The 72,089-nt window shown below is 41.3% G+C and overlaps 1 protein-coding gene and 1 pseudogene across 1 annotated transcript; both read right to left on the bottom strand.

Moving 5' to 3' along the window:
• Positions 1-48,295: 48,295 nt before the first annotated feature.
• On the bottom strand, positions 48,296-48,987 carry LOC147984193 (uncharacterized; annotated as a pseudogene).
• Positions 48,988-56,680: 7,693 nt separating this feature from the next.
• LOC147984192 (uncharacterized) lies at positions 56,681-58,973 on the bottom strand. Its single transcript, XM_087539701.1, has 3 exons — positions 58,947-58,973; positions 58,009-58,389; positions 56,681-57,892 (listed from the first exon to the last, which is right to left on the bottom strand). Exons 1-3 carry the CDS (start codon positions 58,971-58,973, stop codon positions 56,681-56,683), a joined length of 1,620 nt encoding a protein of 539 aa, XP_087395827.1.
• Between the last annotated feature and the right edge of the window lie 13,116 nt (positions 58,974-72,089).

Raw genomic sequence — 72,089 nt, 5'->3', positions numbered from 1 at the left:
TGCATTTAGTTCACGAGAAGCTCAGGGAACATCGGTTATACGCCAAGTTCGACAAATGTGAGTTTTGGTTGAAGGAAGTTGGATTCCTTGGATACGTTATATCAGGAGAAGGTATAGCACTAGACCCCACCAAGGTTAAGTCAGTCACCGATTAGTTATCACCCACCTAGGTTGGAGAGATCCATAGTTTTCTGTGACTCACGGGATATTACCGGAGATTCATTGAGAATTTCTCAAAGATCGCAAAGCCCATGATGGAGTTGTTGAAGAAGGACACTAAGTTCAAATGGACAGAAGAATGTGAGGCCAGTTTTCAGGAGTTGAAGGAACGTCTGACTACAGCCCAGTGTTGATTCTGCCGGATATACGCAAGGATTTCCAAGTGTATTGCGACGCCTCCCGCTTAGGACTTGGAGGAGTACTTACGCAAGATGGAAGAGTTGTTTCATATGCCTCACGTCAACTTCGATCGCATGAGTTGAATTATGCCACGCATGATTTGGAGTTAGCAGCTGTAGTGCATGCACTCAAAACCTAGAGACATTTTCTTATTGGAAACCGTTGTGATGTGTAGACGGATCATAAGAGTTTGAAGTACATTTTCACATAGAAGGAGCTGAATCTCAGGTAGAGGAGATGGTTGGAGCTTATAAAGGATTATGACATGAAGCTACACTACCATCCAAGAAAGGCCAATGTTGTAGCAGACGCTTTGAGCCGGAAGAGTTACGTCAATACTCTCTTAACAGGAGGATTGCCAAAGGAGTTAGCCGAAGATCTCAGGGAGCTTCGTTTGGAGATTGTTCCTAGAAGTTTTGTTGCAGCAATGGAAGTTCAGTCTACCTTGTTGGGAAAGATTCGTGAAGCTCAGAAGGATGAGAAGGAAATTGCTGAAATAAAGGAGAGAATGAGCAAAGGAAAAGCCAAAGGTTTTCGTGACGATGAGCATGACATCTTGTGGTTTGAGGACCGTATTTATGTGCCCGATAATGCAAAGATCAGGAAGTTAATACTTCAGGAGGCTCATGACTCACCATACTCGATACACCCCGGAAACACAAAGATGTATTTGGATTTGATGGAGCATTTCTGGTGGACTGGTATGAAGAAGGATATTGCTGAGTATGTAGCCGTATGTGATGTATGTCAGAGAGTGAAGGCAGAACATTAGAAGCCAGCAGGATTACTGCAGCCTATGCCGATACCCGAATGGAAGTGGGATAAGCTTGGCATGGATTTCATCACCGGATTACCCAGGACCCGATCGGGATATGACTCTATCTGGGTAGTAGTTGATCGCTTGACCAAAGTGGCTCACTTTATCCCAGTGAAAACCACCTACACAAGTGCAAAGTTGGCCAAGATATATACGACCAGGATCGTATGTCTGCATGGAGTTCCGAGGACCATCGTATCAGATAGAAGAACATAGTTCACTTCAAAGTTTTGGCATCAGTTGCGCCAGACTTTGGGGACCAGGCTAGAGTTTCGTATAGCCTTTCATCCGCAGACAGATGGACAGACCGAAAGAGTCAATCAAATTCTGGAGGACATGTTGACAGCTTTTGCGCTAGATTATGGATCTAGTTGGGATGACAATTTGCCATACGCAGAGTTCTCATACAACAATAGTTACCAAGCCAGTTTGAAGATGGCACCTTTCGAAGCTCTGTATGGACGAAGGTGCAGGACACTATTAATGTGGGATGAAGTTGGAGACCGTCAGTTGTTTGGACCAGAGTTCATCAAAGAGTCAGAAGAGAAGGTTCAGCTGATTCGAGATAGACTGAAGGTAGCACAGTGATACGTCTCCGTCATATCTACTTTTCCAAACACTTTTGCCCTTGTTTTGGACTCTAACTTGCATGATTTGAATGGAACTAACCCGGACTGACGCTGTTTTCAGTAGAATTGCCATGGTGTTATTTTTGTGCAGAAATAAAAGTTCTCGAAATGACCTGAAAATCAACGGAGAATTATTTTGGAATATATAAAAAATACTGGAAGAAGAATCCACGTCAGGGGGGCCTCCACCTATCCACGAGGGTGGGGGGCACGCCCGCCTGCCTCGTGGGTCCCCTGACGCTCCACCGACCTCAACCTTGACTCCATATATTCACTTTCGAGGAGAAAAAATAAGAGAGAAGGATTCATCGCGTTTTACGATACGGAGCCGCCGTCGAGCCCTAAACTCTCTCGGGAGGGCTGATCTAGAGTCTGTTCGGGGCTCCGGAGAGGGGAATCCGTCGCCATCGTCATCATCAACCTTCCTCCATCACCAATTTCATGATGCTCACCGCCGTGCTGTGAGTAATTCCATCGTAGGCTTGCTGGACGGTGATGGGTTGGATGAGATTTATCATGTAATCGAGTTAGTTTTGTTAGGGTTTGATCCCTAGTATCCACTATGTTTTGAGATTGATGTTGCCATGACTTTGCTATGCTTAATGCTTGTCACTAGGGCCCGAGTGCCATGATTTCAGATCTGAACCTATTATGTTTTCCTCAATATATGAGAGTTCTTGATCCTATCTTGCAAGTCTATAGTCACCTACTATGTGTTATGATCCGGCAACCCCAAGGTGACAATAGTCGGGACCACTCCCGGAGATGACCATAGTTTGAGGAGTTCATGTATTCACTATGTGTTAATGCTTTGGTCCGGTACTCTATTAAAAGGAGGCCTTAATATCCCTTAGTTTCCAATAGGACCCCGCTGCCACAGGAGGGTAGGACAAAAGATGTCATGCAAGTTCTTTTCCATAAGCACGTATGACTATATTCGGAATACATGCCTACATTACATTGATGAACTGGAGCTAGTTCTGTGTCACCCTAGGTTATGACTGTTACATGATCGATCGCATCCGGCATAATTCTCTATCATCGATCCATTGCCTACGAGCTTTCCATATATTGTTCTTGGCTTATTTACTTTGCCGTTGCTATTGTTACCATCACTATAAAATACCAAAAATATTACTTTTGCTACCGTTATCACCACTATCATATTACTTTGCTACTAAATACTTTGCTGCAGATATTAAGTTGTCCAGGTGTGGTTGAATTGACAACTCAAGTGCAAATACTTGAGAATATTCTTTGGCTCCCCTTGCGTCGAATCAATAAATTTGGGTTGAATACTCTACCCTCGAAAACTGTTGCGATCCCCTATACTTGTGGGTTATCTAGACTATTTCTTGGCGCCATTGCCAGGAGCATAGCTCTATTCTTTGAGTCACTTGGGATTTATATCTACTTATCATTATGAAGAACTTGAAAGATCCAAGAACCAAGATTTACCCCTCAACTACAAGGGGAGGTAAGGAACTGACATCTAGCTCTGCACTTGATTCGCCTTCTGTTTTGAGTAAACTTGCGACACCTAAACCTGTTTCTGCTATTAATTCTGATATGTCGCATGTTATTGATGATGCCACTTCTGCTATGCATGATACTTATGATGAAACTACTTCTATGCTTGATACTACTGTGCCACTTGGTGAATTTCTTGATGAACAACTTGCTAGGGCTAGAGAGAAAGAAAGTATTGAAACTGATAATATTGATGAAAGTGATGATGAAGATTCTCCCCATAGATATGAATTGCCCGTTGTGCCTGAGGGTTATGTTATGGATGAAGAAACTGCTAGAGACTTTCTTGCTTCCAATGATAGGAGTGATCTTAAGAAACTATTAGCTAAGCTCAAACAAAAATCTGTGAATGCTAGAATGAAATATGACCCTGCTTATGCTACTTCACCTATCCTTGTTACTGGTAAGGATTATGAATTCTCTGTCGATCCTGAGTTAATTACTTTGGTTGAATCTGATCCTTTCTATGGCTATGAATCTGAAACTGTTGTGGCACATCTGACTAAATTAAATGATATAGCTACCTTGTTTATTAATGATGAGAAAACCCGCTACTATTATATCCTTAAAGTATTTCCGTTCTCATTAAAGGGTGATGCTAAGATATGATTTAATTCTCTTGATCCTGGTTGTGTGCATAGTCCCCAGGATATTATTTATTACTTCTCTACTAAATATTTCCCCGCTCATAAGAAACAAGCTGCTTTAAGGGAAATATATAATTTTGTGCAAATTGAAGAAGAGAGTCCCACAAGCTTGGGGGAGGCTTCTCCAATTACTTAATGCTTTGCCTGATCACCCTCTCAAGAAAAATGAAATACTTGATATCTTTTATAATGGACTAACCGATGCTTCCAGAGACCACCTGGATAGTTGTGCTGGTTGTGTTTCCAGGGAAAGAACTGTTGATGAAGCTGAAATTCTATTGAATAATATGTTGACTAATGAAAATAATTGGACACTTCCTGATCCAATCCCTGATCCAATTCCTGAGCCAACTCCAAAGAAAAGGGGTATTCTATTTCTCAGTCCTGAAGATATGCAACAGGCAAAGAAATCTATGAAAGAAAAAGGTATTAAAGCTGAAGATGTTAAGAATTTACCTCCTATTTAAGAAATTCATGGTCTTAATTTGCCGCCTGTTGAAGAAATACATGGTCTTGATAACCCTACACAGGTAGTAAAGGTAAATTCTCTCTATAGATTTGATGAAGGTGATATTCCTCGTTATAAGTCTGCTAGCCAATGCTTAGATGAGTTTGACAATTTTATTGTTAAACAAGAAAACTTGAATGCTTATGTTGGTAGACAATTGAAACATAATGCTTATATGATAGAACACTTGAGTGATTATATGGCTAATGTTAAAGAAGAACTTAAACTTATTAGTAAACATGCTTCTATGGTTACCACTCAAGTAGAACAAGTACTTAAGGCTTAGAATGATTTGCTCAATGAATTAAATAATAGGAATGATAATGTTGTTAGAGTTATGACTAGAGGTGGTAAAATGACTCAGGAACCTTTGTATCATGAGGGCCATCCTAAGAGAATTGAGCAAGATTCTTAGAGAAATAATATTGATGCACCTAGTCCTTCTAAGAGGAAGAAAAATGATAGGACTTTGCATGCTTCTAGTGAACCTGTTATTGACACACCTGAGAATCCCAATGATATTTCTATTTCTGATGCTGAAACACAATCTGGTAATTAACATGAACCTAGTGATAATGTTAATAATGATGTTCATGTTGATGCTCAACCTAGTAATGACAATGAAGTAGAGATTGAACCTGCTATTGATCTTGATAACCCACAATCAAAGAATCAACGTTATGATAAGAGAGATTTTGTTGCTAGGAAGCACAGTAAAGAAAGAGAACCATGGGTTCAGAAACCCATGCTCTTTCCTCCTAAACCATCCAAGAAAAAGGATGATGAGGATTTTGAGTGCTTTGCTGAAATGATTAGACCTATCTTTTTGCGTATGCGTTTGACTGATATGCTCAAAATGAATCCTTATGCTAAGTATATGAAGGATATTGTAACAAATAAGAGAAAGATATCGGAAGCTGAAATTTCCACCATGCTTGCTAATTATACTTTTAAGGGTGGAATACCAAAGAAACTTGGAGATCCAGGAGTACCAACTATACCATGCTCCATTAAAAGAAACTATGTTAAAACTGTTCTATGTGATCTTGGAGCCGGTGTTAGTGTTATGCCTCTCTCTTTATATCGTAGACTTGATTTGAATAAGTTGACACCTACTGAAATATCTTTGCAAATGGTTGATAAATCAACTGCTATACCTGTCGGTATTTGTGAGGATGTGCCTGTTGTGGTTGCAAATGTTACTATCTTAATGGACTTTGTAATTCTTGATATTCCCGAGGACGATAGTATGTCTATTATTCTTGGAAGACCCTTTTTGAATACTGTAGGGGTTGTTATTGATTGCACCAAAGGCAATGTCACGTTTCATGTTAAAGGTAACGAGCATACGGTACACTTTCTGAGGAAACAACCTCAAGTTCATAGTATAAACTCTATTGGAAAAAATCCATTGATTATTTTTGGAGGTTTTGAGTTTCCTCTACCTACTGTCAAGAAGAAATATGATATTCTCATTGTTGGGGATATGCATATCCCCGTTGAGGTAACCTAGTGTTATTCGAATTTTCTCCGGTTCCATGTTATTCAGAATGAGTTTGTTAACAAGACTTGATCAACCTTGTTAGTGGATTCGTTTTGATGAGCATGAGATGGATGAAGTTAGAAAACACAACTCTCTGTACCCTCTTTTTACTTTCTGTTATTTTTATTAAATAAAGCAAAAATAATATTTTATGAATTATCAATGGAATAAAAAATGCCCCAAAAATAAAAGTTCTCCAAATGCCCCGAAAATTAAATATATTTTTTCTAGAATATTTGAGAATATCTGGCACTGAGAACACAACAGGGGAGCAAGCACCTAGCCACGAGGGTCCTGGGCGCGCCCACCCCCCTGGGCACGCCCCCTGCCTCGTGGGCTCATGGTGGCCCCCCTCCACTTATTCCAGCTACCGCACATTCCTTCTTCCTCCCACAAAAATCACCAACCAGCTCAAACCCAAGTTCTAGCTCATCTTGCTACCATTTTCGATCTCCTTGCTCAAAGCTCCATTCACAAAACTGCTTTGGGGAATTGTTCTTTGGTATGTAACTCCTCCAATGGTCCAATTAGTTTTTGTTCTAGTGCTTTATTCATTGCAAATTTTTCTGCTTAGGTGACCCTGTTCTTGAGCTTGCATGTCAAATTTATATGGTCAAAAGTAGTTTTAATGCATGATATATCCTCTAGGCACTTGTGGGAGTAGTTGCTATCAATTTTGTTGAGTTTGGTTCACTTTTATTTTGAAGTTACTAAAAATTTCAGAAATTTTCAGAAAAAGATTAAGCGATTTTTGAGGGGCTCATCGAGCCGAAGCTCGAAGAATAAGCAAAGTGAGGAGGACAAGAGGCCCAAATATAATTTCCCTCGTACCGCGGAGGTTCGGCCGTGTGAATGGCCTTGTGACGAGTTCTTAACAGCAGCTGGGATTCATGATGATTTCTATTCTTTAGCTGAGAATGCGGGCCTCACCGACTTCCTTCGCGACCAGCGCGAACAGTATCTCTTACTCACTATTTTTTTCGTGCAAAATTTTCATTTCCATGCTAGGAAACCAATACCTTCAGTGGAATTTTATTTATATGATGAGCATAAAGAAATGTCCCTTATTGATTTCTGTCGGGTCTATAAGATACCCTTTACAGGCAGCTTAGAGGAACCACATCGTAAAGATGTGGAGGGATTTATTGATATGATTGTTGTAGGGGAAACTAGGAAAATTTCCGATGCAAGAATCACTAGCATACATTTTCCTATTCTATGCTATTTTGCAATATTTGCTAGTAGATGTTTAATCAGCCGCGGAAACTATGGAAACCTTAGTGCCCCTCACATTATTATTTTGGGCCATGCCTTGTTTCATGATAATTATTTCAGTTTAGGAGCTATTGTTGCTAAACGGTTAAATCTGAACCGTACTAAGGGCCCCATCCTGGGAGGTATCTTTGCCTCGCGCCTTGCTGCACACTTTAACATACCTATTAGGAATTATGAGAAGGAAGAAAAGTTGTTGCGTCTTGTTTTTCTAGACTATAAGAGTATGGTAGCACATGATTTTATCATTAAGAATAGGGAAAGGGCGCTTAAGTACAAACTGATATTTGATAAAATTCGACCTGAGATTATTACCTTGCCTGCTCCCTCTTTGTTTGATTTATCTATAAGCAAGTACCTTGTTGTGCCAGAGGTCATTCAGGCTTACCAAAGCCCCACATCAGCTATAGAGCCAGAGCCCGAACCACAATTTGATCCTTCACGGCAGTCTGTTTACCAGTGGAATCCGGAAGAGATCGCCAGCCAGTGGCAATCTGAGTATCCATCTCAGTACAACCCCAATTACAACTTTGGATATCCGCCAGGCCAACCGTGGCTATAGAGCAACTTAGGCCAAAAGCCTAAGCTTGGGGGAGTACGTATTTCTCACCGACATTACATTCATGTTCACACTCATTGCTAGTTTTCGGTGCTCATACTTTTTCAATGTATCATCCATGCTAGTTTATTTTCCTTTTTATGATTTCTTCTTGTGTGTTTAATAAACCTTAAGAAAAACAAAAAAATTAGTTGTAGTTTTCAGCTAGTTTACTCTCCAGGCTTGTAGTAGTAATTAAAAATAAAACTCGAAAAGATTTCATGTTCTTCTTTTGTTTGTTGGGAGCTTTCCCGTGTAAATAGTTTTACTTCATTCCTTTTCTTTCCTTTGGGGGTCGAGAGGAGAAGACCATGATTAAAATGTTAAAGTGGCTCTTATATGCATTATTGTTGACCTGACAAAAGAGCCCATATTACCTTGTCTTCTCTCTTGAATTGAATGCCTACAGATTCCAGCTTAGTCCAATGCACGCACACTATTATTATTATCCACACTATTTGGTCGTGCAAGTGAAAGGCAATAATGATGAATTTATTGAGATGAGAAAAGATGGTATGAACTCGACCTCTCTTGTTTTTGTAAATATAATTAGTTCATCGTTCCAGATTCAGACTATTATGAATAAACATGTTTGCAATGACAATTAGAGATTATAGTTGCTTATGACATGCTTAATTATCTAGGAGCTTATAATGGTTTACCTTGCATGCCAACATGCTATTAAACTGGTTGTGATGTGGTATGTTAGGGTGGTATCCTCTTTTGAACGATTCGAGTGGCTTGACTTGGCACATGTTCACGCATGTAGTTGAAACAAAATCAACATAGCCTCTACGATATTTATGTTCATGGTGCATTATATCCTACTCATGCTTGCATTCGGTGTTGATTAATTTTAATGCATGTTCATGACTATTGTCGCTCTCTAGCTAGTCGCTTCCCAGTCTTTTTCTAGCCTTCACGTGTACTAAGCAGGAATACTTCTTGTGCATCCAATTCCATATACCCCAAAGTTATTCCATATGAGTCCACCATACCTACCTATATACAGTATCTACCTGCCGTTCCAAGTAAATTTTTATGTGCCAAACTCTAAACCTTCAAATAAACATCTTGTTTTGTATGCTCAAATAGCTCATGTATCAACTAGGGCTGTCTGTATCTTCCATGCTAGGCAGGTTATTCTCAAGAGGAGTGGACTCCGCTCCTCACTCACGAGAACATGGCTGGTCACCGGGATGCCCAGTCCCATGCTTTATGCAAATCAAATCAAAATAACTGCAAACAAAACTCCCCCGGGACTCTTATTAGTTGGAGGCACTCGTTGTTTCGAGTAAGCCATGGATTGATGCTTGTTGGTGGAGGGGGAGTATAAACTTAACCATTCTGTTTGGGAACCGCCTATAACGTGTGTAGCATGGAAGATATCGAGATCTCTCAGTTGTTATGTTGACAATGAAAGTATACCGCTCAAAATATTATTCATATCTATTTCAAAACCGGGCTCTGGAACCTCTACAAATCCCTAATTCCCTCTGCGAAGGGCCTATCTATTTACTTTTATGTTGAGTCATTATCCTCTTTTTAAAAAGCACCAGTTGGAGAGCACCGCTGTCATTTGCATCCATTACTGTTAGTTTACATTGAGTATGACTTGACTGGATCTCTTTTACCATGAATTACAATGTCTAGTCAGTCCTTGATCTTTAAAGGTGCTCTGCATTTATGTTTTGCGGTCTCAGAAAGGGCTAGCGAGATACCATCTTGTTATATCATATCATGATTGTTTTGAGAAAGTGTTGCCATCCGAGATTTATTATTATTGCTCGCTAGTTGATTATGCCATTGATATGAGTAGACATGAGACCTAAATGTTGTTGTGAATATGGTTAGTTCATAATCTTTGCTGAAAACTTGAATGTTGGCTTTACATATTTACAACAACAAGAGCAAACAGAGTTTGTAAAAGTTTTTCTTTATCACTTTCAGTTTATCAACTAAATTGCTTGAGGACAAGAAAAGGTTTAAGCTTGGGGGAGTTGATACGTCTCCATCATATCTACTTTTCCAAACAATTTTTCCCTTGTTTTGGACTCTAACTTGCATGATTTGAATGGAACTAACCCGGACTGACGCTGTTTTCAGCAGAATTGCCATGGTGTTATTTTCGTGCAGAAATAAAAGTTCTCGAAATGACCTAAAAATCAACGAAGAATTATTTTGGAATATATAAAAAATATTGGAAGAAGAATCCACGTCAAGGGGGCCTCCACCTGTCCACGAGGGTGGGGGTGCGCCTGCCCCCCTGGGCACGCCCCCTGCCTCGTGGGTCCTGATACGTCCATTTTCCATCATGCTTTTATATCGATATTTATTGCATTATGGGATGTTATTTCACATTATGTCACAATACTTATGGCTATTCTCTCTTATTTTACAAGGTACATAAGGAGGGAGAATGCCGGCAGCTGGAATTCTGGGCTGGAAAAGGAGCAAATATTAGAGACCTATTCTGCACAACTCCAAAAGTCCTGAAACTCCATGGAACACCTTATAATAAATAATGAAAAATCCTCGCCAAAGATGAAGACCAGGGGGCCCACACCCTTCTCACGAGGGTGGGGAGCCCCCCCCCTCTAGGGTGTGCCCCTGCCTCGTGGGCCCCCTGGTGGCTCTCCGATGACCATCTTCTCCTATATGAAGTCTTTCATCGAGAAAAAAATAAGAAGCAACCTTTCTGGATGAAACTCCGCCGCCACGAGGCGGAACCTTGGCGGATCCAATCTAGAGCTCCGGCAGAGCTGTTCCGCCGGGGAAACTTCCCTCCCGGAGGGGGAAATCATCACCATCGTCATCACCAACGCTCCTCTCATCGGGAGAGGGCAATCTCCATCAACATCTTCATCAGCACCATCTCATCTCGAAACCCTAGTTCATCTCTTGTATCCGATTCTTGTCTTCAAGTCCGGGATTGGTGCTAGTAGGTTGCTAGTAGTGTTAATTACTCCTTGTAGTTGATGCTAGTTGGTTTAATTGGTGGAAGATCATATGTTCAGATCCTTTATGCATATTAATACCCCTCTGATTATGGACATGTTTATGCTTTGTGAGTAGTTACGTTTGTTCCTGAGGACAAGGGAGAAGTCTTGCTATTAGTAGTCATGTGAATTTGGTATTCGTTCGATATTTTGATGAGATGTATGTTGTCTAGCCTCTAGTGGTGTTATGTGAACGTCGACTACATAACACTTCACCATTATTTGGTCCTAGAGGAAGGCATTGGGAAGTAATAAGTAGATGATGGGTTGCTAGAGTGACAGAAGCTTAAACCCTAGTTTATGCATTGCTTCGTAAGGGGCTGATTTGGATCCATATCTTTCATGCTATGGTTAGGTTTACCTTAATACTTTTGTTGTAGTTGTGGATGCTTGCAATAGAGGTTAATCATAAGTGGGATGCTTGTTCAAGTAAGAACAACACCCAAGCACCGGTCCACCCACATGTCAAATTATCAAAGTACTGAACGCGAATCATATGAGCGCGATGTAAACTAGCTTGACGATATTCCCATGTGTCCTCGGGAGCGCTTTTCCTTATATAAGAGTTTGTCCAGGCTTGTCCTTTGCTACAAAAAGTATTGGGCCACCTTGCTGCACTTTATTTACTTTTTTTACTTGTTGCTCGTTACAAATTATCTCATTACAAAACTATCTGTTACCACTTATTTCAGTACTTGTAGAGAATACCTTGCTGAAAACCGTTTATCATTTCCTTCTGCTCCTCATTGGTTTCGACACTCTTACTTATCGAAAGGACTACAATAGATCCCCTATACTTGTGGGTCATCAAGACTCTTTTCTGGCACCGTTGCCGGGGAGTGAAGCGCCTTTGGTAGGTGGAATTTGGTAAGGAAAATTTATATAATGTGCTGAAATTTACTGTCACTTGTTACTATGGAAAGTAATCCTCTGAGGGGCTTGTTCGGGATATCTTTACCCCGACCAGTAGAGCAAAGAGTTGCTCCTCAACCTACTGAACCTATTGAAAATGAATATGAAAATGAAATTCCTTATGAGTATCCTTCGAGTATAATAGAAAAACTGCTAGCTAATCCTTTTACAGGAGATGGAACAAAGCATCCTAATGACCACCTAATATATGTGGATGAGGTTTGTGGATTATTTAAGCTTGCAGGTATTCCCGATGATGTTGCTAAGAAGAAGGTCTTCCCTTTACCTTTGAAGGGAGACGCATTGACATGGTATAGGCTATGTGATGATATGGGATCATGGAACTATAGAAGATTGAAATTGGAATTTCATCAAAAGTATTACCCTATGCATCTTGTTCATCGTGATTGCAATTATATATATAATTTTTGGCCTCGCGAAGGAGAAAGCATCGCTCAAGCTTGGGGGAGGCTTAAATCAATGTTATATTCATGCCCCAATCATGAGCTTCCAAGAGAAACAATTCTTCAAAAAATTTATGCTCGGCTTTCTGATAACAATCGCACCATGCTTGATACTTCTTGTGCTGGCTCTTTTATGATGAAGACTATTGAATTCAAATGGGATTTATTGGATAGAATTAAACGCAACTCTGAAGATTGGGACCTCGACAATGGTAAGGAGTCAGGTATGACACCTAAGTTTGACTGTGTTAAATCTTTTATGGATACCGATATTTTCCGTAAGTTTAGCACTAAATATGGACTTGATTCTGAGATAGTAGCTTCTTTCTGTGAATCTTTTGCTACTTATGTTGATCTCCCTAAGGAGAAGTGGTTTAAATATCATCCTCCCATAGAAGTAAAAGTAGCTGCACCTATTAAAGTTGAAGAAAAGACGGTCACTTATAATGATCCCATTGTTCCTACTTGTTATGTTGAGAAACCACCTTTCCCTGTTAGAATAAAGGATCATGCTAAAGCTTCAACTGTGGTTCGTAAAAGCAATATTAAAACATATACACCTCCTGAGCAAGTTAAAGTAGAACCTAATATTGCTATTGTTAAGGATCTCTTGTCTGATAATATTGATGGGCATGTTATTCAGTTCTGCGGTGAAACTGCTAGAATTGCTAGTAACATCCCAAATTTTCAATTTGGAATGTTATACATAGATCATCCATGCATATCATGTTTTATTACTTTTCCGTTCCGTAATCCTCGAAATCCTAAGCAGCTCAGGGACCCTCGGAGAGAGTTGGGGATTTCCCGATCTTCATATTTGATTCTTTTATCAAATAATGAAAAGAGGATTTGATTTTAGTTATTTCTCTCCGAAAAATATTTCACATTAAAAATTAAAGAGAGGAGATAATATGACTTCTCCAAAATAAATGAAATATTGGAGGAAAAATATTAAAGTCATTAAATTGATTTTTATTTGATTTTATTCGGATTTTGTTTGCATTAGAAAAAAATTGCATGTTTTCAAAATGGCATTTTAGGGCCAAGAAAATGTTCATCTTGTTCTAAATAATTTATTTAGACGGTGAAAATTTGTTTTGGCATTTTTAGATTTTTATTTATTTTCTAGGAATTTTCTTGTCGGCGGAATTATTTAAAAAAAAGAGTTCCTGCTCCCGACTGGGCCTAAGGCCCAGCCGAGCAGGCCGCCACCGCCGCCGCCGACGCCTCCTGCGCGCGCGCGCGCCACCGCCGCCGCCGACTCGGACTAGGAGTCCGAGCCGGACTCCTCTCCGCCGCCGCGCCTTGCCCCTCCTACAAGACGCCACCCCCCGCCCCCTTTATAAGCCACCACCCCGCCGCCCAAACCGCCACCCCACCGCCACCTGCCCCACCGCCCCAAGCCACCGCCACCGCGGCCGCTTGCCGCCGCCGCCTGCCTCGCCGCTACCGTAGCCGAGCCCCGCCGCCGCCACTTGCTGCCGCCGCCGAGCCGCCGCCGCCCCGCGAGCCGCCGCCCTCCCGCCCGCACCCCGCCCCACCAGAGCCCCTCGCTGGAGGTAACCGCCGGATCCGCCGCCGGTTTTTTTAGAAAACCTAGATCCATTTTTTGGTTTCGTCGGGTTTTTTTCGGTTCTTCTAGTTAGCGGATGTTCATCCGAACGTTCATTTTAACGAACGGTTTTCACCCGTTACATACAACTAACGAACGCTCGTTCATTAGTCTGTTCGTCAGTTTTCCTTTATCGGATTTATTCCGTAATTTTCTTTGATCGCGATTTCTGATCCGATCTTAGTTTCTGTTTTTCTTTTCGCTCGTTAGTCGGAATCAGGTGATTCAAGCGCCTGGAGTTTCGTCTCAAAACCCTCTTTCCGTTTAACCAACTCAAACAAGTTTTTGCCACTGTAAAATTTGACCTAGTTTCAGATTAGTAAACGAAGCTTCTTTCTTTCGTCGTTTGAGTTTCGTTGCTCCGTTTGATTTGATTCTTTTTGTGAACCGGAGTTCTTAATTTGAACTTTCTAGTCAACCTCTATTATTTGAGTTTTGCTTGTGCATCGTTGCTTGTTACTTATGTATGTTATTGTTTGCCTGCGATAGAATTCCCGGAGTGCGAAGCGTGTTACTACGAGTCTCTAGGATTCACGGATCGTCAGCAAGGCAAGTAACACTTTGATCATATCCCATTATTACCTAGTTTTTATGCATTAGTTCCAATCCTCAAACATTGCATGATTAGGATGTCATTAACTTGTGGGTTGGGAAGTAGTTGCTGAGGTAGAACCTATTGCCCTGTTACATTCAAACCCTTGGGAGTTACTTCTACGTATTGCTTATTGCTATGCTATCCTCGTAGAGGTGGTTTGGGTTTGAGCGAAATTCATGTCAGATGTGAGATTGTTAATTAATGGTTCAACTTAAGGTGGCAACTTAATCAAACAACTGGGTGGATTGAGGCACCTAGCGAACCCAGTGTTGTCTGTTTTTTTTTGGAAATCCCGGGGTACCCGTGTGATCTTCCTATGGACCGCCACCCAGGCTCAAAGGGAACTGATATGATTCATGCTAGAAACTTCTGTGTGCAGCCACAAGCTATTATGGGCTCTAGCATAGTTGAGTAAGTTACGTGAAGCTCTTGAAGAGGTAGATCAGCAGGTAGTGGGTTTTGTAGGTTTGGTATGGTCTACCCGGAGTAGAGAGTTAACATTTCTGAAAGACTGTGTCTCGGTCATCCATTTCTCAAACACCATGTAGTGCGAGAAATCCAACGGAGGCGATCGAGTCTTGTGGGGAAAAGTGCACAAACCTCTGCAGAGTGTACAATCTAATCATGGTTAGCCGTGTCCCCGGTTATGGACAATTCTTGAGTATCTAGTACTTGGGTTATCAAATGTATCTCACCATGCTTAATTAATACTGTTGGGTTGTTAATCACTTAAATTGGGATTGAGTTGGGGATACCTTCTCAATGATGTTTCAACCACCATGATAGTAAAATTAAAATCTATTCTGTTGTTGTAGGGAAAAATTGGCTTTTCGCAAAACTACAACCATACAGCTTTCCACCCGCCATATATGCATGTAGTGATAGCATTATTCTGTGTCTGCTCTACTGTGTTATATTGCCAGCATATTCCATGTGCTGACCCGTTTTCGGGCCGCAACGTATTATGTTGCAGACTTTTCAAACGAGGAGTAAGGTTCGTTAGGTCGTTGCCGTGCAGCTCAGCTATGCCATTGGAGTTGATGGACTCACTTTATCTTCCAAGCCTTCTGCTATTATCGCATTAGATGGCCTTAAGCCATATATTGTAATAAGTTCTCTTTGGAGACATTCGATGTAATAGTGTGTGATTGCTACTTTGTTATAAATCCTTCGAGTACTGTATGTGTCAGCATTATCGATCCAGAGATGACACTGAAGCATAGAGACTTGACCATCTGAGGTCGGGTCACTACAAGATGGTATGAGAGCACACGCTGAGTGTAGGACACGACCACTAAGATAAACCCTAGGTCACACTTCTCTTCTCATTTCTGACTCCTCTCCATTTTCTACTCTTTAGGATGACGGAGATGAAGAACAAGTTTGCACAACCGGATGAAGACACACCTTTTGGACGCCACTTGAAGGAAGTCACTAGGTACTTGAACATTGGAATACCAAGCTTCACCGGGACGTACAACGCCACTTTACCTGAAGAGGAGCGCTGGATGATTCAAGTACAAGTTCCAGGAAGGACGTTCTCGCCAACTTCTAAACCCATAGAATTTTCCTTCGACGCACCAACATGGAGTTTAGGAAAGAGTATGGCAGCTCACATCACCATGGGACGCATTGGAGAAGTTTACAACAGGGAGCTTAAGGACACTATTTACCAAATATGTGGGCGCCAAGACGAGCAATGGGAAGTAATCAGCACTAAGAAGGATAGATCCATTGCAGCTTTCATCCAGGAGTTAAACCAGCACATTCGACGTAAGGAGAACCAGATGTGTGCGGACATGATGGACTTGAAGAAGGCGAAGACTAGGATCATCGAGCTGGAGGAAGAACTCAAGTTTACCCGTGATGGATATGAGGAGGAAATCAAGACCCTACTGGAGAAGAATGACGACTTAGTCAAGAAGATCGGAGTATTCATGGGAGGACCAGCACCAATAGAAGAAGAAGAACCCAGGGAAATATGCCCCGAGGACTACATCATCATCGAAGACACCGACTCCGACCCTAGTGATGATGACTTTGAAGACGAAGCTGGAGCAGACATCATGGAGTCTTCCACCGATCAAAATTTCTAGATGACTACCATATATTAGTAGTATTTCCCCCATGTATATAGTATTAGTGAGCACTTTTGCGATAGTTCTAGACCGTTTGTATGCCCTTGCTTGATTGATTGAGTGAAATGATTGTGTTTGTCTCATGTGCATATGGGTAGTGTTTTCTCATTAGACCTCTTCTATTCTAAATCTCTCCCATCTAAACCCCACAGATGCCCCTGAGATGTGACACCGGTTTTGCCTTTCCGCCGGAGCTCACCCAGTTGATCCAGCAGCAGAATGCCTTGATGCAATTGCTAGTTCAGAACCAGGGCAACAACAAAAACAACAACAACCCACCGCCAGTGGACAACCTAGCCTGTTTTCTAAGGTTACAGCCGCTGGTGTTTTCCAGTAGCACCGAGCCTATAGTTGCTGATGATTGGCTACGCCGTATTGGAAGGGAGTTGACCACCATAGGTTGCACAGATGCTGAGAGGGTGCGCTTTTCCGCACATCAATTGGATGGACCAGCAGCCTCATGGTGTGAGAATTACACATCCACTTTTCCTATAGCCAATGTCACTTGGGACCAGTTTCAGCAAGCTTTCCGCACAGCCCATGTCTCCACTGGAGCTATGAAAATGAAGAAGCGGGAGTTCCGCAACTTACGCCAGGGGAACCGTACTGTGGCTCAGTACGTGGATGAGTTTAGCAAGTTATCTCGCTACGCCCTTGATGATGTGGCCACAGATGCCGCGAAGCAGGAGAAGTTTATGGAATGGCTGAATGATGAGATGAGCATGCAGTTGATGGTAGCAACCTTCAACAACTACCAGGAGTTGGTAGATAAGGCTCTTATGATTGAAGGGAAACAGCAGCAGATTGAGAGACGCAAGAGAAAGTATGGACAAGGGAAGTATAACTCAGGAGCTCAGCAGAAGCCTCGCCTAACCCCGGACACGGGAGGACTTATTCACAACCATGGAGGTCACAACCACACTGGAGGAGGATCACATAACCACAGTGGTGCTAAGAATGGGAATGGGAACGGAGCTAACAACAATCAGAACCGCTCCAACCCGTCCACTCCCTCCAAAAGAGACTTAAGTCAGGTTACCTGTTTTAAGTGCGGGAAGACAGGGCACTATGCCAATGATTGCCCCGAAGGAAGGAATGGAAACGGAAATGGAAGCACTGGGAAGAAGCCCAATCCATTCAACAAGGGACAAGTGAACCACGTTAACGTGGAGGAGGTTCAAGAGCAGCCGGACGTGGTAATAGGTAAGTTTTTGGTTAAGTCATTTACCGCTCTTGTTCTTTTCGATACTAGTGCATCACATTCATACATATCAAGGGGATTCGTGGATAAGTTTAAACTACCAACCCAAACCCTCAGGACCCCTCTTGTAGTGAGTTCACCCGGAGCAGAGTATATGGCTAGCCGATGGTGTGACCAGATACCCTTAACCATTGGTACACATGTTTTTCCATCCGACCTAATTATCTTGGAGTCACAAGGATTGGATGTGATATTGGGTATGGACTGGATGTCAAAGTTTGGAGGAAGCATTGACTGTGCTAGTAAGTCGATTTATCTCACCACCCCGGAAGGAAAAAGGATTAAGTATGTATCTAGGCATGTGCCTAGGAGGAGTCAAGTGAATGCCCTTACGGGAGTTGTTCAGGAGGAAATGCATGTAGTGAAGGATTACCCGGATGTTTTCCCAGAGGAGTTACCAGGCATGCCACCAGACAGAGATATTGAGTTTTTGATAGAGCTGTTACCAGGAACAGGACCAATATCCAAGAGACCCTATCGGATGCCCGCAAATGATCTGGAAGAAATTAAGAAACAGATCAAGGAGTTATTGGAGAAAGGATACATCCAAAGAAGTTCATCACCTTGGGGAGCCCAGTACTTTTGGTTGAGAAGAAGGATAAATCCCTAAGGATGGTTGTTGATTATCGAGCCTTGAATGAAGTGATGATAAAGAACAAGTACCCACTGTCGATGATCAATGATCTGTTTGATCAGTTGCAAGGAGCTAAAGTGTTCTCAAAGATCAATTTACAATCAGGGTATCATCAGTTGAAGATACGAGAGAAGGACATACCAAAGACAGCGTTCACAACGCGATATGGATTATACGAATACACGGTCATGTCGTTTGGACTGACTAACGCCCCTGCCTATTTCATGAGCATGATGAACAAGGTGTTCATGGAGTATTTGGACAAGTTTGTTGTGGTGTTTATTGATGATATCATGGTATACTCGAAGAACGAGGAGGAGCACAAAGAGCAATTGCGTTTAGTTCTCGAGAAGCTCAGGGAACACCAGTTGTATGCTAAGTTTAGCAAATGCGAGTTTTTGCTGAAGGAAGTCGGATTCCTTGGACATGTTATATCAGGAGAAGGTATAGCAGTAGACCCCAGCAAGGTTCAGTTAGTCACTGAATGGTTGGCACCCACCTCGGTTAGCGAGATCCGCAGTTTTCTTGGACTCGCAGGATACTACCGGAGATTCATTGAGAATTTTTCCAAGATTGCAAAACCAATGACTGAACTGTTGAAGAAGGATACCAAGTTTAAATTGACAGAAGATTGTGAAGCAAGTTTCCAGGAGTTGAAGAAACATTTGACTACAGCCCCAATGCTAGTACTGCCAGATATACATAAGGATTTCCAAGTGTATTGCGATGCCTCTCGCTTAGGACTTGGACGTGTGCTTATGCAGGACAGAAGAGTTGTTTCATATGCCTCACGACAACTAAAACCTCATGAGTTGAATTATGCTATGCATGATTTAGAGCTAGCAGCCGTAGTGCATGCGTTGAAGACTTGGAGAGATTACCTTATTGGAAACCGTTGTGACGTGTACACGGATCACAAGAGTTTGAAGTACATCTTCACCCAGAAGGAGCTGAACCTTAGGCAGAGGAGATGGTTGGAGCTTATAAAGGATTATGACATGAAGCTACACTATCATCCAGGAAAGGCCAATGTCGTAGCAGGCGCATTGAGTCGGAAGAGTTATGCTAATATCCTTGAAATTAAAGGACTGCCGAAGGAATTAGCAAAGGACATCATGGAACTTCGGTTAGAGATTGTACCTAGAAGGTTCATTGCCACAATGGAGGTTCAGTCGACATTGCTGGACAAGATTCGGGAAGCTCAGAAAGATGATAAAGAGATTGCTAAGATAAAGGAGAAGATGGGCAAAGGAAAGGCCAAAGGTTTTCGTGAGGATGAGCACGATACCCTATGGTTTGAGGACCGAGTTTATGTGCCCAACAACCAAGAGATCAGGAAGTTAATACTTCAAGAGGCCCATGACTCACCATACTCGATACACCCCGTAAACACCAAAATGTATTTGGATTTGAAGGAACATTTCTGGTGGACTGGTATGAAGAAGGATATTGCCGAGTATGTAGCCGTATGTGATGTATGTCAGAGAGTTAAGGCAGAACATCAGAAGCCAGTAGGACTGTTACAGCCTATGCCGATACCCGAATGGAAGTGGGATAAACTTGGCATGGACTTTATCACCGGATTACCCAGGACTAAAGCAGGATATGATTCCATATGGGTAGTAGTTGATCGTTTGACCAAAGTAGCTCACTTTATCCCAGTGAAAACCACCTTTACAAGTGCAAAGTTGGCCAAGATCTATATGTCCAGGATCGTATGTCTGCATGGAGTTCTGAGGACCATCGTATTGGATCGAGGAACACAGTTTACTTCAAAGTTTTGGCATCAGTTACACCAGACTTTGGGAACGAGATTGGAGTTCAGTACAGCGTTTCACCCGCAGACAGATGGCCAGACTGAGAGAGTCAATCAAATTTTGGAGGACATGCTGAGAGCCTATGCTCTAGATTATGGATCTAGTTGGGATGACAATTTGCCGTATGCAGAGTTCTCATACAACAATAGCTACCAAGCCAGCTTGAAGATGGCACTGTTTGAAGCCCTGTATGGACACAGGTGCAGAACACCGTTGATGTGGGATGAGGTAGGAGACCGACAGTTGTTTGGACCAGACTTGATTAAAGAATCTGAGGAGAAGGTAAAACTGATCCGAGACCGACTGAAGATTGCTCAGTCCAGGCAGAAGAGTTACGCAGACTCAAAACACGAGGTAACCTATGAAATTGGAGACAGAGCATATCTGCGAGTATCGCCCTTGCGAGGAGTGAAACGTTTTAGAGTTAAAGGAAAGTTAGCCCCGAGATTTGTAGGACCGTATCGCATTTTGGAATGGATGGGAGAAGTCGCCTACAAGTTGGAGTTACCTGAGGGATTGTCAGGAGTCCACGATGTGTTCCACGTTTCACAGCTGAAGAAGTGTCATGCTGAGATGGCGGAAATACCATTAAGAGATACAGTACCCTTGGAGGCGATTCAGTTGGACAGTGATTTGATTTACGAGGAGAAGCCAGTTAAAATTCTTGAGTTTGCCAGCAGAGTCACCCGCAGTAAGGTTATCAAGTTTTGCAAAGTTCAGTGGAGCCACCATACCGAGGTTGAAGCTACCTGGGAATGAGAGGATGATCTCCGCAAGGACCACCCATACCTATTTTCTAGCCAACCCGAATCTCGAGGGCGAGATTCATCTTAAGGGGGTAGGTTTGTAACATCCCAAATTTTCATTTTGGAATGTTATACATAGATCATCCATGCATATCATGTTTTATTGCTTTTCCGTTCCGTAATCATCGAAATCCTAAGCAGCTCAAGGACCCTCGGAGAGAGTTGGGGATTTCCCGGTCTTCATATTTGATTCTTTTATCAAATAATGAAAAGAGGATTTGATTTTAATTATTTCTCCACGAAAAATATTTCACATTAAAAATTAAAGAGAGAAGATAATATGACTTCTCCAAAATAAATCAAATATTGGAGGAAAAATATTAAAGTCATTAAATTGATTTTTATTTGATTTTATTCGGATTTTGTTTGCATTACAAAAAAATTGCATGTTTTCAAAATGGCATTTTAAGGCCAAGAAAATGTTCATCTTGTTCTAAAAATTTTATTTAGACGGTGAAAATTTTTTTTGGCATTTTTAGATTTTTATTTATTTTCTAGGATTTTTCTTGTCGGCGGAATTATGTTTTTTTAAAAAAGAGTTCCCGCTCTCGACTGGGCCTAAGGCTCAGCCGAGCAGGCCGGCCCAGCCGCCGCCGCCTCTTGCGCGCGCGCGCGCCACCGCCGCCGCCGACTCGGACTAGGAGTCCGAGCGGGACTCCTCTCCGCCGCCGCGCCTTGCCCCTTCCTCCAAGACGCCACCCCCGCCCCCTTTATAAGCCGCCACCCCGCCGCCCAAACCGCCACCCCACCGCCGCTTGCCCCCCCGCCGCTGCCGCTTGCCGCCGCCGCTTGCCGCCGCCGCAGCTGAGCCCCGCCGCCGCCACCCCGTCGCCCGCACCCCGCCCCGCCGGAGCCCCTCGCCGGAGGTAACCGCCGGATCCACCGCCGGTTTTATTTTAAAACCGTCCGTTTTTTTAGAAACCCTAGATTCGTTTTTTTGGTTTCGCCCTTTTTTCGGTTCTTCTAGTTAGCGGACATTCGTCCGAACATTCGTTTTAACGAACGGTTTTCGCCCGTTAGATACAACTAACGAACGCTCGTTCGTTAGTTTGTTCGTCAGTTTTCCTTTATCGGATTTATTCCGTGATTTTCTCTGACCGCGATTTCTGATCCGATCTTAGTTTCTGTTTTTCTTTTCGCTCGTTAGTCTGAATCAGGCGATTGAAGCGCCTGGAGTTTCGTCTCGAAACCGTCTTTCCGTTTAACCAACTCAAACAAGTTTTTGCCACTGTAAAATTTGACCTAGTTTCAGATTAGTAAACGAAGCTTCTTTCTTTCACCGTTTGAGTTTCGTTGCTCCATTTGATTTGATTATTTTTGTGAACCGGAGTTCTTAATTTGAACTTTCTGGTCAACCTCTCTTATTTGAGTTTTGCTTGTGCATCGTTGCTTGTTACTTATGTATGTTATTGTTTGCTTGCGATAGAATTCCCGGAGTGCGAAGCGTGTTACTACGAGTCTCTAGGATTCGCGGATCGTCAGCAAGGCAAGTAACACTTTGATCATATCCCATTATTACCCAGTTTTTATGCATTAGTTCCAATCCTCAAACATTGCATGATTAGGATGTAATTAACTTGTGGGTTGGGAAGTAGTTGCTGAGGTAGAACCTATTGCCATGTTACATTCAAACCCTTGGGAGTTACTTCTACGTATTGCTTATTGTTATGCTATGCTTGTAGACGTGGTTTGGGTTTGAGTGAAATTCATGTCAGATGTGAGATTGTTAATTAATGGTTCAACTTAAGGTGGCAACTTAATCAAACAACTGGGTGGATTGAGGCACTTGGGGAACCCAGTGTTGTCTGGGTTTTTTTGGAAATCCCGGGGTACCCATGTGATCTTCCTATGGCCCGCCACCCAGGCTCAAAGGGAACTGAGATGATTCATGCTAGAAACTTCTGTGTGCAACCACAAGCTATTATGGGCTCTAGCATAGTTGAGTAAGTTACGTGAAGCTCTTGAAGAGGTAGATCAGCAGGTAGTGGGTTTTGTAGGTTTGGTATGGTCTACCCGGAGTAGGGAGTTAACGTTTCTGAAAAACTATGTCTCGGTCATCCGTTTCTCAAACACCATGTAGTGCGAGAAATCCAACGGAGGCAATCGAGTCTTGTGGGGAAAAGTTCACAAACCTCTGCAGAGTGTACAATCTAATCATGGTTAGCCGTTTCCCCGGTTATGGACAATTCTTGAGTATCTAGTACTTGGGTTATCACATGTATCTCACCATGCTTAATTAATAATGTTGGGTTGTTAATCACTTTAATTGGGATTGAGTTGGGGATACCTTCTCAATGATGTTTCAACCACCATGATAGTAAAATTAAAATCTATTCCGTTGTTGTAGGGAAAAATTGGCTTTTCGCAAAACTACAACCATACAGCTTTCCACCCACCATATATGCATGTAGTGATAGCATTATTCTGTTTCTTCTCTACTGTGTTATATTGCCAGCATATTCCATGTGCTGACCCATTTTTGGGCTGCAACATATTATGTTGTAGACTTTTCAGACGAGGAGTAAGGTTCGTTAGGTCGTTGCCGTGCAGCTCAGCTATGCCGTTGGAGTTGATGGAATCACTTTATCTTCCAGGCCTTCCGCTGTTATCGCATTAGATGGCCTTAAGCCATATTATTGTAATAAGTTCTCTTTGGAGACATTCGATGTAATAGTGTGTGATTGCTACTCTGTTATAAATCCTTCGAGTACTGTGTGTGTCAGCATTACTGATCCAGGGATGACACTGAAGCACAGAGACTTGACCATCTGAGGTCAGGTCGCTACATTGCTAAACCTTGTGCTTAAGATAAACATAGACCTGTGGTAGGCGTGCCTGTGTTTCTGTTAAAATAGGAGATCATTGTTATCATGGCTTATGTGATATGGGTTCTAGTGCTAGTGTTATACCACATACTTTATTCGAAGAAATTAAGCTTGAAATTGCACCTGCTGAGTTAGAAGGAATTGATGTTACAATTAAACTTGCTAATAGAGATACTATATCCGCAGTGGGAATTGTTAGAGATGTTGAAGTTTTGTGTGGGAGAACTAAATATCCTGCTGATTTTCTTGTTCTTAGTTCCCCACAAGATAGCTTTTGTCCCATTATATTTGGTAGACCCTTCTTGAATACAGTTAATGCTAGGATAGACTGCGAAAAGAATGTTGTTACTATTGGCTTAGACGACATGACTCATGAATTTAATTTCTCTAAATTTAGTAAACAACACCGTGAAGAAGAATTACCTAGTAAAGATGAAATTATTGGTCTTGCTTCTATTGTCGTACCTCCTAGTGATCCTTTAGAACAATATTTGCTAGACCATGAGAATGACATGTTTATGAATGAAAGAAGGGAAATAGATGAAGTATTCTTTAAACAAGAACCTATGCTAAAACACAATTTGCTTGTTGAAATCCTAGGGGATCCTCCTCCAGCTAAGGGTGATCCCGTGTTTGAGCGTAAACCATTGCCTGATAATCTTAAATATGCTTATCTTGATGAAAAGAAGATATATCCTGTTATTATTAGTGCTAACCTTTCAGAGCATGAAGAAGAAAGATTATTGAAAACTCTGAAGAAGCACCGTGCTGCTATTGGATATACTCTTGATGATCTTAAGGGCATTAGTCCCACTCTATGTCAACATAAAATAAATTTGGAAGCAGATGCCAAACCAGTTCGTGATCCTCAATGACGTATGAATACTAAAATGAAAGAAGTGGTAAGAAAAGAAATACTAAAGCTTCTGGAGGCAGGTATAATTTATCCCGTTGTTGATAGTCGGTGGGTAAGTCATGTTCATTGTGTCCCTAAGAAGGGAGGTATTACTGTTGTTCCTAATGATAAAGATGAATTGATTCCACAAAGAATTATTACCAGTTATAGGATGGTAATTGATTTCCGCAAATTAAATAAGGCTACTAAGAAAGATCATTACCCCTTACCTTTTATCGATCAAATGCTAGAAAGATTATGGAAACATACTCATTACTGCTTTCTAGATGGTTATTCTGGTTTCTCTCAAATACCTGTGTCGGCTAAAGATCAATCAAAGACTACTTTTACATGCCCTTTTGGTACTTTTGCTTATAGACGTATGCCTTTTAGTTTATGTAATGCACCTGCTACCTTTCAAAGATGCATGATGGCTATATTCTCTGACTTTTGTGAAAAGATTTGTGAGGTTTTCATGGATGAATTTTCCGTCTATAGATCTTCTTTTGATGACTGCTTGAGCAATCTTGATCGATTTTTGCAGAGATGTGAAGAAACTAATCTTGTCTTGAATTGGGAAAAGTGACACTTTATGGTTAATGAAGGTATTGTCTTGGGGCATAAAGTTTCTGAAAGAGGTATTGAAGTTGATAAAGCCAAGGTTGATGCTATTGAAAAGATGCCATGTCCCAAGGACATCAAAGGTATAAGAAGTTTCCTTGGTCACGTCGGATTTTATAGGAGGTTCATCAAGGACTTCTCAAAAATTTCTCGGCCTCTCACTAATTTATTACAAAAAGATATACCATTTGTCTTTGATGATGATTGTGTAGAAGCATTTGAAATACTTAAGAAATCATTAGTCTCTGCACCTATTGTTCAGCCACCTGATTGGAATTTACCCTTTGAAATTATGTGTGATGCTAGTGATTATGCTATAGGTGCTGTTCTAGGGCAAAGAGTTGATAAGAAATTAAATGTTATCCATTATGCTAGTAAGACTCTAGAAAATGCTCAAAGAAATTATGCTACTACTGAAAAAAGAACTTTTAGCAGTTGTATTTGCTTGGGATAAGTTCAGCCCTTATATTGTTGATTCTAAAGTAACTATCCACACTGATCATGTTGCTATTAAATATCTTATGGAAAAGAAAGATGTTAAACCTAGACTTATTAGATGGGTTCTCTTGCTACAAGAATTTGATTTTCATATTGTTGATAGAAAAGGAGCTGAAAACCCCGTTGCAGATAGCTTGTCTAGGTTAGAGAATGTTCTTGATGACCCACTACCTATTGTTGATAGTTTTCCTGATGAACAATTAAATGTCATAAGTACTTCTCGTAGTACCCCTTGGTATGCTGATTATGCTAATTACATAGTTGCTAAATTTATACCACCTAGCTTCACATACCAACAAAAGAAAACGTTCTTCTATGATTTGAGACATTATTTTTGGGATGACCCACATCTTTATAAAGAAGGAGTAGATGGTGTTATTAGACGTTGTGCACCTGAGCATGAACAGGAACAGATCCTACGCAAGTGCCACTCCAAAACTTATGGAGGACACCACGCGGGAGATAGAACTGCACATAAGGTATTGCAATCCGGTTTTTATTGGCCTACTATCTTCAAGGATGCCCGTAAGTTTGTCCTATCTTGTGATGAATGTCAAAGAATTGGTAATATTAGTAGACGTCAAGAAATGCCTATGAATTATTCACTTGTTATTGAACCGTTTGATGTTTGGGGCTTTGATTATATGGGACCTTTTCCTGCCTCTAATGGATATACACATATTTTACTTGTTGTTGATTACGTTACTAAGTGGGTAGAAGCTATTCCAACTAGTAGTGCTAATCATAACACTTCTATTAAAATGCTTAAATAAGTTATTTTCCGAGGTTTGGAGTCCCTAGATATTTAATGACTGATGGTGGTTCACATTTTATTCATGGTGCTTTCCGTAAAATGCTTGCTAAATATGACGTCAATCATAGAATTGCATCTCCGTATCACCCACAGTCTAGTGGTCAAGTAGAATTGAGTAATAGAGAACTCAAATTAATTTTGCAAAAGACTGTCAATAGGCCTAGAAAGAATTGGTCCAAGAAACTTGATGATGCATTATGGGCCTATAGAACTGCATATAAAAATCCTATGGGTATGTCTCCATATAAAATGGTATATGGAAAAGCATGTCACTTACCTCTCGACATGAACATAAGGCATATTGGGCTATTAAAGAGCTCAACTATGATTTCAAACTTGCCGGTGAAAAGAGGTTATTTGATATTAGCTCACTTGATGAATGGTGAACCCAAGCTTATGAAAATGCTAAGTTGTTTAAAGAAAAGGTTAAAAGATGGCATGACAAAAGGATACAAAAGCATGAGTTTAACGTAGGTTATTATGTATTGCTATACAACTCCCGTTTAAGATTTTTTGCAGGGAAACTTCTCTCTAAATGGGAAGGCCCCTATGTTATCGAGGAGGTCTATTGTTCCGGTGCCATAAAAATCAACAACTTCGAAGGCACAAATCCGAAGGTGGTAAACGGTCAAAGAATCAAACAATATATCTTAGGTAATCACATAAATGTTGAAACCAATATTATTGAAACCGTAACCCCGGAGGATTACATAAGAGACACTTTCCAGAACGTTTCAGACTCCGAAAAGGAATAGGTATGTGGTACGGTAAGAAAACCGACTCCAAAAACAATTTTAAGGCATTATTTCTCCGTTTTGGAATATTTAGAAAAATAGAAAATTAAGTAGCAGTCCGGGAAGGACACGAGGGCCCCACGAGGGTGGAGGGCGCGCCCTACCCCCCTGGGCACGCCCCCTACCGAGCACCTCGTGTGCCTTCCGGACTCTGTTTTCTTGCACAATACGTATTTTGGTCGGTAAAAATTCATTATATAATCTCCCTGGGGTTTTGACTCCCGTATCATGCAAAAATCCTCTGTTTTTGTTTTGAGCTGTTGCGGCTGCAGATTAGAGCAAGATGTCTTCTCAAGAGTTAGTCGGGGAGAGCCGAGTATCTAATCCGACACTGAAACCAAGGTCAAACAGCGACCCTGACCACTTTGGGCCAGCAATGGACGAAGAGATGGAGGCTGACCTAATGATGGTAGATGCCATGGAAGATCAAGAAGTCACCTCTCGCTTCCAAGCTGGATTTGCAATGGGAGAACTACAGAGCTCAGCTATTCCAAACTCGGTTATCCCTTCCAATGTTAGATTTCTTTCTTATGAGAATATGAAAAAGAGTGTCACTGGTTCTCCCGCAGCTATGCAGCACCCTTGGGTGCAGGGAGCTTTGGCTGTTATAGGAAAACTCCGAAAGGAAATAATGGATCTCAAGCAGCAAGTCCACAAGCTTGAGGAGGAGAATCGTATTTTGAAGGGCATCATCGCCAAAAACATCACATCACCATCCCCGAAAAGAGAGACATAATCACATGGGTATGGGCACTCCCCTTGGCAGCCGCCAAGCTTGGGGGAGTTGCCCCGGTATCGTATGACAACTCCTATCTTTACCGTTTTCCTTAGTTCGATCTTATTAGTAGATCTAGTAGAATAAAGTTTGTGGCATGATCTAGTTGTGAGTTTTGCTTTATTATCCTTCTAGGTAATCGAGTCCGTGAGCTATATAATAAATATTAGTGTTGAGTCAAGGGCTTGATTGTTTTGCCATGATCCTAAGTGAATAAAAGAAAAGAGAAAGAAATAAAAAGAAACAAAGAGATCATATGGATCTCATGGAGAGTAATGAGATCACATAGAAAAAGTATGATGAATAAAAGTTCTTGAGAGTTAACAAGCATAGTTTTGGTCATCGTTGCAATTAATAGGAAGTAATAAAGAAAGAGAGGTCTTTTATGATTGTGAGCACTCACTAAAATATGACATGCTAAAGAGTTGACATTGGACAAGGAAGACAACGTAATGGGTTATGTTTTCTTACATCTGAGATAAATTATATTGTCTTGGATCCTCCAACATGTTGAGCTTGCCTTTCCCCCTCATGCTAGCCAAATTCATTGCACCAAGTAGATATACTACTTGTGCTTCCAAATACCCTTAAACCAGTTTTGCCATGAGAGTCCACCATATCTACCTATGGATTGAATAAGATCCTTCAAGTAAGTTGTCATCGATGCAAAGTAATAAAAATTGCTCTCTAAATATGTATGATTGATTGGTGCGGGAGAAATAAGCTTTATACGATCTTGTGATGTGGAAGTAATAAAAGCAACGGACTGCATAATAAAGGTTCATATCACAAGGGGCAATATAAAGTGACGTTCTTCCGCATTAAGATTTTGTGCATCCAACCATAAAAGTGCATGGCAACCTCTGCTTTCCTCTGCGAAGGGCCTATCTTTTATCATTATCTTCTACCTCATGCAAGAGTCATGGTGATTTTCACCCTTCCTTTTTACACTTTATCATTTGGCAAGCACAGTGATACGTCGCCAACGTATCTATAATTTTTGATTACTCCATGCTATATTATCTACTGTTTTGGACTATATTGGGCTTTATTTTCCACTTTTATATTATTTTTGGGACTAACCTATTAACCGGAGGCCCGGCCCAGAATTGCTGTTTTTTGCCTATTTCAGTGTTTCGAAGAAATGGAATATCAAACGGAGTCCAAACGGAATGAAACCTTCAGGAACGTGATTTTCTCACCGAACGTGATCCAGGAGACTTGGACCCTACGCCAAGGCATCAGAGAGGCGGTCATGAGGGTGGGGGCGCCCCCCCTAAGGCACGCCCCCTGCCTCCTGGGCCCCTCGGAGCTCCACCGACCTACTCCTTCCTCCTATATATACTTACGTACAACCAAACAAACAGATAAGGAGCCAAAAACCAAATTCCACTACCGCAACTTTCTGTATCCACGAGATCCCATCTTGGGGCCTGTTCCGGAGCTCCGCCGGAGAGGGCCGTCATCACGGAGGGCTTCTACATCATCATAGCCTCTCCGATGAAGTGTGAGTAGTTTACATCAGACCTTCGGGTCCATAGTTAGTAGCTAGATGGCTTCTTCTCTCTTTTTGGATCTCAATACAAAGTTCTCCCACTCTCTTGTGGAGATATATTCGATGTAATCTTCTTTTTGCGGTGTGTTTGTTGAGACCGATGAATTGTGGGTTTATGATCAAGTCTATCTATGAATAATATTTGAATCTTATCTGAATTCTTTTATGTATGATTGGTTATCTTTGCAAGTCTCTTCGAATTATCCATTTTGTTTAGCCAACTAGATTGGTAGTTCTTGCCATGGGAGAAGTGCTTAGCTTTGGGTTCGATCTTGCGGTGTCCTTTCCAGTGACAGAAGGGGCAGCAAGGCACGTATTGTATCGTTGCCACCGAGGATAACAAGATGGGGTTTATTTCATATTGCATGAATTTATCTCTCTGCATCATGTCATCTTGCTTAAGGCGTTACTCTGTTTTTAACTTAATACTCTAGATGCATGCTGGATAGCGGTCGATGAGTGGATTAATAGTAGTAGATGCAGAATTGTTTCAGTCTACTTGTCACGGACGTGATGCCTATATACATGATCATGCCTAGATATTCTCATAACTATGCTCAATTCTGTCAATTGCTCAACAGTAATTTGTTCACCCACCATAGAATACTTATGCTCTTGAGAGAAGCCACTAGTGAAACCTATGGCCCCCGGGTCTATTCTCATCATATCAATCTCCATCACTTTAATCTTGTTTTGCTTTTTACTTTGCCTTTACTTTTTACTTTGCATCTTTATACCAAAAATACCAAAAATATTATATCTATCAGATCTCACTCTCGTAAGTGACCGTGAAGGGATTGACAACCCCTAATCGCGTTGGTTGCGAGTAGCTATCGTTTTGTGCAGGTACGAGGGACTTGAGCGTGGCCTCCTACAGGATTGATACCTTGGTTCTCAAAAACTGAGGGAAATACTTATGCTACTTTGTTGCATCATCCCTTCCTCTTCGGGTAAAACCAACGCAAGCTCAAGAGGTAGCAAGAAGGATTTCTGGCGCCGTTGCCGGGGAGTCTACGCAAAAAGTCAACATATCAAGTACCCATCACAATCCCTATCTCTTGCATTACATTATTTGCCATTTGCCTCTCGTTTTCCTCTCCCCCACTTCACCCTTGCCGTTTTATTCGCCCTCTCTCTCTATCCTCCCTCTCTATTTGCCTCTCTTTTTTGCTTGCCTTTTTGTTTGCTCGTGTGTTAGATTGCTTGTTTGTCGCGATGGCTCAAGATACTACCAAATTCTGTGACTTCACCAATACCAATAATAATGATTTCCTTAGCACTCCATTGCTCCTCTTGCCAATACTGAATCTTGTGAAATCAATACTGCTTTGTTGAATCTTGTTATGAAAGATCAATTCGCCGGCCTTCCTAGTGAAGATGTCGTTACTCATCTGAATAGCTTCATTGATTTATGTGATATGCAAAAGAAAAAAGATGTTGATAATGATGTCATTAAATTGAAGCTATTTCCTTTTTCGCTTAGAGATCGTGCTAAAGCTTGGTTTCCGTCTTTGCCTAAAAATAGTATTGATTCTTGGAACAAGTGCAAAGATGCTTTTATCTCTAAGTATTTTCCTCCCGCTAAGATCATCTCTCTTAGAAACGATATTATGAACTTTAAGCAACTTGATCATGAACATGTTGCACAAGCTTGGGAGAGAATGAAATTAATGATACGTAATTGCCCTACTCATGGTTTGAATTTGTGGATGATTATACAAAAAATTTATGCCGGATTGAATTTTGCTTCTAGAAATCTTTTAGATTCGGCCGCGGGAGGCACTTTTATGGAAATCACTTTAGGAGATGCTACTAAACTCCTAGATCATATTATGGTTAATTATTCTCAATGGCATACTGAAAGGTCTTCTAATAAAAAAGTGCATGCGATAGAAGAAATCAATGTTTTGAGTGGAAAGATGGATGAACTTATGAAATTATTTGCTACTAAGTGTGTTTCTTCTGATCCTAATGATATGCCTTTGTCTACTTTGATTGAGAATAACAATGAATCTATGGATGTGAATTTTTTTGGTAGGAATAATTTTGGTAACAACGCTTATAGAGGGAATTTTAATCCTAGGCCATATCCTAGTAATCCTTCTAATAATTATGGGAATTCCTACAACAACTCTTATGGAAATTATAATAAGATGCCCTCTGAATTTGAGAATAGTGTCAAAGAGTTTATGAATTCACAAAAGAATTTTAATGCTTTGCTTGAAGAGAAATTGCTTAAAGTTGATGATTTGGCTAGGAACGTTGATAGAATTTCTCTTGAGATTGATTCTTTAAAGCTTAGATCTATTCCTCCTAAGCATGATATCAATGAGTCTCTCAAAGCCATGAGAATTTCCATTGATGAGTGCAAGGAAAGAACCGCTAGGATGCGTGCTTCCAAAGATGCCTTTATTAAAGCGTGTTCTTCCAATTCCTATGAAAATCAAGATGAAGATCTAAAAGTTATTGATGTGTCTCCTATTAAATCTTTATTTTGCAACATGAATCTTGATGAAACTGAATATGATCTTCCTTTACCTAGAAGGCGTTCTAAAAATTTGGAGTATTTAGATCTTTATGATGAAATTGATGAAAGTGGGATTGAAAGAAATAAAAATCTAGATGTTGCTAAACCCACTATATTGGATTTCAAGGAATTTAATTATGAAAGTTGCTCTTTAATTGATTATATTTCCTTGTTGCAATCTGTGCTAAATTCTCCACATGCTTATAGCCAACATAAAGCCTTCACCGAACATATTGTTGAGGCCTTGATGCAATCTTATGAAGAAAAACTTGAGTTGAAAGTTTCTATCCCTAGAAAACTCTATGATGAGTGGGAAACAACTATTAAAATTAAAATTAAAGATCATGAGTTTTATGCATTGTGTGATTTGGGTGCTAGTGTCTCTACTATTCCCAAGACTTTGTGTGATTTGCTAGATTTCCGTAATTTTGATGATTGCTCTCTAAACTTGCATCTTGCGGATTCTACTATTAAGAAACCTATGAGAAGTATTAATAATGTTATTATTGTTGCAAATAGAAATTATGTGCCCGTAGATTTCATTGTTCTTGATATAGATTGCAATCCTTCTTGCCCTGTTATTCTTGGTAGACCTTTCCTTAGAACGGTTGGTGCGATTATTGATATGAAGGAAGGGAATATTAGATTTCAATTTACATTAAAAAAGGGCATGGAACACTTTCCAAGAAAGAAAATAAAATTTCCATATGAAACTATCATGAGAGCCACTTATGGATTGCCTACCAAAGATGGCAATACCTAGATCTATACACGCTTTTATGCCTAGCTAGGGGCGTTAAACGATAGCGCTTGTTGGGAGGCAACCCAATTTTATTTTTATACCTTGATTTTTGATCCTGTTTAGTAATAAATAAATTATTTAGCCTCAGTTTTTGTTGTGTTTTTTGTGTTTAATTAGTGTTTGTGCCAAGTAGAACTGTTTGGAAGACTTGGGGAAAGTCTTGTTGAACTTGCTGTAAAAAACAGAAACTTTAGCGCTCACGAGAACTACTGTCATTTTTATTTTAAGAGTGATATTTAGTTAATTCTTTTTGAAGATGATTAATAGATAAATTACTCACGTCCAGAAATTTATTTTAGAATTTTTTGGGTTCCAGATCTTGCGCTAGCTATAGATTACTACAGACTGTTTTGTTTTTGACAGATTCTGTTTTTCGTGTGTTGTTTGCTTATTTTGATGAATCTATGGTTAGTAAAATAGTTTATAATCCATAGAGAAGTTGGAATACAGTAGTCTTAACACCAATATAAATAAATTATGAGTTAAGTACAGTACCTTGAAGTGGTCTTTTGTTTTCTTTCGCTAACGGAGCTCACGAGTTTTCTACTTTAAGTTTTGTGTTGTGAAGTTTTCAAGTTTTGGGTGAATTCTTTTGATGGATCATGGAACAAGGAGTGGAAAGAGCCTAAGATTGGGGATTCCCATGGCACCCCCAAGATAATCCAAGGACACCAAAAAGTCAAAGCTTGGGGATACCCCGGAAGGCATCCCCTCTTTCGTCCACTTCCATCGGTAATTTACTTGGAGCTATATTTTTATTCACCAACATGATATGTGTTTTGCTTGGAGCGTCTTGTATTATTTGTGTCTTTGTGTCTTAGTATGCCACAATCATCCTTGCGGTACACACCTTTTGAGAGAGCCATACATGAATTAAAATTTGATAGAATACTCTATGTGCTTCACTTATATCTTTTGAGCTATGTAGTTTTGCTCTATGTGCTTCACTTATATCTTTTGAGCGTTATAATTTTCCTCTATGTGCTTCACTTAGATCTTTTAGAGCACGGTGGTGGATTTGTTTTAAATAAACTATTGATCTCTCATGCTTCACTTAAATTATTTTGAGAGTCTTAATAGCATGGTAATTTGCTTAATAATAATATGCTTGGTATTCAAGATTTGTGAAACTTTCTTTTGAGTGTGCTGAATACTAAGAAAAGATTGAAGCATGATAATTGTTTTGAGGTATGGAGGTGATAATATTAAAGTCATGCTAGTTGAGTAGTTGTGAATTTAAAGAATACTTGTGTTAAAGTTTGTGATTCCCGTAGCATGCACGTATGGTGAACCGTTATGTGATGAAGTCGGAGCATGATTTATTTATTGATTGCTTTCCTTATGAGTGGCGGTCGGGGACGAGCGATGGTCTTTTCCTACCAATCTATCCCCCTAGGAGCATGCGCTTAATACTTTGCTTTGTTAACTTCTAGATTTTTGCAAAAAGTATATGAGTTCTTTATGACTAATGTTGAGTCCATGGATTATACGCACTCTCACCCTTCCACCTTTGCTAGCCTCTCTAATACCGCGCACTTTTCACCGGTATCATACACCTACCATATACCTTCCTCAAAACAGCCACCATACCTACCTATTATGGCATTTCCATAGCCATTCCAAGATATATTGCCATGCAACTTTCCATCGTTCCGTTCATGACACATTCATCATTGTCATATTGCTTATCCCGGTACACCGCCGAAGGCATTCATATAGAGTCATATTTTGTTCTAAGTATCAATTTGCAATTGTTGACTTGTAAGAAAAATAAAAGTGTGATGATCATCATTATTAGAGCATTGTCCCAAGTGAGGAAAGAATGATGGATGCTATGATTCTCCCATAAGTCGGGATGAGACTTCGGACGAAAAAAAAGAGGCCAAAGAAGCCCAAATAAAAAGAGGCCATAAAAAATAAAAAAATAAAGAGAAAAGGCCCAAATAAAAAAATAAAAATATAAAAAAATGAGAGAAAAAGAGAGAAGGGACAATGTTACTATCCTTTTACCACACTTGTGCTTCAAAGTAGCACCATGATCTTCACGATAAAGAGTCTCCTATGTTGTCACTTTCATATACTAGTCGGAATCTTTCATTATAGAACTTGGCTTGTATATTCCAATAATGGGATTCCTCAAATTGCCCTAGGTCTTCATGAGCAAGCAAGTTGGATGCACACCCACTTAGTTTCTTTTTGAGCTTTCATATACTTATAGCTCTAGTGCATCTGTTGCATGGCAATCCCTACTCACTCACATTGATATCTATTGATGGGCATCTCCATAGCCCGTTGATACGCCTAGTTGATGTGAGACTATCTTCTCCTTTTTGTCTTCTCCACAACCACCATTCTATTCCACCTATAGTGCTATGTCCATGGCTCACTCTCATGTATTGCGTGAAGATTGAAAAAGTTTTGAAAAAGTTAGAGTATGAAACAATTGCTTGGCTTGTCAACGGGGTTGTGCATGATTTAAATACTTTGTGTGGTGAAGATAGAGCATAGCCAGACTATATTATTTTGTAGGGATAACTTTCTTTGGCCATGTTATTTCGAGAAGACATAATTGCATTGTTAGTGTGCTTGAAGTATTATTATTTTTATGTCAATATAAACTTTTGTCTTGAATCTTTCGAATCTGAATATTCATATCACAATTAAGAAGATTTGCATTGAAATTATGCCAAGTAGCACTCCGCATCAAAAATTCTCTTTTTATCATTTACCTACTCGAGGATGAGCAGGAATTAAGCTTGAGGATGCCTGATACGTCTCCAACGTATCTATAATTTTTTATTGCTCCATGGTATATTATCTACTATTTTGGACTATATTGGGCTTTATTTCCCACTTTTATATTATTTTTGGGAATAAACTATTAACCGGAGGCCCAGCCCAGAATTGCTATTTATTTTTTGCCTATTTCAGTGTTTCGAAGAAACAGAATATCAAACGGAGTCCAAACAGAATGAAACCTTCGGGAACGTGATTTTCTCACCGAACGTGATCCAGGAGACTTGGACCCTACGCCAAGGCATCAGAGAGGCGGTCACGAGGGTGGGCCCCCCCTAGGGCGCGCCCCTTTGCCTCGTGGGCCCCTCTGAGCTCCACCGACGTACTCCTTCCTCCTATATATACCTACGTACCCCCAAATGAACAGATAAGGAGCCAAAAACCTAATTCCACCGCCGCAACTTTCTGCATCCACGAGATCCCATCTTGGGGCCTGTTCCGGAGCTCCGCCGGAGAGGGTCGTCATCACGGAGGGCTTCTACATCATCATAGCCTCTCTGATGAAGTGTGAGTAGTTTACATAAGACCTTCGGGTCCATAGTTAGTATCTAGATGGCTTCTTCTCTCTTTTTGGATCTCAATACAAATTTCTCCCCCTCTCTTGTGGAGATCTATTCGATGTAATCTTCTTTTTGCGGTGTGTTTGTTGAGACCGATGAATTGTGGGTTTATGATCAAGTCTATCTATGAATAATATTTGAATCTTCTCTGAATTATTTTATGTATGATTGGTTATCTTTGCAAGTCTCTTCGAATTATCCGTTTGGTTTGGCCAACTAGATTGGTAGTTCTTGCCATGGGAAAAGTGCTTAGCTTTGGGTTCGATCTTGTGGTGTCCTTTCCCAGTGACAGAAGGGGCAGCAAGGCACATATAGCATCGTTCCCATCGAGGATAACAAGATGGGGTTTATTTCATATTGCATGAATTTATCTCTCTACATCATGTCATCTTGCTTAAGGCGTTACTCTGTTTTTAACTTAATACTCTAGATGCATGCTGGATAGCGGTCGATGAGTGGAGTAATAGTAGTAGATGCAGAATCATTTCGGTCTACTTTTCACGGACGTGATGCCTATATACATGATCATGCCTAGATATTCTCATAACTATGCTCAATTCTGTCAATTGCTCAACAGTAATTTGTTCACCCACCGTAGAATACTTATGCTCTTGAGAGAAGCCACTAGTGAAACCTATGGCCCCTGGGTCTATTCTCATCATATCAATCTCCGTCACTTTAATCTTATTTTGCTTTTTACTTTGCTTTTACTTTTTACTTTGCATATTGACACCAAAAATATTATATCTATCAGATCTCACTCTCGTAAGTGACCGTGAAGGGATTGACAACCCCTAATCGCGTTGGTTGCGAGTAGCTATCATTTTGTGCAGGTATGAGGGACTTGAGCATGGCCTCCTACTGGATTGATACCTTGGTTCTCAAAAACTGAGGGAAATACTTATGCTACTTTGCTGCATCATCCCTTCGTCTTCGGGGAAAACCAACGCAAGCTCAAGAGGTAGCACACAGTATGTTGGAAAGATCCTGGTATATATGGCTAATTGGATGTGAGTTTTCATGAACTATTACTATTGACATTACCCTTGAGGTAAAACGTTGGGAGGCAAGACTATAAGCCCCTATCTTTCTATGTGTCCGATTAAAACTCCGTACCCATAAGTATTGCGCGAGTGTCAGCAATTGTGAAAGATTATATGATAGTTGAGTATGTGGACTTGCTGAAAATCTCTTATACATTGACTCTTTCCTATGTTATGATAAATTGCAATTGCTTCAATGACCGAGATTGTAGTTTGTTAGTTTTCAATGAAGTTTACGATTCATACCTGATATTGTGATTGAATTATTACTGTAGCATTAGAGATCATATGACAAAAATTATATAAGTTGCTGTTATAAGAATGATCATGATGCCCTCATGTCCGTATTTTATTTTTATCGACACCTTCATCTCTAAACATGTCGACATATTTTTTGATTTCGTCTTTTCGCTTGAGGACAAGCGAGGTCTAAGCATGGGGGAGTTGATACGTCCATTTTGCATCATGCTTTTATATCGATATTTATTGCATTATGGGCTGTTATTTCACATTATGTCACAATACTTATGGCTATTCTCTCTTAATTTGCAAGGTTTACATAAGGAGGGAGAATGCCGGCAGCTGGAATTCTGGGCTAGAAAAGGAGCAAATATTAGAGACCTATTCCGCACAACTCCAAAAGTCCTGAAACTCCACGGAACACCTTATAATAAATAATGAAAAATCCTTGCCAAAGATGAAGACCAGGGGGCCCACACCCTTCTCACGAGGGTGGGGGCGCCCCCCCCCCCTAGGGCGCGCCCCCTGCCTCATGGGCCCCCTGGTGGCTCTCCGATGACCATCTTCTCCTATATGAAGTCTTTCATCGAGAAAAAAATAAGAAGCAACCTTTCGGGACGAAACTCCGCCGCCACGAGGCGGAACCTTGGCGGATCCAATCTAGTGCTCCCACAGAGCTGTTCTGCCGGGGAAACTTCCCTCACGGAGGGGGAAATCATCGCCATCGTCATCACCAACGCTCCTCTCATCGGGAGAGGGCAATCTCCATCAACATCTTCATCAGCACCATCTCATCTCAAAACCCTAGTTCATCTCTTGTATCCGATTCTTGTCTTCATGTCCGGGATTGGTGCTAGTAGGTTGCTAGTAGTGTTAATTACTCCTTGTAGTTGATGCTAGTTGGTTTAATTGGTGGAAGATCATATGTTCAGATCCTTTATGCATATTAATACCCCTCTGATTATGAACATGTTTATGCTTTGTGAGTAGTTATGTTTGTTCCTAAGGACAAGGGAGAAGTCTTGTTATTAGTAGTCATGTGAATTTGGTATTCCTTCGATATTTTAATGAGATGTATGTTGTCTAGCCTCTAGTGGTGTTATGTGAACGTCGACTACATAACACTTCACCATTATTTGGGCCTAGACGAAGGCATTGGGAAGTAATAAGTAGATGATGGGTTGCTAGAGTGACAGAAGCTTAAACCCTAGTTTATGCGTTGCTTCGTAAGGGGCTGATTTGGATCCATATGTTCCATGCTATGGTAAGGTTTACCTTAATACTTTTATTGTAGTTGCGGATGCTTGCAATAGAGGTTAATCATAAGTGGGATGCTTGTTCAAGTAAGAACAGCACCCAAGCACCGGTCCACCCACATGTCAAATTATCAAAGTACCGGACGCGAATCATATGAGCGTGATGAAAACTAGCTTGACGATATTCCCATGTGTCCTCAGGAGCGCTTTTCCTTATATAAGAGTTTTTCCAGGCTTGTCCTTTGCTACAAAAAGGATTGGGCCACCTTGCTGCACTTTATTTGCTTTTGTTACTTGTTGCTCGTTACAAATTATCTCATTACAAAACTATCTGTTACCACTTATTTCAGTACTTGCAGAGAATACCTTTCTGAAAACCGTTTATCATTTCCTTCTACTCCTCGTTGGGTTCGATACTCTTACTTATCGAAAGGACTACGATAGATCCCCTATACTTGTGGGTCATCAGGTCCCCTGACACTCCACCGACCTCAACCTTGACTCCATATATTCACTTTCAGGGAGAAAAAATGAGAGAGAAGGATTCATCGCGTTTTACGATACGGAGCCGCCGCCAAGCCCTAAACTCTCTCGGGAGGGCTGATCTGGAGTCCATTCGGGGCTCCGGAGAGGGGAATCCGTCGCCATCATCATCATCAACCTTCCTCCATCACCAATTTCATGATGCTCACCGCCGTGCGTGAGTAATTCCATCGTAGGCTTGCTGGACGGTGATGGGTTGGACGAGATTTATCATGTAATCGAGTTAGTTTTGTTAGGGTTTGATCCCTAGTATCCACTATGTTCTGAGATTGATGTTGCTATGACTTTGCTATGCTTAATGCTTGTCACTAGGGCCCGAGTGCCGTGATTTTAGATCTGAACCTATTATGTTTTCATCAATATATGAGAGTTCTTGATCCTATCTTGCAAGTCTATAGTCACCTACTATGTGTTATGATCTCGCAACCCCGAAGTGACAATAGTCGGGACCACTCCCAGTGATGACCGTAGTTTGAGGAGTTCATGTATTCACTATGTGTTAATGCTTTGGTCCAGTACTCTATTAAAAGGAGGCCTTAATATCCCTTAGTTTCCAATAGGACCCCGCTTCCACGGGAGGGTAGGACAAAATATGTCATGCAAGTTCTTTTCCATAAGCACGTATGACTATATTCAGAATACATGCCTACATTACATTGATGAACTGGAGCTAGTTCTGTGTCACCCTAGGTTATGACTGTTACATGATCGACCGCATCTAGCATAATTCTCTATCACTGATCCATTACCTACGAGCTTTCCATATATTGTTCTTCGCTTATTTACTTTTCCGTTGCTATTGTTACCATCACTATAAAACACCAAAAATATTACTTTTGCTACCGTTACTTCTGCTACCGTTATCACCACTATCATATTACTTTGCTACTAAATACTTTACTGCAGATATTAAGTTATCCAGGTGTGGTTGAATTGACAACTCAACTGCTAATACTTGAGAATATTCTTTGGCTACCCTTGTGTCGAATCAATAAATTTGGGTTGAATACTCTACCCTTGAAAACTGTTGCGATGCCCTATACTTTTGGGTTATCACACAGGCAAAAGAGCTATGTAGACTCGAAATGCAAGGAGGTAGTCTATGAAGTTGGAGACAGAGCGTATCTTCGTGTATCACCGCTCCGAGAGTTAAGCGATTTGGAGTCAAGGGAAAGTTAGCCCCGAGATTTGTAGGACCATACCGAGTTTTGGAACGTATGGGAGAAGTGGCCTACAAGTTGGAGTTATCCGAAGGACTGTCAGGAGTTCATGATGTGTTTCACGTTTCTTAGTTGAAGAAGTGTCATGCTCAGATGACAGATATTCCTCTAAGAGATACAGTGTCCTTGGAAGCAACTCAGTTGCACAGTGATTTGACCTATGAAGAGAAACCTGTCAAGATTCTCGAGTTTGCCAGCCGAGTTACTCGCAGCAAGGTTATAAAGTTTTGCAAAGTTCAGTGGAGCCACCATACCGAGGATGAAGCCACCTGGGAACGAGAGGATGATCTACGCAAAGACCACTCGCACCTATTTTCTAGCCAACCCGAATCTCGAGGGCGAGATTCATCTTAAGGGGGGTAGGTTTGTAACATCCCAAATTTCCAATTTGGAATGTTATACTTAGATCATTCATGCATATCATATTTTATTGTATTTCGTTTCGCGAGCCTCGAAATTCTAAGCAACTCAAGGACCCACGGAGAGATTTGGGGATTTCATCGTTTTCATATTTGAATTTTTCTCAAATATCAAAACAAGGATCATTTTGGTTTAATTAATTTTCTCTTCAAAAATATTTCATATTAAAAATATATGAGAGGAGATAATATGACTTCTCCAAAATAAATGAAATATTCAAGGAAAAATATTCAAATCAAATAAATAGTTTTATTTGGATTTTATTGCAATTTTATTTGAATTAGAAAAAATATGCATTTTTCAAAATTGCATTTTTAGGCCAAGAAAATGTTCATCATGTTCTTAATATTTTATTTAGACAGTGAAAATTTGTTTTGGAATTTTTAGTTTTTTATTTTATTTTCTAGAATTATTTTCGGCGAAATCTATTTCTTTACGTCAGCGCCCGATTGGGCCGGCAGCCCAGCCGAGCCGGGCCAAGCCCACGCCGCCCGCACCGCCTCCCTCGCGCTCGTGCCTATGCCCGAGCCGGACTCCACCGGAGTTCGGGATGCTGCCGCCGTCCGGGTTGCCCCAGCCCCAAGCCGAGTCGCCCCCTCCCCTTTATAACTGCACCCCGCCACCACCCTCAACCCCACCTCGTCGTGCCTCCAGCAGCAGCAGGAGTCGCAGCCCACACCAGCCGCCGCCGCGCCGCTCGCCGTAGCTCCCCGCGGCGCCCCGTCGCGCCCCGCCTCACCGGAGATGTCAGTCCCGATCTGATCCGTTCGCCAGTTTTCTTTGGTTTTAGGTAAACAACCCAGTTTATAAAAAAATTAGATGCGTTTTTTTATTTTATTCGGTTCGGTTTTTCTCGGTTTAGTTATTTAGCGGACGCTCGTTCATTCATTTTAACGAACGCTGTTCGTCAGTTAGCCGCAGACATCGAGCGTTCGTTCGTTAGCCTGTTCATCTCGTTTTATTTTTCCAGGGTTTTTCCGCAATTATTTTTTATCGTGATTTCTGCCCTCATCTCCGTTTTAGTTTATCTTTTCGCTCGTTTATCCAAATCAGGTGAAACAAGCGCCTAGACCTTCGTCTCGAAACCCTCTTTCATAGTTTGAGTTCCGTTGCTCCGTTTGATTTGATTCTTTTTGCAAACCGGAGTTCTTTAGTTGAACTTTCTAGTTAGATCTTCTTATTTGAGTTTTACCCGTGCATCTTTGCTTGAGTTCTTATGTATGCTATTGTTTGTTTGCGATAGAATTCCCGGAGTGCGAAGCGTGCTACTACGAGTCACTAGGTTTTGCGGATCGTCAACAAGGCAAGTAACACATTTATCATACTCTTTTCATACCCAGTTTTATGCATTAGTTTCAATCCTCAAACACTGCATGAGTAGGTTGTGATTAACATGTCGGTATTGGGAAGTAGTTGATGAGGTAGAACCTATTACCTGTTTTATTATGAATCCCTTGGGAGCTACTTCTACGTTATGCTTATATTGCTATGCTATGCTCGTAGACGTGGTTTGGGTGAGTGCATCCATGACAGATGTGAGATTCTTAATTAATGGTTAACTTAAGGTGGCAACTTTAATACACATCTAGGTGGATTGTTGGTTTTGGGCACCTGGAGAATCCAGCGTTGTCCTAGGATATCCCGGAGTACCCGTGTGATCATCCTATGGTCCGCCACCTAGGCTCAAAGGGATCGTAAGATTATTCATGCTAGAAACTTCCGTGTGCAACCGCAAGCTATTATGGGCTCTAGCATAGTTGAGTAAGTTGCATGACCTCTTCCAGTGGTAGGCTAGCAGATGTAGGGGATGTAGGTTGGTACGGTCTACCCAGGGTTAGAGTTAATGCTTCTGAAAAACTGTGTCTCGGTCATCCGTTTCTCAAACACCATGTAGTGCAAGAAATCTAACGGAGGAGATCGAGTCTTGTGGGGAAAAGTGTGCAAACCTCTACAGAGTGTAAAATCTAATCATGGTTAGCCGTGTCCCCGGTTATGGACATCTTGAGTATCTGGTTCTTGGATTTTCATATGGATCTCATCACTCTAAATTTAATTTGTTGGGTTGATAATTACTTGTAATTGGGATTGAGTTGGAGGAACCTCCTCAATGTTGTTCAACTACCATGATAGTTAAATAAAACATATTCCTTTGTTGTAGGAAAAAATTGGCTTTTCACAAAACATCTTAACCGTGGAGCCTCCACCAACCATATATGCATGTACTGATAGCATTTATTCTGTTCATTGCTCTACTGTGCTACTATGCTAGCATATTCCATGTGTTAACCCATTTTCGGGCTGCAACATATCATGTTGCAGACTTTTCAGACGAAGAGTAAGGTGCGCTAGGTCGTTGTCGTGCACTCGGCTATGCCGTTGGAGTTGATGGACTCACTTTATCTTCCAAGCCTTCCGCTGTTATCTTATTTAGATGGCCTTAAGCCATATTTATTGTAATAAGTTCTCTTTGGATACTATCGATGTAATAAGTGTGTGATTGGTACTCTGTTATAAATCCTTCGAGTATTGTGTGTGTCAGCATTACCAATCCAGGGATGACACTTATGCACAGAGACTTGACCGTCTGAGGTCGGGTCGCTACACTACCTCTCTGCTACTGCTTAAAGAAAACAGGCAACAGAAACATGCACACAAGACTTACCCCAAGCGGTAGTGGCTATGGTAGTACACAACGGAAGTACCATAAGCGGTACTACCGTGGTACCGAGCGATACTACCACTTGTGGGCAATAAAATTGCCCAAGTAAAACAGATGGATGCAAGAAGACCAACACTAACACTGCCATAACTCCTGCAAATGGACTCTGAAGTAGACGAACTCGAGCTTGATAGAAAGCTGACGACAAGGGATGTCAAATTGCGACTGGAAATTTTCAGAACTGGCAAGAGAGATATGCCTATATAGAGGTGTGAAACCTCTGTCAGTGAAGATCCGGCATAAACTCCAACAACGAAAACACAAGAGATGATGCAAATGAAATCCATTCTCGATGAACTTGAGCTTGTCATGAAGATGACTGTAAGCTCAAAAACTCAACAGAAAAAACCAATGAAGAACCAAGAAAGATGATGCATGGATGCAATGGTTTGAGCTCTCTACAAATGATACGATCAAGTTACTAACTTGAGAGCCCCCCTTGATAGAACGAAAATCGATCCTATAACCCGGTCTCCCAACTACCACCATGAAATCGGTAAATAGAAAACCTATAAAGGGAAAACCTTTCCCTTGCACATAGTCCACTTGAGCTAGATGATGACGATCATGACTTCCTCAAGTCGGACCACCTTTCTTGATTGCGTTGGCTTGGTGAAGACTAGTATATTGCTCCCCCATGCTCCACTATGGGTGAACCACTCTTCGGCACATCTTTACAAGTCCATTGTCACCACAATTGATGGCAAGCTTCAAGCATGATCTCTTTGTGATGCTCCACTTGAAGTTGGACACCGAAATATTGATGATGATCACCACTTGATGTCATCCTCCGTGGGTTGTATGGCCCATGGAAATATGCCTAACCCAACATAGAACTCTCACGTAGACAATGGGTTAGCACACAACGCATAATGGATAATTCTTACTATACCATGGGATCACTTGATCCCTCTCGATACATCTTGTATTCTTTGTTTGTTGATCAACTTTACTGACTCTTTGACTTGGTCTTGATCAACCATGTATCATGTCTTCTACATGACCAATCTTTGGATAGTTCCTTGAATAGCACTTTGGTCATCACATAAACTCCTTGAAACCAACACATGGACTTCAAGAAATGCCTATGGACAAATCCTTCAAATATAACTCAAGGCAACCATTAGTCCATAGAGATTTTCATCAATTACCAAAACCAAACATGGGGGCACCGCATTCTTTCACTCTAGTTTTGCGATGAAGTTGGAACATGATTTATTATTGTGTTTATACCTTATGAGTGGTGGTCGGGGACGAGCCATGGTCTTTTCCTCCCAATATATCCCCTAGGAGCATGTGAGTAGTACTCTGCTTCGAGGGCTAATAAACTTTCACAATAAGTGTATGAGTTTTTTATGACTAATGTGAGTCCATGGATTATACGCACTCTCACCTTTCCTCATATTGATAGCCTCTTTGGTACCGTGTATTACCCTTTCTCACCTCGAGAGTTGGTGCAAACTTCACCAGTGCATCAAAACCCCGTGATATGATACATTCCATCACACATAAGCCACCTTATATCTTCCTCAAAACAGCCACCATACCTACCTATTAAGGCATTTCCATAGCCATTCTGAGATATTGCCATGCAACTTCCATCATTATCATATACAAGACTTGAGCATTCATTGTCATATAGCTTTGCATGATTGTAAGATAGCTAGCATGATATTTTCATGGCTTGTCTGTTTTTGATATCTTTGCTATGCTAGATCATTGCACATCCTGGTACACTGCCAAAGGCATTCACATAGAGTCATCTTGTATTAGTTTTATCAAGTTGTAATATTGAGTTGTAAGTAAATAAAAGTGTGATAATCATCATCATTAGAGCATTATCCCAATGAGGAAAAAGGCTGATGGAGACAATGAATCCCCCAAAAGTCGGGATGAGTCTTAAGACTTAAAAAAGGCCAAAAAGAGCCCATGAAAAAGAGAAAAATAAGACAAAACAATGGGAGAAAAAGAGAGAGGGGGCAATGTTATAATCCTTTTACCAAACTTGTGCTTTAGAGTAGCACCATGTTCTTCATATAGAGAGTCTCCTGGCTTGTCACTTTCATATACTAGTGAGAATTTTTCATTATAGAACTTGGCTTGTATATTTAGATGATGGGCTTCCTCAAATGCCCAAGGTCTTCATGAGCAAGCAAGTTGGATGCACATCCACTTAGTTTTCGTTGAACTTTCAAACACTTATAGCTCTTAGTGCATCCGTTGCATGGCAGTTCCTACTCCTCGCATTGATATTGATTGATGGGCCTCTCCATTGCCCGTTGATCCGCCGAGTTGATACGAGACTTTCTTCCATTTTGTTCCTTATTAATCTCTATCACCGCATTCTATTCCACCCATAGTGTTATATCCATGGATCACGCTCATGTATTGTGTGAAGATGAAAATGTTGAAGTGTGTTAAAAAGTATGATCCAATTGCTTGGCTTGTCATCGAGGTAGTTCATGACTAATATCTTTATGGTAGGAAGACTAAGCATGCTGAGCTATATGATTTTGTAGGGATAGCGTTCTTTAGCATTCTTTATATTGAAAGGCACAATTGTTTGCTAAGTGCGCATGAGTATTGATGTCTTTATATCAAATGATAGACTATTGCCTTGACTCACTCATATCTTAATATTCATGCCATGATTAGATTATTTGATTAAGTTTATATTAGGTAGCATTCAAATCAAAAAATATCTTTTTATCATTTACCTACTCAAGGACGAGTAGGAATTAAGCGGGGATGTTGATACGTCTCCGTGGTATCTATAATTTTTGATTGTTTCATGCCAGTACTCTATAACTTTCATATACTTTTGGCAACATTTTATATTATTTTTGGGACTAACTTATCAATCCAGTGCCCAGTGCCAGTTCTTGTTTTTTGCATGTTTTTTGTTTCACGAAAAATCCATATCAAATGAAGTCCAAACGCGATAAAATTTTATGGTGTTTTTTGGAATATATGTGATTTTTTGTAGGAAGAATCAGCGCAAACGGGGGCCCACGGCCTCCATAAGGAAACATGGCAACATGGTGCCACCATCTCCCTAGGGTGCGTGGAGGTTGCCTTTTGGCCACCAGGTAAGTCGGTTGGAGCCCTTCTTCGGCCGCAAGGAAGCTTATATCGGGAAAATAATCGTGTTAAAATTTCAGCCCAATCAGAGTTAATGATCTCTGGATATTTAAGAAATGGTTTTTGGCCAGAAACAGAGACACGAAACATAAGAGAAACACACACACACATACACAGAAAGAGAGAGAGAGAGAGAGAGAGAGAGAGAGATAGATAGAGAGAGAGAGAGAGAGAGAGAGAAAGATCCAATCTCGGGGGCCTCCTACCCTCCAAGAGCCATGGCGTCCAAGGACCAGAGGGGAAACCCTCCTCCCATCGAGGGGGAGGCCAAGCAAGAAAAAGAAGGAGGGGGCTCTCTCCCCCTCTCTTCCGGTGGCGCCGGAGTGGCGCCAGGGGAACCTCGTGACGACGATCTACACCAACAACTTCGCCGCCGTCATCACCAACTCCCCCCTCTATGCAGCGGTGTAACCCTCTATTCCTGCTGTAATCTCTACTTAAAATGATGCTTAATGCTATATATTATTATCTACTGATGTATGGCAATCTTATGATGTTTGAGTAGATTATTTTTGTCCTATGGGTTAATTGTGGTATGGTGTGATTGGTATGAGTTTTATGTTAATATGGTGTTGTCCTATGGTGCCTTCCGTGTCGTGCAAGCATTTGGGATTGCCGCTGTAGGGTGTTGCAATACGTTCATGATTCGCTTGTAGTGGGTTGCGTGAGTCACGGAAACACAAACCTGAGTGAGGGGGCTGTTGCGTATGGGAATAAAGAGGACTTGTTACTTAACTCTGTGGTTGGGTTTTACCTTAATGATCTTTCGTAGTTGTGGATGCTTGCTAGAGTTTCAATCATAAGTGCATGCATGTGATCCAAGTATGAAAAGTATGTTAGCGTATGCCTCTCCCTCATTGCATATAATAAGTATCACACATGTCATATTCAGTTGCCTGTGGACAATATTTCTCTTTGTGTTAAAAAAGCTCTCTACTAAACGACTAACTTTTATTATCTTGCAAATTACTCATAGTTTTATCCTGGCTAAGTACTTCTAGTTTTATTTTTGCAAACTTATCCTATTAGACCTCAAAGTAGTTTTATTCTTGTTTTAGGTAAAGCAAACGTTAAGTGTGCATAGAGTTGAATCGGTGGTCGATAGAACTTGAGAGAATATTAAGGTCTTGATACTGGCCGAGCCAAATCTCGTGTTTTCCAGCTGCTAGTTTAGCACCATACACAACTAAAAATGCGCAACTAAATTACATGTTCAAGGACAAGAAACAAAAATTACATCATTGAAGCCCACTCTTAGCTGAAACTTAATATATTTGAAGACAGCTCCTAGTGCAGAAAAGCATAGCCCTCCTTGATCGCCTCTGTCTTGAGTTGCACGGAGTCAGTTTCCACCATCACTCGGTGGAAACCCATCTGGATGGTTGTGTTTATGGCATGCAACATTGCCAACGCCTCCGAATGAAGGGCATCTGAGTCTCGCTCCAAATTTCTTGCCTTAGCTGCTATTACCATACCACAATTTTCCTGATAACAAAGCCCCAACATCTAGAATTAGATTCCTTCAGGGAGGCAACATTAGTGTTGATTTTCAATATTTCTGATGGAGGTCTAGACCATCTTTCCTTTTCTAGGTGTTCATGTATTCTCCCTTCTCGCTTTACCTTTGAAAATTGCATACAAAGATAGTCAACGGAATAACAAATTTCATGAGAAGGTTTGACTTCATTTCCCACATTTGCTCTACTACTCTCACGCCATCAACGCCAAAGGAGCAGGCATGATTTAATCTTTTCTTCGTCATTGAGGTTCAAAATTTTCTCCATACAGCTCAAAGCATCAGTACAAGTTAGAATTTGCAATATTACATGCTCCGACTAAGCTTTCCTCCACACTTCCTTAACCCTCCTACACTTAATGAAGCAATGCTCACCATCCTCATTCAAGCAAAAGCAGATAGGACAACGAGTGTCGACATGCATCTGAAAGGAGCTCGATAAGTGCGAGAAGAACGGGCCTATGCATCTAAAAGGGGCTTGATAGGGCCACAATTGAGATTTCGCAGGTTGTCACAGGAGCGACAATCCGCCATCCATTCGTGATGTAACGACACAATCAGACGACAAAGAACTAATGAGATGACGCGTGTAGCTTGAGTGTTGAGAATCTCGCGCAGGTCTTGTCTCAGCGAATGCTTGTGAAATATCATAACATATGAGGTTACATGTTTGTAATGGATCTGGAATTTGTCTCGTTTGTGAAATCTATATCTATATCTATACCTACGAATAAAGCAAAGTGTGTTTCTCTGATTTTTTTAATCCGTTCACTACCGACAATTTTTTTTCTATGTGCGTCCATCTGCTATAAAAGAAAAAATAGTTTTGTCCACAATTCCGTACATGGACCGCAAGCGCAGCGGCCCAGCAAAGCCAACCCATTTATTTCCTGCCCACGCTGTCGGGAAACCTTATGTGTTGCACTCTGCGGCAAATAGTAAGAGCTTTGTATAAGGCACCCAAGATTGCACCGGCCCATTTTCGTTTTTGTTTGTGTACTGTTTCTATTTTCTCTTTCTTTTCCTTCTCTTTTTCTTTTCTCTTTAATTTTTATTTTTTCCCTTTTTCTCATACATTCAAATTTTCAATTTTTTTAGAATTTCAAGTTTTATTCAAATTTTCTTAATATCTTCATAAGTTCAAAATAAAATCTCATTTCGAAAAATGTGTGGAACTTCAAATGTTTCTTCTCGTTCCAAAATTTGTCAAAATTTAAAAAAATCGCATTTTCCCAAAAATGTTTGAGCTTTGCAATATGTTCGAGATTTTTAAAATAATTTATATATTTTAAATAAATTGCATTTCTTTCAAAAAGTAAAATTGCATTTTAAAAATGATACAAATTCGAAAAATATTCATGTTTTATTGAAATATTCACAAATTCAAAATAATGTTCGTGTTTAAAAAAATATTTTTGAAAATTGTTTTGAATGTTCAAAACATGTTGGTGTTTCGCAAAGATGTTCCTTTTCTTATAAAAGGTTCACGTTTTCAATAAATGATTGTGAATTTCATCCCATTTCAAGTTTTGTTCATATTTTTTCAAAAATTAAAGAAGTTTTAAAAAATGCTCGCATTTAAAAAATCAGGATTTAATTAATTGTTTGCATTTCGAAGAATATTCATTATTATTACTTTGTTTTTTGAAAAGTTCGGAAAGGATAAAACAAAAATGTTTAAAATGTGTTGCTAAGTATTTTCTTAAAAGTTTGCACTGGCCATTTGTTAGCAGGAGTTGTTTGTTTGAGTGGCTAGCAACACATGGTCGAGTTTTGAGGTCACGAGTTTGATCCTGCAACTCATCTGTTTTTTTGGATTTTTATTCGCACCTTACAAACACATGTCTTTTTGGTGCCTGCCAGTGGCCTGGCCCAGACATAAACTGTTGTGCGTCTCATGTGCTATTTGATGATAAAAGAGAATATGTTGGTTGGCTACAATTAAAAGAAATTATGGGCACATGCCAATAAAAAAGAATATATTGGTTTAGCTCTGATTAAAAAAAGTTGGCAAGTGAGCGCTAAAATATTGAAGAGAATACCCCCTGGTAAAGCAAGGACTACCTGGTTATGCGCTGATTATGCTAATGAAACATGATTCACTTATATTAGTAATCCATCCAGTTACGCCATCATAGGAGATAGTGGTCGAAGCATCTATGCCCCGAAGGTCGCTGTGCAGCCACAAAGTGAGGAGGCAAGCACAGCCTTAGAGGCGGACCCAGAGAAAAAAAAGCATGAGTTGGGTGGTGGCCGCCATTCCAGCCAACCCCACCACTATCTAGATCTCATCGGCCAAATATGACCCACGAGAAAATCGTAGCTCCTCGCTCTGTTGCCTCACCACTGCATAGACCATTTTAGACACATCAATTATCTCTTCTGATGCTTCTCACAAAAAATAGCTCTCACATTGCACGCATGGGCATATATGCTAGTAATAGAAAAATGAAACTTATGATATATCACTGAAATGGTGATGAGATTTTTGAAGTGATACTTGTGACATATATCATTGGAATGGTGACATGATTTGTGAAATCTGTGAATGGAACCACAATGTAAATGGAATGGGACAACTGAAATAGTGAAATTATTGAAATTCATGATTGTAAATTAGTTAAGCATGGATTTGTGTTTACGAAATTATTGAAATTTGTGCTCTTCGAATTCATGAAAATATTTTAAAAAACGTGTTTTGATATTTGTGAGATAAAGTTTAGTGTTTATGAAATTGTTGAAATCCCCGTTTCTAAAATTTTAGTGAAATATTGCTATTTTTTGTGAATTGCAGATAGAGTGAAACTACTGAAAAATGTTGTACCCAAAAATGAAAAAATATATGAAAATCATTTTGAAACTTTTGTGAGCATTATTTTTGTTTTTAATATTTCAATTAATAAAGCTAATTTATTTAGTGTTCATGGTATACAAATACTGAAAACCGCTTGGGAATTGCTCTGATTCAACGAGTTGAAAAGAGATGTTTTTGTTGTGTTGGCCGCCTCCTCCGCACATCATCTCCCCTTTTCCATCTGTCTGGCTCATGATACTGAAGGGAGGGCTCCCATGGCGCCCCATAGTCCCTGAAAATGCAAATTGGGAGGGCCAACGCCCACCACTGCCTACTGCATCCTGCCACAACAACCGTCTTGTTTTGTTGCAATCCTCTTTAGCTTCTACGCCTTGATAGATACATACCGCTGCGGCTCCTCCAAAAGAGCGGTGACAACCACTGCAATCGCAACATTGGACGTGTTGCAATCGACTTTGCAAGATGGATTACATCCCTTGCTTATGTGGCAGTGGGGTGTGTGTTTTCATCCCCTGCTTTTTTAAATTATGCACATCGATGGCATCCTCTCCTTTTTAATCCAGCAAGCGAGGGAGAGGAGGTAAGATGAGATCAGAACCAGTACAATGGTATGGTGGTGGCAGCAGCGGAGTTATGGCAGGGCTTCGCCAAGCGCGTTCTAGAGGGATGTGGGAGGAATTGGGAGCAAGAACGGGCCAGGATGAAGGGGTGGCCGCCGCCATGTGCCTCCCCCATATATATATAGGCTAGGGACAAGGGAGGGCATCCAAAACCCATTTAGGGTCGGCCACAAGGTTGAAATCCCTTTAAACTTGAAGATAACATCTTATCTCTAGATTCAATCATTTAAATTTAGAGATAAGACCTTATCCATAGATTTAAACAACATGTGCCTTGGGGAATGGGGCGGACAACCTATGTGGGCTTTAGCCCCAGCCCTCGGTCCATGTTGGGCCCCACAGTGGAACTCCCAGAACCTTCTAGAACCTTCTCGGTATAATACTAAAAAACTGAACTTTTTTCGGAACCCAAAATATAACTTCCCATATATAAATCTTTACCTCCGGACCATTCTAGAGCTCCTCGTGATATCTCAGATCCCATCCGGGACGCCGACCATCTTTCGCACTTTCCGCTATTAATATCTCAATACTACCCTAGTGCTATCGAACGTTAAGTGTGCGACCCTATGGGTTCGGAACATGCAGACATGACCGAGACTCCTCTCCGATCTATAACCAATAGCGGGATCTGGATGCCCATATTGATTCCTACATATTCAACGAAAATCTTTATCAGTTGAACCACGATGTCAAGGATTCAGTCAATCCCGTATGCAATTTCCTTTGTCCGGAGATATGTTACTTGCCCGAGATTCGATCGTCGGTATCTCCGTACCTAGTTCAATTCCGTTACCGGCAAGTCTCTTTACTTGTTCCGTAATACAAGATCCCGTGAATAAACTCATTAGTCACATGAAGCTTCTGATGTTGCATTACCGAGAAGGCCCAGAGATATCTCTCCGTCACACAGAGTGACAAATCCCAGTCTTGATTCATGCAATCCAACAGACACCTTCAGGGATACCTGTAAAGCACCTTTATGATCACCCAGTTATGAACTGACGTTTGATAGCACCTTTATGATTTCATGGTCAAAGGAATGGATACTTGGCATGAAAAAAGCCATAGCAAAAAACTAAGCGATACAATCTATTGCTAAGCTTACGATTGAGTCTTGTCCATCACATCATTCTACTAATGATGTGATCCCATTATCAAATGACAACTCATGTCTATGATTAGAAAATCATAACCATCTTTGATCAATGAGCTAGTCTAGTAGAGGCTTATTAGGGACATGGCGTAGTTTATGTATTTGCACATGCATTTAAGTTTCCGGTCAATATAATTCTAGCATGAATAATAAACATTTATCACGAACGGGAAATATGATAATAACCATTTTATTATTGTCTCTAGGGTATATTCCAACATATGGGCCTGAAAGGGGCTCGACAGGGCCACAACTGAGATTTCCAAGGTCTTCATGATGCTTTTGCGGGTTGTCATGGGAGCGATAATCCGCCATCCATTCATGGATGTAACGATGCAATCGGACGCATGAGGTGACGCGGGTAGCTTGAGTGTCGAGAACCTACGCAGGGAATGCTTGTGAAATGTCATAACATACGATGTTACATATTTTTAATGGATTTGGAATTTGTGTCGTTAGTGAAATCTATACCTATTAATAAATAAAGATGCGTTTCTCTGACTTTTTAATCCGTTCAACACTGAAAAGATTTTTTTTGTTCTATTTACGGTGGTACTAATTTTTTGTGTGTCCATCTCCTAGAGAAGAAAAACACTATTTTTTAGAAACGACAAGCAAAAACAGTTTTACCCAGAATTTCGTACATGAGCAGCGCATGCTACGCCCAGCGAAGCCAGCCCATTTATTTCTTGCCCACGCAGCTGGGAACCTTATTTGCCGCACAATGCGGCAAATAGTCGGAGCTTGGTATAGGGCGCCAAAGATTGGGCCGGCCCGTTTTTGTTTTTCTCTATGTTCTGTTTCTATTTTTCTCGTTCTTTTTCTGTTCCCTTCCTTTTTATTTTTACCGTTCCAAGTTTATTTTTATTTTTTTCTCATAAAATCAAATTTTCAATTTGATCAGAATTTCAATTTTTATTCAAATTTTCATGAAATTTTTTGTTCCCATTTCAAAAACTTTGTGGAATTCAATTTTTTTCTCGTTTTAAAATTTCAAAAATGTTCAAGTTTCCCAAAATTGTTTGAGATTTCCAAACTAAATTACATTTTAAAAAACGATGCAAATTCAAAAAATGTTCCTATTTTATTGAAGTATTCACAAATTCAAAATAGTTTTCATGTTAAAAAATACGAAAATTATTTTGAATGTTCAAAACATGTTTCCATTTTCAAAAATTGCTCACAAATTCAAAAAATGTTATTTTCTTATAAAAGGTTCATGTTTCCAAAAAAATGTTATTGTATTTCCAAAACTCTCATTGTTTCAAGTTTTGTTTGTCTTCTTTCAAAAATTAACAAAATTTTCAAAAAAATGCTTGTGTTTAAAAAATCAGGATTCAAAAATTGTTCATGTTTCAAAGAATGTTCAACAGTTAATAATTATTAATTTATATTTTGAAACTGCAAAAAAGATCAGAAAAATCAAAAAATGTTTTGAATGTGATGTTGCAGTATGTTCTTAAACATTCGCGCTAGCCACTGATTAGCGGGAGCTGTTTATTTGAGTGGCTAGTAGCACGTGGTCAAGTTTTTGAGGCCATGAGTTTGATCCTTCAACTCATCAGTTTTTTTGGATTTTTCTTTGCGCCTTACAAACACTAGTCGTTTTGGTGCATGCCAGTGGCCTGACCGAGACGCGAACTGTTGTGCGTCCCACGTGCTATTTGACAATAAAAGTGAATATGTTGGTTGGCTATAATTAAAAAAATCTGGCACATGCCAATAAAAAAGAATATGCTAGTTTGGCTTTGATGAAAAAAATGCGGGCAAGTGAGCGCTAAAATAATTAAATAGGATACACCCTGGTAAAGCGAGGACTACCTGATTGTGCCAGGATTCGGTGCAATTAGTAATCAATCCGTTACGCCATTATGGGAGAGAGTGGTCGAAACAACTATGCCCTAAAGGTTGTTGTGCAGCCACAAAGCGAGGAGGCAACCACAACATCAACACGGAGGCGGACCTGGAGAAAAAAAAAGGCACGAGTTGGGTGGTGGCCACGACTCCGACCAACCCCACCACTATCCAGATCTCGCCGGCCAAACATGACCCGCGAGAACACCTAGCTCCTCGCTCTGTCGCCCTACCATCACGGAGACCGTTTTGATGAACACATCAATTATCTCTCCCGATGCTTCTCGTAAAAAAATATCTCTCCTGTTGCAAGTCACGGGCATATGTGCTAGTATTAGAAAAAAAATGAAACTTATGATATATCACTGAAATGGTGATGAGGTTTTCGAAATGATACTTGTGACATATATCACTGAAATGGTGACATGATTTGTGGAAATTGTGAAATCTGTGAATAGTACCACACTCTAACTGGAATGGGACTACTGAATTAGTGAAATTTATTGAAATTCATGACTGTAAATTAGTTAAGTATGTATTTGTGTTTATGAAATTATTCAAATTTGTGCTCTCCAAATTCGTCAAAATATTTTCTAAAATATGCTTTGATATTTGTGAGATAAGATTTCATGTTTATGAAATTATTGAAATCCCCGTTTCTGAAATTTAGTAAAATATTGCTATTTTTGTATATTGCAGATAGAGTGAAACTATTGGAAAATGTTGTACCAAAAAATGAAAAATATATGAAAGTCATTTTGAAACTTTTGTGAGCATCATTTTTGTCTTTTAATATTTCAATTAATAAAGCTAGTTAGCTAGTTTATTTAGTGTTTGTGGTATACATCATAATCTGTTTGGTCCTTTCTATTACTCGCTCTGTTCATTATCATAAGAAGATGTTTTAGAGACTTGTATGGTCAGTCTAAAACCTCCTATATTGATGAACAGAGAGAGAGAGTATCAATGAAGAGACGGAAGCAACGTGCATCCTTGCGCTGTTCTTTGGTACAGTAACAATGAAGAGAGAGACGCAATGTTTAGCTCTCAGATTGCGATTGGAGTGGCAGCTCTGCTCTACTGTCTTGTGCCAACTAATTTTGGCAACAAATACAGCATTCTTCCTCTAAAAATTGTTGGGTGCGGCTTATGGTTCCCAGCCAGAAGCCGAGACAGGTGCACAAGTTTTGCAAAATGGCACTGCCGTGAGGCAAACAGCCACCTTGATCAAGCCTATTACTAGTATATGATGAAAAGATATGCACAACAGGCACCTTGATCAAGCCTATTATTAGTAGTATGAAAAGATATACGTACAAATGAAGATTCAATTTACACCGTAGGAGCAAACTCGCATGGTGAAGAATTATGCAGTTTATACTTCCACTGAAGGACGCGCAAATTCGCATCACCATGAGACAAGAAGAATCACTGAATAGCTGCTACCTAGTCGATCGATACTCTGTCTCAGACATGGTAAAGGACCTGCCGTGATCACCTCCTGATGGCCGCGTCGGCGTCGAGTAGCAGTGCGTGTACCTCGTCGGCGATCTGAGCAGCACGCTCCCATCCCGGCACGGGCCGACCCTCGATGAAGCCCAAGCTCAAGCACCTGGCTGTAGTCTCCCAACAAACCTTGGACGCCGAGCTCCAGGACTTGAAAATAACCAGAGCTGCGCTGCTGGGCGGACAGAGGACCAGCTCCTCAAGGCCACCATACGTGCTCATAGCCGGCACAAGGTAATCCCAGTTTCTGGCCGGATGAATCCCCAGTAGAAGCACGGCCCTGTCCGGAAAACTGCTGAGCCGGAGAAGGTCAGGCTGGGAAAGAGCAGCAAACTTGAGAAGCACGCCGGCAATGGCGTGGACATCATCAGGAGCACAGACCTTCCTCTCCTCCTCGTATAGGTCGTGTACTGCCTGAATGGCCATCGGATGCATGCCTGGGTAAGGGGCAGCTCGGACTGGGAGCAGCTCGTCAGGTGGCGCCGGAGCTGGAGGGCCGGTGAATAGCGCGGGGTCGCAGACGAGCTCGCAGGTCACCTTCCGGCCGAATGTACTGATCCAGTAATCGGCTGACTCGAGGGTCTGCAGACGAGCACCTTGCGTGGTGCCGAACACAGCGATCACTATCCCCTGTTGCCTGTAGATGATCAAAGCCTCCAAGTCGCCGTCGTTCTGGCCGTGGATGGAGCTGGCCACCTCGAGAGCGTCGCAGTGCTGCGTGTCGAGTCCTCGCATCTGAACAATGCGCCCCATGTACTCTGGCCGAGTAAAGAAGGGGGGGATCATACCTCCTACTCCCAGCTCCTCTCCGGCAGCTGCAGCTGCTCCAGCAGTGACAACGGCGAATGGGAACATGGACGAGTCATACAGCTGCACACTGCTCGGGACCAAGCTCCTGGCCACAGCTTCGGCAGTGTCAGTGTGGTCGTACACCAAGAGGGCGATCGACCTCGCCTCGCAGGTGACAGTGGCGCAGACTCCTCCTCTGGCCCCCAGCTTCGCATCCAGTCTGCTCACCCCGCGGGCACCTCCCGAGATTCTCGGCGCTCTGATGAAGAGGCAGCGCAGGTGGACCAAAGGATCCTCCTCAATGTAGACGAGTGGAAGCAGAGGACGAAGGAGACCCCTGTTTGTCGCTCTCCTCCTGATGTGATCGTCGATGGCACCAACGAGCTCATGCTGCCCGGCTAATGCTCTCCCCTGCAATGCAAGTGCCACAACTGATTGGTTGGTCAAAGTTGAAACCAGCAGCAGAGCAGAGAGAAGACTGCCGGAGTTGGCATCACATCGGTCGGGAATCGAAGAGCGCAACTCACCTCGAGGTTGTCGACCTCTCCTTGTCGAAAGCTGACGCTTAGGCACTCCCTGTAGTAGAGCACGTCGGAGGCCGGATCATAATCAGTTCCTCCGCCCGGCAGCTTCACGATCTTCGTGCGCGCCACCTGCATATTGATGGCCTTTTCGCAGTCGCCGGGGTTGGCGAGCACCACCAGGCCAGCGCATTCGCCGGTCTCGCAATCACGGAGGACAACTGCCGCGTCCGTCTCGAGTGGGATGAAAAAGCTGGCGAGATCGTTCGGGCTCGTGTGCCTCGTCACGCCCTTCAGAAGCACCGCCCGCTCAAGCAGGTCGGGATCGTCCGCGAGCTCTGGAGATACGTCCAATGCGAGACTGACGAGATTCCTCACGAGCCGAACCTGAAGAATTGAACCAAGTTAGAAACGATGGCGAACTAACTAGGATCCTCGTCAATTAGAAGTTCATATAAGAGAGCGAAACCGAAATATAAGCAGCAAACTTCGCCGGACATCGTCGCCGGTGAGAATTCAAGATCAAGAACCATCGAAATTTTCAACAAAGCGTCATCTTCGAAACGTGTTTGATTAGTTTAGGATCAAGAAACAGTGGCGAGCTAACGGGGATCCTCGTCAATTAGAAGTCCAGATGAGAGAGCGAAACCAAAAGAGAAGCAGCAAACTTCACCGGCCATCGTCGCCGGCGAGAATTCAAGATCAAGAATGGTCCAGATTTTCAAGAAAGCGTCATCTTCGAAACGTGTTTAGTTAGTTTAGGAGCAAGAAAGAGTGGCGAGCTAACGTGGTCAATTCGAAGTCCAGATAAGAGAGGGAAACAAAAAGAGAAGCACCACCGGCCATCGTCGCCGGCGAGGATTCAAGATCAAGAACCATCAAGATTTTCAAGAAAGCCGTCTTCGAGAAGTGTTTAGTCAGTTGAGGAGAAAGGGAGCAGGAACCTTAAATCGGGGATGCGGAGGATCCATTTTTCTCCCGCTGCAAGGGGGTGCAGCTTAGTTGGAGAAGGCACACCGGCGAGCTTGCCCGGAGAAGACAACGCGCACGGCGAAGCAGGGAAAGGGGCGAATTGGAGAAGAAGACCGTTTTTCTGGTTGGTTCAAGAACGAAAGCCCTAAGGAGGTGGATATATATAAGGGCCCTAAGTAAGGCCCGAACATACTTGCCAGGAAGCCCAGGACGCTCCGTCAAGCCCATCCAGCCCTTCGAGGTGAGGTTTTTTTCTTTATTTGTTGAGGTTTGAAGCCTCAAGTAAGGCCCGAACGAAAAGAAAAAACATTCCCTTTTTTGGGAATTTTTTTGTTTATACTATATATGCATAATTTATACTACTACCTAAAAAATGCATAATTTATACTATATGCATAAAAACGATGTCAAGTTAAATGCACACAATAAACATTCTTTGCGTTCGGTGTACTTATGTTATATTTGATAGGGGGCATAATGTGAGTAATGTCACCTCTTTTACATTTATTACTTGTTGACGAGAAGTAGAAGAAAACTGTGAATTTCCTGCTCCATTGGAGCCTGGTCTTTGAAAACATCGAAAAGAAAAATTCAGATTTTGAAGTTCCAAAATTTTGGAAAAAGTACACATGTATGCAGGATGCATACTAAATTTTAGCAAATTCTCATAATGAAAGATGTTTTTGCGTGAGCGACACAAAAACAATCTTGTATGTCTAGCACATGCACTATTCACTATAAAATAGTCTATTATTTATAGTGAACTAGAAAGGATACCCCGCATGTTGCTAAAAGTATGTACTGCAATATGTTTTAATGAGATTATTTTATATGGAACATGAATATTTAGGGTCATGGTATTTTTTGTATTTAATTTTTGTAGACTTGTAAAATATTTGAAGTAGCATAATAGGAAGTAGTTAAATCATTTTCCATGCATGGTTGCATGTTGAGATAGGTATTTTTCTAAGAAAGGTTGCATGTTAAGATAGGCATTTTCCTATGCATGGTTTCATGTTATGTAGGCCTTCTTCCCATCCATGATTACATGTGAAGTTGGAATTTTTGCATGTTGAGAGAAGTAGGTTAGTGACAACATGTTCATTATGTAAACTAGATGATACCCTACGTGTTACAACGAGAATTGGTTGCCATATATTCTGATGAATTTGGTTGAATGAAGCATAGATATTTGGATTCATAATATCAAGCTAATATAATTGATGTATAGTGTAAAATATTTACCAAATATAAGTAGCAGAATGGTTTTCACATGCATAGTTGTATATTGAGGTGAACTTTTTTTTCCATGGATGTTGAGGTGGCAAGTTTGCGTTAAAGATGCTAGTTTGGGTGGAGTATGTAATTTAAAAAGAAGTGGAAAAAGTAGATAACCGATGAGGTGGCATACATGTTGAGATAAATAGAAGTAATGGGGATCAACTACTTAGGTATATACAATTTTAGCTTGACTGCATTGGGGTAGGGGTGTTGATACTCAAATTGTTGAAAATATGCCCTAGAGGCAATAATATTTGTATTATCATATTCATAATTAAAGAGTTTATATTCTATGCTATAACTGCTCTTATCCTGCAATATGCGATTTAGTGGAAAACTCATATGCACACGTGGAATGATAAATGGTTAAATTAAAGGTTCCAAATCTTGCCTCTAGGACTAGCTCAAGTGTTGTTGGTGATCACGTTTTCTGAATCTTAGGATATCGTTAAGTGCAAACGATGATCCTAAAACAACATTGAGATTATGACGTTGGAAGAACGATCATATTGAATCGACTCAAACTTATTTGTGTGAATTGGATTAATATCATATATATTCTATTGTAATAACACAGAGTGTTAACGTGTGATCTTGCTCCTTAGACCATGAAAGTATCAAGGTCACTTCTTACTGTACGATGGGCTTTGGGGTTGCTCAAACGTCACCTGTAACACAGTGATCCTAGCGAAAACTTACGGGTTCATTGGAAAGTTTGACAAGTTGTCGTCGGATAGCTTAAGAGTGGGATTTGCTCCTCCAACAATGGAGAGATATTATTAGCGCCCTCTCGGTATGACGACATCAATCATAGTCTGTCCAGACACAAGTGACTTCGTCATGGGGATGCCGGAACAGAATAACGAGAAAGAAGAACAAAAGCGGTAACGAGGATTTAGTATAATGAGCATAGTGATGACTCAGAGGATACCCATGCACCCCGGGTTTTGTGAAGTATCGCGAAGCAAAGGGAATATCACATGATAACCAAAGGTTCACTTGAATATCATTCGTGTGCTCATAGGGATTTATATGGACGTCTGTGGTCCCGCTATCGGTCATTGAACGAACAGCTTCATTCATGTCTATGAGTTATCGAACCTATGGGGTCACAAGAGCTTAAGGAAATCATGATCTGCTAACTGTTAGTAGGATGGGAGTAATGAGAATATATTTGTGGACTTGTTTCATAAATATTCGGAATAGTTCTGAGAGAATCAGGAAGTGTTTCGGGGTCACCGGATGGGTTTCGGTGAATATCGTGTAATACCGGGTATTACCAATATATTATATATAGGTGAAAAATGTTTCTAGAGATGTTAAAAATATATAAAATGGTCCAAAAAATACTTGGAACATTTTATATTTAATTTGAATATCTACGGACCTAAAAAGGCCAAGACGTGGAGGGAATTATGGGCCACAAGGGCCCATAAGGAAGTGGCGCCCCCCTTGCCATGTAGGGGGGCGAATTGGACTAGGGGGCCGACGCCCCTCCCTCCTTGGTGGTTGCGTTCTCCTCCTCTAACCTATGTATACTAGGTTTTTTTGCTCTATTAGATATAAAAGTTTTGGAGCCTCCTCTAGTTCTTCTAGTTCTAGTTCTAGTTGGTCCTAGTTGACTAATTAGAGCTAGGATAATCCTCTTGCCCTCACAATTAGAAGCCATGTGTGGTTCTAATCTCCTCCCTGTAATTCTCCAGTGACGATTAGCTTTGGACGGCGAAGCGCTACCTGATCGTGAAGGTTGCACGCTTGCAAGCAAGTAGAGAGGTCGTGCTTTCGGTCTTCGGTTCGAGGGACTGTTCGTGGGCGGTATGAGGGATCATTCACGGACGGTTTGAGGGAATGCAAGTATGATCTACACTGACATGTTCTTCTTCCGCTGCAACTCGGTGACGGTAAAAATCGTGATCCCAACCCTTTATGCATCTTCATATTAATCTTGGGTGATCATAGGCACAATATTTTTGGTTTCTACTATGTTTCCCAATAGTGGCATCATGAGCAGTTATATGAGGAGGTGTAGGTTGCGATCTAGATCACATGTTATTGTGATGGTTGATGTTCTTGCTATGCTTCCCTCGAGTGTTGATTTGGTTCAATTCATCGACGGCATGGTGTCGCTTTTTACAAGGTTCTGACAATCGATTGGCTCTGTTTATCGACGATCTTCTAACAGTTCCTTGGGTTTCACCATAGTTGAGAGTATGAACCGTCACGTACACAAGAGGGTGCCGAAGATGGATGATCTTATAGGGGGTCATGCATATTTGACGAAGTTTAGTGTGGGACTAGAGATTTTTATTTAAGTCACTTGTTTCACACACCCAAAAACATAATCTAGCTTCAAGAATCATCGCCTAAATTGTGGATGTAGGTAGCTAGTATTACTTGTTCAAACAGGCTAACCATGTAACTAAAATCTTGATAAAACTGATTAGACGATGTCTAACTTCATTTTATTGGGTATGCATATGATATGGTATAGCCTTTGTCATGATAATGAGTTTTATGTATGAGATGGTTATATGTTGTAGTGTTAATTAAGTGGCATGCGCGTCATGACATGATGGCTGGAGCCACGAGATTGCCACGTTAATGTAAATATCATAGAGATAGCCTACAAGTTATAAGTGATGATGGCAATCGTACACGGAGGACCCCTACGTGGAGAAGGTGTACTTGGCGCGGGACGAGGAGCTATAATTTCGTGCCATGACAGAATTTCTGAATATGGTGCCATGACAACGTTTTCTGAAACAGTCACCACGACAATGTTACTGAAATTACCGCCACGGCAATGTTTTTGAAATTGTTGCCACATCAATGAAATATGTCCATCATGATGCTTCAACTGGAGATTGAAGATGATCACGGAGATTCCCGGTGCCCAAGGCTATACCATATCATGCTTTTATGAACTGCCTAAGATATTTATCCCTTTGTTGTTTGCATCCTTTGATTGTGTAGTAGTCAATTATTCGGGTGATCTGTCACAGTAAATATCAAGTTAAAAGATGCTCTTCCCATTGGGAAACATAGTACAAAACAAAAAAATTGCGCCTACGCACACCCAAGATAATATGAAGATGCATAACGGGTTGGGATCACGATCGTTACCTTCACCGAGTTGCAGCGAAAAAAGAACGTGTTGGTGTAGATCGTACTTGAAGTCCCTCAAACCGTCGATGGACGATCGCGCGAACCGCCCATGAATAGTCCCTCAAGCTGAAGACCGAAAGCACGACCTCTCTACTTGGTTGCAAGCGTGCAACCTTCACGATCTGACAGTGCTTCTCCGTCCAGAGCTAATCGTCGCCGAAGAATTGGAGGGAGAAGATTAGAACCACATGGGGCTTCTAATTGTGAGGAAAAGAGGATTAGACTGGCTCTAATTATTCAACTAGGACCAACTAGAACTGGAAGAACTAGTGAAGGCTCCAAAACTTATATATCCAAAAAAGCAAAAAAAAACCTATTATCTCTACTCCTAATGTCTGAGTTGGTTGAATTGTATCCATGATTTATTTTCGTCCCACCACTTTCAACCGTTTTTTTCACTGGTTTTTTTCGTCTCCTCCCCCACACCACCCCACCCCGCAAAAAACCAGCCTCTCGATCCCATCCCCGATCTCCAGACTATGGATAGGTGCTCTTTTGTTGTCACCGCCGCTGTCTGAGGGGAGATGTCGCCGCCGCCGAGAGGAGACGTCGCCGCCCGGGGGAGATGCCATCGCCACCCCTAGCATCGTATTCCCTCGACGCCTTCTTCCGGAATGCCGCGGAGAAGAAGGCCGCCGGGGCGCAGTAGCAGGAGCCCTCGCCGCCGGCCGCCGTGACGGTTGCCGTCGCGAACTCCCTCCTCGCCAATCTGTTCGCGGGTGTCTCGGCCGTCAAGGCGACCTACGTGCAGTTCCCCTATGATGCGGATGCCATTCAGTCTGCGGACGTTGCCGTGGTCACGGAGGTCACCAGGCTGTCCGACACCAAGCGGAGGTTCTTCAAGGATCCCACAGGCGCGGCCAGGGACGCCGCGGACGCGGGCAACACCGCCCTCTCCGCGCATGCCGAGGAGCAGCGGCATCTGCTCAAGATGTACCAGATCACGACCCGCAAGCTGGAGGCGGAGCTCCGTGTGAAGGATGCGGAGCTCGACCGCGCCAAGGGCTCCCTCGATGCGGATAACATAAGCTCTTCTTTTTTTCTTTTGTGTTTGAATTAGATTTGGTGGTCTCCATTTTACAGGCATGTATTGATCTTGGTCTTGTTCTATATGCAGGGTACACTCAATGTTTCACGTTTGGTGAAAGAAAAGAGTGTGCTTTGTTGACTTTGTGCGAGATTGTATGATCTACCATGTATTAGTAGATCAGTTGCTTCTCTTTGTAGGGGGGGGGGGGGGGGGGGGGGGGGCGATTAGTGATCCAATCTAATTTATTTCATCTATGCCTAACTTGGTTCAATCGAATTTTTCCATATAGTAGGCTTATGAATGTGTTTTAGTTTCTTTCAGCTGAATATATACCAGTCCTGTTTTACTGGCATTTTATCTTTCAAGATGAAGGAGCGGAGGTACTCATGCGGAGCTGTTCAGGGTTCAAGGAGATACACCCGATTGAACAAGGTTAGATTGAAGTTTTTTGTGGTTCATTTTTTCTATCCATTGGTAACAGTACAACCTTGATTTTTGTGGTTCATTTTAGCTATCTATCAGTGACAGTACACCCTTGATTTTTACACGGACAATGATGTTTAATGAACACATTATTTTTTACTAACAAGTTGTAGCAGAAAATTTTAGAGGCCCTGAATTGTGACCACTGGTTTAATGTAGTTGCTATACCTGCTGATGTGGGTACCCATTTACAGAGGAACCGCCTTACCTAAGACTATTGACTGAACCTTGACCATGTAGCATGTTAACTTTGTATGCAAGTTCTACCTACAGTTTTCCTATTAATCTTCACCATTAAAATTTGTTCTCTGCTTTCTCTACTAACAGGTTGTAGTAGAAACTCAAGTCCAACAATATTCTTAGAGGCTTATGAGTTGTTGGGCGTGAAGCCTAAAGATATTGTGCTCAGACTAAGATGACTAATCGGTTAGAGTATTCTCACTATTGCATGCTCAGTTGTAAATACCAGTATGCAATCTTGCACACAACTTCTTTGTGCTTCAAATGGTCTAGTGATCACCTCCTCCTTTTATTGGTTTGAGTATTTGAAAGTGCAACTACCCGCAGGTGGTTTTGGTAATTCCTAACAACATATAGCTCATTGAGCTAATGCTATTTCAAGATTAATATCTCAGGAAAGCTCAATGATTGGCATGGCATGGATGAGAGAAGTGGACCCGTCAAAATTCTAAGGACAAAGGATTGGCTCAAGCTCAAAGCTCAAGACTCTACATTTTCTATTTTAGTGATCCAAGATCACATTGAGTCTATAGTAAAAGCCAATACTACCAAGGAGGGTTGAGGTGTTGCCTAATAAGGTTCTTACTCAAAATGCTTAGTGATATGCTCCAAAATCCTCAACTACTTTCTCACATCCACATATGACCTAAACCAAAAGTCAAACTCGGCCCCACCGATTCTTTCTATCCGGTGCCACCGAGTTTCAAATGTCTTAGCCACTGCCACAAACCCTAGGCAAATCGGTTTCACCGATAGGGATCTCGGTCTCACCGAAATGGTGTTGTAATCTCTCTGTTTCCCTTCATAACATTTCGGTCTCACCAAGATGAGCGATCGGTCCCACCGAGACTGCAATGTAAACTCTGTGTTTTCCCTTCGCAACGTTTCGGTCTCACCGAAATGAACGATCGGTCCCACCGAGTTTAACTGACCAACTCTCCGGTTAGCTTATTACCAAAATCGGTCTCACCGAGTTTGTGTAATCACTCTCACCAGGATTACGTTATGCCCTAACCCTAATCATATCGGTCCTACCGAGTTGCATGTCGGTCCCACCGAAAACCCTAACGGTCACTAGCTTTGCTGAATCGGTCAGACCGATTTTAATCATTCGGTCCCACCGAGTTTGGGAAGTTATGTGTAATGGTTAGATTTTGTGTGGAGGCTATAAATACCCCTCCACCTCCTCTGCATTCGTGGAGAGAGCCATCAGAACAAACCTACACTTCCAACCTATATTTTCTGAGAGAGAACCACCTACACTTGTGTTGAGACCAAGATATTCCATTCCTACCATATGAATCTTGATCTCTAGCCTTCCCCAAGTTGCTTTCCACTCAAATCTTCTTTCCACCAAATCCATATCCTGTGAGAGAGAGTTGAGTGTTGGGGAGACTATCATTTGAAGCACAAGAGCAAGGAGTTCATCATCAACATACTATTTGTTACTTCTTGGAGAGTGGTGTCTCCTAGATTGGCTAGGTGTCACTTGGGAGCCTCCGACAAGATTGTGGAGTTGAACCAAGGAGTTTGTAAGGACAAGGAGATCGCCTACTTCGTGAAGATCTACCGCTAGTGAGGCAAGTCCTTCGTGGGCGATGGCCATAGTGGGATAGACAAGGTTGCTTCTTCCTGGACCCTTCGTGGGTGGAGCCCTCCGTGGACTCGCACAACCATTACCCTTCGTGGGTTGAAGTCTCCATCAACGTGGATGTACGATAGCACCACCTATCGGAACCACGACAAAAACATCCGTGTCTCCAATTGCGTTTGAATCCTCCAAACCCTTCCCTTTACATTCTTGCAAGTTACATGCTTTACTTTTCGCTGCTCATATACTCTATGCATGCTTGCTTGAATTGTGTTAAGATTGCTTGACTTGTCCAAAGTTGCTAAAATCTGCCAAGAACTAAAATTGGGAAAAGGCTAGATTTTTATTTGGTCAAGTAGTCTAATCACCCCCCTCTAGACATACTTTCAATCCTACAAGTGGTATCAGAGCTTTGGTCTCCATTTGCTTTGATTTTCATAGCTTTTGGAAGTCATAGCCTTGGTTTCACAACCTAGGAGAGTATGGCGTCTAGCGAGGGAAATTACCACCGTAGAGGTCCTTACTTTGATGGCACTAATTTTGCTAGTTGGAAGCATAAGATGAAGATGCATATTCTTGAACATAACCCCGCCGTTTGGGCTATTGTGTGTGTTGGTTTGCAAGGTGAATTCTTTGATGGGAGAGAATCGAACCGTGAAGCTACCGTGGAAGAGTTGAAGATGCTACAATACAATGCTCAAGCTTGTGATATCCTCTTCAATGGATTGTGCCCCGAAGAATTCAACAAAATCAGCCGTCTTGAGAATGCAAAGGAAATTTGGGATACTTTGATTGATATGCACAAAGGTACCGACACCATCAAGGAATCCATGTTGGATGTGCTTCAAAGTCAACTTGACAACTTCAAAATGAAGGATGGTGAAGGTGTCGCTGAAATGTACTCTAGGCTTGCTCTTATCACAAATGAGATTGACGGCTTAGGAAGTGAAGAGATGACCGACAAATTCATCATCAAGAAGATCCTAAGAGCCTTGGATGGAAAATATGATACCGTATGCACATTGATCCAAATGATGCCAAATTACAAAGATCTCAAGCCAACGGAAGTCATTGGAAGAATTGTTGCTCATGAGATGTCACTCAAGGATAAGGAGGACTCCATAACAAGTCAAGTGGTGCTTACAAATCCTCATGTGAAGCTCCCACATCATCAAGTGAGAAACAAACCTTCAATGAAGAATTGAGCCTAATGGTTAAGAACTTCAACAAGTTCTACAAGAGTAGAAGCAAAGAGAGAAGTTCCAAGTCAAGGTCCTACAAGGATAAAAGATCTTCTAGTTGAGAGCGAAATTGCTACAATTGTGGAAGACCCGGACACTATTCCAATGAGTGTACGGCCCCCCACAAGAGAAGAGAAGATTCTCCCAAAAGAAGAAGTAGAAGAGAAGAATCACCATCGAGGGAGAGAAGGAGTAGGGATGATCGTTATGAACGAAGACCCTCCCGGAGAAGCAAGGATTCAGAAAGGAAGGACAAGTCATCAAGGAGCTACACAAAACGAAGACATCAAGCTCATGTTTGTGAATGGGTATCCAGCTCCGACTCCGACAGTCACTCCGAGAGAAGCTATCACTCCGACTCTGAATATACTCAAGATGAAGGTGTTTCCAGTGTAGCACTTGTGTCAACCAACTCCTATGACATATTTGATTCACCAAATGAAGGAATTGGAAGGTGCTTCATGGCTAAAGGCCCAAAGGTATCACACCCCAAGTATGTTGATTTCAATAGTGATGAAGATGACTTGTTAGGTGATGATGATTTACTTGTTGACAACTCTAGTGATGAATACTATGATGAAACGTCAATTAATCATGCTAATCAAGATGAAATGAATGACAATAATAAGGAGAAGATTGAGTCTCTAACTAAAGAACTAAACACTCTTAAGTTAGCTCATGAAACTATCTTAGGAGATCATCGAGAACTTTTAAGGACTCATGAGAAATTATGTTTTGAGAAGCTCAATCTTGAGTAAGAGCATGAGTTCTTAAAGGCAATCAATGATGATCTTCGCAAGAAAAGTTCTTCTTACATTGCCAAGCGTTTACTCTTATCCACTTACATGCCTCAAGTCAAGTCTAGTAACAAGAATAAGAAGGATTCTTCTTCTAGTAGTAACAATAATCATGCTAAATCCAATATTGTTGCTTCTAGTAGTTCTTTTGATTCCACTAATGATTCTCTTAGCCAAGTTACACTTGAGAAAGAAAATAGCTTATTGAAGGGAATCATAGAGAAAGGTGTTTACAAGAGCCTTGCCGGGAGTAAGCAATTCGAGGAAATTGTACGCAAGCAAGGAAGGCACCGGAAGAATCAAGGTATTGGTTTTGAACGAAAGTTCAATGCCAATGGAGTAGAGTGGGAAGAAGATCAATACCCCAAGACGAAGTTTGTTCCTCAACAAGAGAAGTATGATCCTACTTCTTTCAAGGGGATGCAAGCTCAAGATGATCTTCCACCACAAGACCACAAGGAAAAAGGCAAGGACAAGCTTCAAGAGGAAATTGATGCATTTGAAGAAGCTCCTAAGGCCTTGGTCAAGTGGGTTCCCAAGACTACATCAAGTTCCACTTCATCAAGTACAACTACAACTCCGAGGATTCCCATCAAGATGGTGTGGATCCCGAAGAAGAAGAACTAGAGAGTTCTTGAGGGTGACTCCGCCAACATACTTCACTCTTATCATTTTGGCAAGAACAAGTGCAATCAACTTCCACATCTTGCACTAGTTCAAGGAGTCACAAACCCTCTTGTTGGTAAGACAAGGGACAAGGTAACCTAATGCTTTCATGGACATCATCTTGTGTGTGCATCACTCTATGTCTATGGATATCCCTGTTTGTTCCTTGTGGGACTAACCTGTGTAGGTATTGAAAGTGCAATTCACTCCAAAGGATAGCTCCGAATGGTCTACATCAACTTAGAGCATCCACATCTTCAACACCTACATGAAGTCATCATCGACAAAACCCAAGGTTAGTTCATCCCTCCTAGGGGGGATCTCACATCTAGGGGGAGTTTTTCTCTAACAATTGAGTTAAAGCAACTCTAATGGTGTGAACACAACAACGCTTTATGTAAAAGTGGTAACCCCACTTGTGCTTAAAAAATGAGTACGACCTACGATCAAATGTTCTCATTTGACTCCTAAGTCAATATACTCATATATAGATGACCTAGTCATCGCCAATTTCTTGATAGATGCTAGAATTGTTTGTGCATGCTTTGCCACATATTTCATTTGTCATTTTATTGTGTGAGCATGTTGGTTGCATAATTTACTCATTTGAGGACATCCACTTGTTGTTTTGATTGATTGGTTTCTTTTTCTTTTGCCAAGTGGATGGACAAGAATGCCTAAGAACTTTCTCTAGCTATCTATGCTTTTCTCGTCTCAAACTCTATTCATGCTGCATCACAAAGTTTGATCAAGTCAAATTCGAACCACTCAGTGTGAGGAGCACTCGGAGTCCCTGATTTGTCATAGACTTAAAAATCCAAAACTTCTTTATGTGTTTTGGTCTGACCGATTCATCCATTTCGGTCATACCGAGATCACTAAGTCGGTCTAGGTTTTCAATCTCGGTGCAACCGATTTGAACTTTTCGGTCACAACGAGTTCCAGTAACTGCTTGCAGTTATGAATCTCGGTGCCACTGAGTTGTTCCACTCGGTCACACCGATAGAGTCAGGCTATATATATTCACGGCCCAAATTTTGGAAAACTTTCCGAACCTCTTCGCCCGTGCTTAGCCTGCTCTGCCTTCCTGGGTCTCCGGATCATCCTCCTTGTCGCCAGCCGCCTCCTGTCGCTGGTCTCCGCCGCCGTCAACAGGATCGTCTTCGCCGTTGCCGCCGTAGCAAGTTCATTGCCGAACTAGGGTATGGACTTGAACTTTGTGCTGCTCTAACTCCGATTCCCCAGCACATTGCTTTGCCATGTATCTTTCCACAATTGAGATCAATCTATCCATCGAAAACACTCCGTAGTTTAGTCGTGAATTGGAAATTTAGGGTTAGGTTTCCGCCGAAACCATCTCGGACCGACCGAGTTGATGAAATCGGTTCCACCAATTTGGCTCAGGCCATTGCACATGTGATTCCCGGTCTGACCGAGAATTGCAAATCGGTGTGACCGAGTTCAGCACTTTGTGAAACCCTAGCAGTCTCGGTACCACCAAACTGTGAAACCCTAGCAGTCTCGGTGCCACCCTAGCAGGTTCCAAAAGCTGCTTCGGTATCACTGAGTTTGTAAATCGGTAGATCCGAAATGCTTTCTGTGGAAAACTAAAACCAAGTTTTTAATTCATTCTTTTGCAAAAACCTCTGCACTTTGTGATGTGCTACCTCTTGAGCACTGCGTTGGATTTCCCCGAAGAGGAGAGGATGATGCAGCAAAGTAGCGTAAGTATTTCCCTCAGGTTTTGAGGACCAAGTTATCAATCCAGTAGGAGGCTTCGTATCTAATCGTTTGGGGGTACGTGGACATATATAGGAGGAAGAAGTACGTCGGTGGAGCAACAAGGGGCCCACGAGGCAGGGGGGGCGCGCTCTAGGGGGGGCGCCCTCCACCCTTGTGACCGCCTCATGGCTTTCTTGACGGAGGGTCCAAGTCTCCTGGATCTTATCTGATGAGAAAATCACGTTTCCGAAGGTTTCATTCCGTTTGGACTCCGTTTGATATTCCTTTTCTTTGAAACCCTAAAACAGGCAAAAACAACAATTTTGGGTTGGGCCTCCGGTTAATAGGTTAGTCCCAAAAATAATATAAAAGTGGATAATAAAGCCCAATAATGTCCAAAACAGTAGATAATATAGCATGGAGCAATAAAAAATTATAGATACGTTGGAGACGTATCAAGCATCCCCAAGCTTAATTCCTGCTCGTCCTCGAGTAGGTAAATGATAAAAGCAGAATTTTTGATGCGGAGTGCTACTTGGCATAATTTCAATGTAAATCTTCTGAATTGTGGTATGAATATTCAGATTCAAAAGATTCAAGACAAAAGTTCATATTGACATAAAAATAATAATACTTCAAGCATACTAACAAAGCAATTATGTCTTCTCAAAATAACATGGCCAAAGAAAGCTATCCCTACAAAATCATATAGTCTGGCTATGCTCTATCTTCACCACACAAAGTATTTAAATCATGCACAACCCCGATGACAAGCCAAGCAATTGTTTCATAATTTTGACATTTTCAAAACTTTTTCGATCTTCACGCAATACATGAGCGTGAGCCATGGATATAGCACTATATGTGGAATAGAATGGTGGTTGTGGAGAAGACAAAAA

This window comes from Triticum urartu, chromosome 2A (assembly GCF_056163025.1).
Source record: "Triticum urartu cultivar PI428250 chromosome 2A, HENAU_Tu73, whole genome shotgun sequence".
Taxonomy (NCBI): Eukaryota; Viridiplantae; Streptophyta; class Magnoliopsida; order Poales; family Poaceae; genus Triticum; species Triticum urartu.
This window is presented reverse-complemented; position numbering and strand designations above follow the sequence as displayed.

What these genes read in the sequence shown, in the direction of transcription:
- LOC147984192 (XM_087539701.1), bottom strand. Translation starts at nt 58,973, where the DNA reads ATGGATCCTCCGCATCCCCGATTTAAG. An exon ending in CTCCGCATCCCCGATTTAAG is followed by an intron (nt 58,390 to 58,946) that starts GTTCCTGCTCCC and finishes TCAATTCTTCAG; the next exon opens with GTTCGGCTCGTGAGGAATCT. An exon ending in GAGAGGTCGACAACCTCGAG is followed by an intron (nt 57,893 to 58,008) that starts GTGAGTTGCGCT and finishes CTTGCATTGCAG; the next exon opens with GGGAGAGCATTAGCCGGGCA.